Below are 60,948 nucleotides of genomic sequence, written 5' to 3'. Positions count from 1 at the left end.
AAGATATCAGAGATCACTTAGGCCAACTTTCCCATTTCATAGAAAAGAAAGCCAAGGCCTAAAGGGGTTAAGTGATTCCTTCAAAGGAATTCAGTTAATGGAAGAGGATTTGAACCCGAATCCTTTGATCCCACACCCACTGCTCTTTTCCACGCACCACACTCCACATGAGAACACATACTCTATGGGATGTGTGCCCTGGCCATGAGGGAATCAAGAAAAAGGCAGAGTTGGACCCTGTCATTGAGGGGTTCTCCACATTTGGGGTAGAGTCCCGGGGACCTCTAGTGGCAGAAGGCAGTATTGGCCCCCTTTGCTCATCCTCCTTCACCACAGTGAAGTCATCTTCACTGGAATTTCCGTGACCTTAGATCTCAGAGCCATCAATGAATCTGAAGTGATGGAAAGGACCTACAGTTGTCTAGTCCAACCTCTCCTATTCCCTAGGACTGTCACCTGAAGAGAAATGCTCTGGCCCCAGTTTCAAGACAGGTTGCAAGTACCTAGGCAAGAACAAAGGTCAAGAAATCTTATCCCTCTCAGGGCCTCATAGCAGACTCCAGAACAAGGTTGTTGTTGTTTTTTTAAACTTTCATTTTTTCTTCTTTTTAAAGCTTTTACTTTCTACCTTTCTGAAAATGGGGGGAGGGGGGAGAGGGGAAGACAAGAAATCCTGGTCAAATTGACCATTTGTTAGAAGCACGCCGGTTGCTTTGCTCAGCCCAGGAAGCTGAAGGTTCTTTCATGAACCAAGGTGTAAAAGGCAGAGAACTGGGGGTCAGCTGCTACACACAAAGCTTGTTAGAGCCCCAGCTAAAAGTCTTTGCAAATGGCAGTGGTGGAGAAAGGAAGAAGGTAAGAGAGAGAGGGAGAGGGTGAAGAATGTCCAAGTAGTGAAGGCAGCACCACAGGGTAGAGATGGCTGCTCCATTCTCCTTCAACTCTACACTTGTGCCTCTGAGGATTGGGAAGCACAGAAATGAGCCTGGCCTGGGGGCTGAAAGATCACAAAATGTCAGGTATCCATCACATAGCTGCATGGAAACTGTGTGGGTACCTGACTGAAAAGCTCCAGAGGTTTTTATACTTACAGCTTTTAGCAGACTGGATTCCATCTATTTCCTTTTTTATCACTTTATTTTTACTTCCCCCCCCCCAAAGGGAATTGAAGGCAAAGAGGTGCTTGGAGAGGCACCTTATACCACATGGAGTAAATTCATTTGTAAAGATTACTGTCCTAGAAAAATACACATTGCTAATTTGTGGGCTACAACTCAACCATTTCTGAGGACATTGGGAAAGTAGGGTGAAGGGAAGATGAGAAAAGGGAAAATGCATGTCAGACTGGCTCACATGGGTGTGTGTGTGTGTGGGAGGCAAATTAAATATACTCTTGGGGTGGTAGGTCATAAAAAAGAATCCTTTTGTATTTTTCTTAAAAATTAAACCTAAACTGCCTTCTTTCAGGTTCACTGTGTGCGTTATGTATAAGAAAGGCAGTTTGAGGGTGTTGTTTCTTCATGCAGTATAGCAAAAAATGTGGTGATAGTTTTTACCAACTGATGAGTTTTAGTGGAAAGACTTGGAGGTTGGGAGTAAAAGGAAGAGGAGAAAGGGTCACTGGAGATACCCAGGAATCCACTTGCTCTTCATCTCCAACCAGAACCTAGTTGAGTCAGTGGTATGGGGCTGGTGACAAAAGTGGAATTCCTAGCCGAACATGCCTGTTGTCCTATAAAAGTCAGGGTAGTAAGAAAGTCAGTTTGTGGGACATGAATGACCATGTCTTTTGATTCTCCAGAGAAAGAGAAAAAGAATCCATCAACACAGAAAGCCCCAAATCTTCTGGCCAATGATGTTTCAAGTCTGTCCGGCAAAGGGCTGTAGAAATAGTCCTATGTGTGGCCAGGGGCAGAGTCAAGGGTTGGATGGTTTCTTGTGCTAGAATGTCCTCAGGAGGGAATGCCCAAAGTCCCTCAGTTCAGCATCCCTCTTATGACAGCTTTGGTGAGCCCAGTCTGTGCTTCAGTCAGTATGTGTTGCCCAGGAGGGGCCAGAGGCTGGGAGAAAGCTCCAGAATAGGAGAAAGGTACATCTCGACATCAGTGAAAGCTACAGAAGAGTGTGTGGCTGGGCTGGCAGGAGCTTAGATACCAATGGCCTGGAGCACCCTCCTTTCATTGTCATTAAGGTGGCCTGAGAACATCACATAACATGGCTGCTGGGCAAACTGGCACAGGAAGTCAGTCAGGTAGGCCTGTATGGGAAAGAGGAGAAGGCAAGTCACCGGAGGGCTGTGCAGGCATCTGGGTAAAGCAGGGCCAACGTGGTGAGGGTTTGCCTGGAAGGCAGTGGCAGGAAAAGGGGGAGGGAGGTGGCAGGGCACAGCAGGGGGTGCTACAGAGCCTTTCTGCTGGGAACTAGACCAAGCCACAATTCTGGGTTTGGAATCACCAGACTTGGGACAGTGCTCCCCTTCCAGACAATCTCACCTGTAGATCAACCTGATAGAGGGGGTCCTTCAGGGCATCTGGATCATCCTCTTCATCATCTTCATAGTAATCCTCATCTGTCAGATAAGAGTCGAGGCAGGATCAGGAAGAGGGGGTGTGTGCAGGGACCATGACCAACAGACCCAGAACCCAGGACTCTCCTGGAGTTCTAGATACCAAGTAATTAGTGGAGGCCCCTCAATGTCCCCTCCGGATTAGGAATCTGACTTTCACACTCCAATTTCTTCTGGGATAAGCAGGGCTTGGGTTTCAAAGAGTTTCAAAATCATCATTCCCCCTCCCTCACCCCTTCTCTGCCATTTGCATGTTGAAAGGAAATCTGTTTTCTGATCTGTGGGTCCCTTGTTTGTTCCCTCCGTCAGCAGCCTACCATATTTATTTGTGGCAAGAATGTCAGAAAGGAGTTGCCCAGCTAAGCCTTCATCTTCCTCCTCCTCTTCTTCCTGGTCTTCCCACATATCATTAGAGTCATCTATTTGGAAGAGAAAGAAGGCTGAAGAATTTATCACTCTTGAATCTTGAGTACAGTGTTGAAGAGGAAAAAATGCCCAGCAGGCCCTGAAATTTGGGTCCTGGATCCAGTCATCAGTTCTTTGAATAGGATGCTCAATTTTCTAATCCCTCCCTGTCATTAGGGGAAAAAGCAGGACTGATGCTCTCACTCATCCTGGGACAAAGACAAGAGAAAAAAATAGAGAAAGATCTTTGGAAGAGCTACACGGAAAAAGAGAGAGGGAGAGAGAGACAGAGATGAAGAGAGGGAGAGAAAGGGAGGGGGAGAGAGAGAGAAAGAGGAAGTGGGGGGAGGAAAGAGGGTAAAAAGAGAAAATTAGATAAAAGGTCTATTTCATAACAACCTAATTTTTTCAAGGATTTAGAACTGAGATCAGACAAGTGTTACAATGATGGGACAGAAGGGAGTTCAAGACTACTTAAAATTTCCAGTCTTTTTCACTACACATGGCCTGGACTTTCGCTTCTTTGACAAACCCCAAATCATGTAAAATATGCTGTTATAATAACGTTAAGATAATGTTTGAAGTTATGTAAAACACTTTAGAGGTATCTCATTTGATCCTCACCACTGCCCTATGAAGTAGGTGATAGAATTCTCCCCATTATGCAGATGAGGAGATAAGGCAAACAGAGGCCAAGTGGGTCTCCTGGGTACCATTTTTGAAGTCGGGGCTTCCTGACTTCAAGTTCGGCACTTGACACCACCCCGCTGCAGTGGCAGACAAACCTAGGCAGGGTTTAACCCAGATAAGGCTCCAGCTCATCACCTTGACTCCACTCTGCAGGTGTTTGGCGAGAGGCATTTGCTTCCATGACATTGGAGAGCTCATTGATGATCAGTTTTAAGATCTTGACTAGCAAAGGAATGTTTGTCCAGCGTTCAGGGTCTGGGAAGGAAGGAGACAGACACAGCAGTGTAGTGCCCATTGGTCTAGACAAGACAGAAGTCAGCTACAGGTGGGTACACCCACGCTCCCCTCTCTCTGCCTGGAGATACCTGCATTTAACACTGGCTATACCACAGCTCCCTGTGCCTCTTGTAGCCTCTCAATGCCCACAGTCCAAAAGAACATCTGAGTATGGGCTGCCATCCCTGAGGAGCTGCTTGGGGCATCTTGACACTTTGCTTAGCAGAAGCAGTGAGGGGTTATGTCAGTCACCTCGTTTATCATCAGCCCCAAACAACCACGCAGAGGCCTCAAGCTCTGGTCTCTAGGAAACAGGTTTGAGAAATGCTGGGATCATTCTGACTCTAAGGCCAAAGAACATGAAAATGGTCTTTAGACCTTGGGCTTAGAGACTGATGGCACTGAAGACTTAGGCTGAAAGCAAATCAGAATTCTACTCCAAAGTGAGCAGAATGACCTCACACAGTTGCTTCAGACAGATTCACAAGTCAAGTATTTAGAAGGGGGGGAAGGGGGGGGCAAGAAGGCTAGGGGTATTGTAGAATGGCCAATGTTATTCATCCTCTTTCGCAGAGAAATGATGGCTCCAAAAGGTGCACTCTAACTTTCAGATAGGTAAGACCTGGTTTCTTACACCAGTAAGGGAAGACCTTTGCATTGCAAAAAGGAATTCCTATTTGTAAGGGGAAGCTTCACTCACTTTTGGCTGCTTTGGAACGAGTGCGGATGCCTTCATCCATGTTGAAGATCTCTTCCCCTTTTACCCTGATGTCCTGGAGTCGCTTGTCATCTGTATTGATGCCATGCTGGAGCAGCTTGCATAGGGCCACGGAGCTGAGAAGACAGAGGAAAAATAGTCACTTGCCCATCAGTTCCACTTCAGGAAACAAGTAGTTTCTAATTACTCCTTCTTCTGGGTCAATGAAATCCTGCACCATTTATTGTATGGACTCTCTTTGTCAGAAATGAAAATGGGGTCTAGGTTTTTAGAAGTTGGCCCAAAGAGAACCTTTTCTTCTGAATGGAGGTGGGTAAGGGTGGAGAGTTAAAATGTTTGGAATTGGTATGGAAGAAAATGTTGGGTGGATTGGCCAAGTAAAATCTGGCACCAGTCTCCATGGCGTAGCAGAAGCCAAGGATTGTCCTGAGGTATCTGAAGGTGGAAGTTGCTCAGGAGTAAAGAAGAAGGGGAAATAAGGTAAAGAGTTGAGATGAGGAAATACAGCAATGTATTTAAATGGAATAAAGAGACATCAGAAACATAGGGATGGAGCAACATGCTGAGAAAAGGAAGATGAAATATGTGAGTTAGGATCCCACCTGACTTTGCCTTCATACTGTCCATAGAACAGATGCTGCCGGCTTGTCCACTCAGCCATAACAAACTCCAGGGCAGGTTTGCCAGTTGGTCCTGGGAGACTGCACAGAAATTCTAAGAGGGGCTCCAGCTGAGTGTGTACCAGGTGAGCAAAGACCATGATGAGAGACTAAAACACAAGAAAAATATTTGCATAAGGGTTGTAAAAGTACCAAAGGGAATATTAACTAAGATAAAACAGGTATTTGGAAACAATGGATTGTATGGACTAAAGGTTTAATCCCTAAGGTCTGCAAAAAGAGATGTCACTGTTGGTATGGAAGGGCAGTGAGGCAATGGTAAAACTCGGTCCACACATGAGCTTCCATTTATTCTAACCCAGGAAGTTCATGTTCCATCGCTTTTCCACCCTGTCTGGCTGAGGTACTCCACCGGCCTCTCACCTGCATGACACTGAGGGTTTCTGCTTGCTGCATCTTGCTGAGGATGGCCCGAAGGATCTGGTCCAGATTCTCACCCAGCTCCCTCCCTGCTTTGGAAATGAGGGTAGAGACTAGGCGGCCCACAAAGGCAGCAGTGAACTCAGAGGTGCGGGGGTCGAGGAGCTGGCTCACCACTTGCATGACATACCACAGCCCATTGTGGCCCTGCTCATCATGCCACTGGGCGATCTGCTCCAAGGCCACCGACACATAGGCCCGAAGGCACTCCCCACCATTCTGGGCAGAAGACAAGACACAAATGAGGAGCCAAGAAAGGGGGGATACCTGGAGTTCATGGGCATGCATGAAAGAAATTCCACCTTCACAAACTTTGCCACCAACTTCATGAAACACCATTATTCCGAGGCAGATGAGCACAAAGTGTCTGGTCTATAATAATATCTATGGCTTGTTAGTCCAGTAGGTCAGAGCATGATCTGAATGTGAACAAGGGTTTTTCCATCTCTAGGTGCTAAAATGTATCCTTGAAATCACCCTTGATCACAGAGGGTTTGAGGGTGGTAGAAGAGATAATCTAGAATATGATGATTGGTTCAATGGAAATTCATCATCATTACTAGAAAAATAATGCTGAACACAGACTCTAATGATGGGTCATTTACCAGAAAAAGCAAGGGTTACCATATTGCCCAAATCCTATGGAATAGTGTGGTAATGTTTTTCCTTCCCACAGTCCCTTTTGTCCAGTGGTTTTCAACTTAACTAAAGTCCACTAACAAGTACCATACAATAACACAATGATGAGCTATAGTACTTTAGGGCAGGAAGGAAGTGACTTGCTACCTAGAGTCAGCAGCTCTGGCCAAAAGACTTGAGACATCTCACTTCCTTCTTCAGAAATCTATCAGTCAGACTTTGCAGATTTTCATTCTAGAGGCTTTCCTGAGTGTCCTAAGACCCTTCTAGCTGGCAGCAGATACTTCATTATCCTCAAATGTTTTAATACCCATAGAAGCAAAGCCAGCCTCTATCATTTTCCATTACAAAGCAGCAGGCTGGGAAGCTGCCCAGTACCCCTTCCCCCCTTTCCCAAACAGCACACTGGTACCTGCATGGTCGCATTATCGTCTGTGTTTAGAGTGCACTGTGCGACGGCAGGAAATGCCTGGCAAACGAGTAGCTGGGAGAGAGGAGGCTTGGTGTTTCGGACCACAGTGGTCAGAATATCAATGGCCGTCTGAAGAGAAGAAAAGAAGGGCAATCAGAACTACTTCTTCCTGGAAGATTTGCAGCCAGGCTTTTTTCCAGAGTGTTTGAAGCATGAAGTGGGTACTTGCTCTTGCAGAAAAAGTTGCATTACATGCAGGTTTCTCCAGAAAAATACAGCTAAGCAAAAGGTAATTAGGGAGGTTCCGAGCCCCCCCTGCTAAATAGACAAGCACTTTCCTGGATACTGAAAGATGGATGAAACTGCCTAGTGGCAAATCTGATACACAGACAGCTTTATGTGCAATTAAGTAAGAGCACCTTTAAATGACAAGTCTTAAAAAAAAAAAAAAAAAAAAAAAAAAAAAAAAAAAAAAAAGCTATCAAATGCCATCTACTATCCTCACGGGGCCTATGTCATTCCATAGACATCTCTCAAGTTAGAAAGTTTTTTCTTTTTGTTGACATCTTTTAGGCCAGGACAGAAGACCAGGATAAGATTTTCAGATTCTCCCTCTTACATACCTCAATTGTGTAAAGTTCCCCATCAGTTCTGTTACTCACCGCACATAATCCGGCAGGGATCTTGTCAGCAGGGGCCTGCATAATGCTGACCAGAGTCGGGATCAATCTCATCTGCATAGGGCCCTGACAAGCCTCTATCTGGGCCAGTTCCTTGAAGATATCCTGAGCCAACGAGGCAACAACGGGGTCTGAAGTGAAAAAATCCAGGATGTCGTCCAGAAGGTCTGGGCCTACCTGTTAGTCACGTCACGTCCCCATGGTAGTGGATTCTATTTGATTTATCACTGAACCCCAGTGAAACCAAAGGAATAATTCGAAAACATATCTGTATTGTTTCCCAAAACCACACTATAATCTGTCCAGAATACAGATTAATATTCCTTCTGACACTAAATGTGGCACCTTTCCACAAGGCAACCTATTCTTTTTTTCTTGACATCTAGAATGGATTAGTGTATGCTTGATATGGAAAATGGCCAAAACTTGATTTTAAAATCCAGTGTTATACACCAAGTGAGAGTACAAGATGGTATCAAAAGCTTCAGATGGAAGATATCCACCAAAGACTTATTTTGGAGAAGATGTATATATTGGCACTGAGTAATTGAAGAACCACTGAAAAATAACCCAATTTGTAATCTCAGGAGAAGCAAAACCTACTGAAAGAAAAGATTTCTATGGAGTTGAATTCGTTTAAATTGTTTCATCCTGACACAAAGAATATTCTCCCAGATAATACTGCAATCCATTCCTCTAAAACAAATCAGAAGGCTACATTTTCAAAGAAGCTTTTTCTGAAACAGGAAAATTCATTTTAATTGCTAATATTTACTCCGACTCTAGATCAGAAAAATGTCTTCAATTTATATATCTACATTCTAAAGGTCTTTAAACAATGATGTCACTGGAGCCAAGATATAGACATGTGATTTCACTGCCAGTAGAGTTAGAATTTGCAATCTGTTGAACAAATGAACCCCCAAAGCATTAGACTGCTGTTAATCTTTGACAATCGCAGTAGAGGGAGTCTATCTTTAGCCCTGGTCTACTGAGCATTTTAAATGAAGTCTTGAATATCAAATTTGTGGAGGAATCCTTAATGTGTTTAAGGACAAATTTAGGATACAAAAATTCTTAAAACTAAAATGATGTACTGAATTGAAGATGAAATTTTGTAAGGATAAATTTAAACTCCTGCACCTGCATTCAGAACAACAAATGGGGGATGGAGGGAGAAGGGAAGCATAGGCTCAAAAGAAATTCACTCAAAACCACTGGAGTTTTAGCTGAACACAAGTTTGATGTATTCAACAGAGGAACACGGCTGCCAGAAGAAAGGAAAGGAAGGGAATAAAGAAGCATTTATTAAGCACCCATTATGTGCCAGGCACACATGCTGAAGGCTTTACAAATATTATCTCATTTGATTGTTACAACTGCCTGGAAAGGTAGGTGTTGTAATTATTGCCACCTGACAGCTGACGAAACCAAGACAGGTGAAGTGACTAGCTAGGATCACCTATTTTAACTCAGGGGCCCAGTGCTCTGTCCTGAGTGACATTGCTGACAATACACAAGAAGCTCCTATGATGCCCAGAAGAAAAGGGATCTCCCCATGACTGTGCTGGCCAGGCCAATATTGGGAGGTATTGGGGTGAGCTCTGGCCACAAACAAATAGCCACCCTTGTGAAGAGGCTCCTAACCACGTCCCCTGTGATGGAGTAGGGCACGGTTGGGGGGAGAGGAGAGAGAAAGGGGGCTGAAAGAAGACGTGGCAGCCATTTCCAAATGCCTGAGGAGCTAGCAAAAAGGACTAAGCTGATTCTCTAGACTTTCAGAGGGAACAACTAGGACAAGGAAGGGACTGCGGCTTAGCTGAAGGCTTGGGAGAGCCTGAGCTGCACATCAATAGTCTCAGTCATCTTGTGAAACAGTAAGTTCTCCCTCAATTGGTGTCTGCTGCCGCCAGGGAGATTCAGGCCAGGAAAGGGAATCTGGACATCTGGAACGTGGCTTGGTTTTAACATTTGTGACACATTTATACTCTCAGGACAGAAGGGTTATGGCTGTCATCTCACATAAACTGTACTGGTCCTTTAAAATCCCCAAAGGATGAAATGAAATCCCCACGCAAATTCCCTTGTTTCCTAATCTTTTGTTTTCAAACTAACCCCCAACCAACCCATCCTCCTGCCTGTTGTAATTAGAAACATACCATTGCTGTATTTTAGGAAAATGGCAATGGTGAATGGGCAGATTTTATTTTCCACGCTGGCTGTGAATTCTGGGTCTACGGTGCATACGATGCACAGTGTTTCCATCACCAAATTGAGGACTTCTGAGCTGAACTGAGCTGCCAGGTGAATCAGGCCATCCAGGACACTGGGAAGGAAGGGCCGCAACACGTGGGTGCTCTCTGAGACCTTCAGCTGGTCACAATAACTAGACAGAGTCAGAGAACAAACATTTCTAAGCATGTCAGGTTGTGAGGGAGATTCCAAAAGAATGAAGGATGAAGGGAGCAGGATATTTTGCACTCAACCATCTAAACCGTCCACCTGAAATCTAGCTAAAAACAATAATGAACATATTCCTTTTCTTCTTTATTGAGTCAGTTTTTTCTTAAATTCTAGCATCTACAAGTGGCTCTGTTTCCAGAGGAAATAAATAATAACACCCCTCCCCTCCCCCAATTACTCTCCATCATCTCATAAACTTGAAGTTTTTAGGTCACTCACCCCCAGATGGCTCTGACGGCAGAGATACGCACTGATGGGGGCTGGGTCTCATGCAGACCACTCACGGTTGCCTGTAGGAACTGTTGGATCAGCTCAGGGGACATGGCAACAGTGAACCGGCTTGCAGCCCAGAGAGCCCGGCCCAACAGAAAAGGAGAGACTAAAAGAGAGACAAAGACAAAGTGGTGAAATTTCTTACTGCAGTGATCCTTCCTGCCATGAGTCAAACTGGAAGTGACCTTGAGTTGCATTCTTTAAGACATAGGCAAACTAACTAAAAAAGGATGAAGGTTCTTAGAGAGAAGGCAAAAAACCCCTTACCCTATGATTGAAAGATTCTTCTCTACACCTTACTTGTTACCATCTATATAACAGCTCATGGTTGTTTTTATTTTACTAGTATACCTCTATCTCAAACTGTTATGATTAAAGTATTTACTGAAGTCAGACATTAAGTGCCTGCCATCCATGTGCCATCTGCTGGGTATATGAAAAGAAGCAAAAGATAGTCTTGCTCTTAAAAAGCTCACAATCTAATGAAAAAACATACATTGTAGAAAAACTAGTTTTGGAGAAGCTCTACTTTTTCCAGAGAGAAGGGATAAAATTCTAACACCCATCTTCTTAGATCCCTCAATATTTTCAAGTTTCCTTGTTAGAACAAGGCCTATAAGACTAAGGTTGATTTGAAACTATGTCAATATAAGCATTCAATCATACTTTTTGATCAACTACTGTGCAAGGCCCTGTGCTGGGAACTATGAGAGATACAAATATATAAAAAGACATGTCTTATGTCTTTCAAGGAACTTATAATCAATTAGGATACATAAGACATACATAGAAATAACACATATTGTCTTAGAAAAGTGCAATGATATACCCAGAAAAAGAACTCTGGGAGATGACTAAAAACCATTACATTGAACTCCCAATCCCTATATTTATGCACACCTGCATTTTTGATTTCCTTCACAAGCTAATTGTACAATAATTCAGAGTCTGATTCTTTTTGGTACAGCAAAATAATGTTTTGGTCATGTATACTTATTATGTATCTAAGTTATATTTTAATATATATCTACTGGTCATCCTGCCATTTAGGGGAGGGGGTGGGGGGGGTAAGAGGTGAAAAATTGGAACAAGAGGTTTGGCAATTGTTAATGCTGTAAAGTTACCCATGTATATATCCTGTAAATAAAAGGCTATTAAATTAAAAAAAAAAAAAAAAAAGTGCAATGATTGGTATAGACAGAGTACTCTCTACAGATCTGGCATAAAGATAACTGATCATTTCATATCTGGGGGAAGAGATAATGGTGAAATATGTCCTTTCACAGATTCTCTATTGTGGTTCAGTCAGAGAAAAGTGAAGAGGGGAATGGTCTTAATTGGTTGACATTACTATAGAGACTAGGGAGAAATTGGACTGAGATTCAAAATTAAAAATGGTCAGTAATAAAGAAGCTTCCAGGTCTGAATATTAGTCAAATGTATGAGTTTGAGAATGGGATAGAAGAAAAATCACCATAGTCCAGGAAAGGAATGGAAGCAGGGCACATAGCACAGAAAAAGGAATTAGGATATGGCAAAAACAATGAATCATAGTATGTCACAGAGAATTCATGCAAACAAAGTAGGGGTTATTTTTATAGGCAAGAAATGTTCATGGCGATGAGAACTGAAAAGTATAATCACTTGGCTACAGATTGAGAACAAAAGCTTGGGGGGAGGGGGGGGAGGCCTAAGTAGGAGAATGAGCCTGGCACAGAATCCCTGTTAATGCTCTGGATTTGATCAGAAGATGAGCAAAAATGAGATCAGTAACAAGCAGAATCAAAGTCCATTTAAATGCCAAGCACAACTGGAATCAAAAAAACAGTGATGTGGCCACCTCGGGAGAAAATAAGAATAGCTGGATAGAAATCTGAATTCAGCAACATCATTCTCTTGATAGATCAAGGCAGGCTTGGGAGGCTCTGACTTAATTTCAGGATGGAAGCATAAGACCTGCCCTAACTACTCAAAAGGAAGTACAAGTAAGCTGAAGATGACTATCAAAGTCTTCTAGGAGACTGGGCATTATGGTAGAACATACCTGAGAGATTGAGGTCTGCAAGGACAACACTGGTTAGGAAACCGTGCATATCAAAATGGATCCTCCCATTTTTCACATTGTCAGTAATGATAGATTTCACAGAGCCCAGAGCCAGCATACAAGCTTCATGGATCTTCCACCTGCAAAGGAAAAAACAGTAGGACTTCTACATGGTCAAACAAACAAAATCTGACCACTTAAGTTCAGAAATCTATAAATGAACTAGCTACCTTATCAATCTTTAACCAAAGGCAGGGTAAAATTTTATACCATAATTGACTAAAGGAAAAACCAATGCAAACAAGATGAAGATTGGGTCCTTAAGTCAATGCAGTATGAAGGGATAAAAAAGGAGCAGGTTAATCCACTGAGTAGGAGGAGTAGCTTTTGGATGAATATAAGACAACATCTCTCTGTCCAGGTTCCAGCCAGTCCTCTCCCAAGATCTAACCCCCCCCCCCCACCTCCTCACCCCCGCCCCGGTCCTTCTCCACCTTCCTTACCAGTGCTCAGTGCCACTAGTTTGGGTTTGCTCAGCTTCTTGTAAATGCCGAGTGGCGGCAGCAGCAAGGGCTGTTGCACTTTCATTCTGGAAATCACTGGCCACAGCCTAGGAAGGAGGAATAGGATCTTAACAAATCTGCTTGTATACATGAAACCTAGTTTGATGGTTGAGTCAGAATGTTATCTGGCTGAATATTGTAATAACTGGAAAATACTATATTATCAGTCTCTGATAAGGCAATGTTGTCTTATCCTTATTTTCACATATCTTGCTTATTAAGGAACTGGTCCCTTTGGCTTCATTCAGTAGAATGGCAGACCCAAATTTAGAAGGTCCTAGACCAGACACTTGAATTTTTGGAGCCTCATACTAAACGGGGGAATGAAAACTAAGCTACTTCTTGAGTGTGAGATGCTATTCTTTCATAGAAGATGCCTTAGAAAGGCTACGTGATGCTGAAAACTGATTGACACCTCCCTACCCTGCCACCCTCCAATTCTCCTCCAGCAACAGGCAGTATGTGTCAGTACTTCTACATGTCTAGAAAAACAGGAGCAGATGATGTTTGGATGGTATCATTCAGCTTCCCAAGGGAGCTCTTTCCCCATTAAGTTTGCCAACGAATGATTGCTACTATAAATACTTACAGAAAAATGGATCAAAAAACCCTGCTTCTGTCATAACAGCCTCTGCTCATTTGAGGCCCTCCTCCTCACCACAGTATTTTCCCATAAGACTGAAATTCTTTTTTCTTTTTTTGGGATAGCCAAAATTTTAATTATTAATCAAGATAACAATATTTATATGACCTCTTTTTCTTCGACTACTTAGCTACCTCAAAGTTACATCATAAGAAATCATGAAAGAAGTACCTCTTAGATTTAGAGCTCATAGATTTAAAATGAGTTAGAAAAGAACCTTAGATTAGACTGAAATTCTTAAAGAAGTTCACCTGTCCATAGAGAGGAAGCAACTTCTTGGTTCTTACCACTGTAATAATGGCATCTAACAACAGGGGTTCAGCTGGGGTCGGGTGGTGGGAAAGACAAATAGAAGTTCAAAGAGATGACAGATTTCATTAATGGTGGGTGGGCACTGGGTATCCCTAGTCTTTTACCAGCAACAGGTCTTGAGCTGCAATCCTGACAGTATAGGAAAAAGTATCATCGTCTTCATCTTCAACAAACTGCTGGGGGTTGGCTGTCCACACTTTAATCTGGAAAAAAGTATGAAGTTTAATTTTCTACTGGGGTGACCTAGATCAAATGTTCCCTCAACAGTAACCAGAGTAAAAGGGTGTGGAAAAGAAAATGACCCATTTTTCCTTATGTGAATGCTTTAAGCAAGAAGAGTGCTGTTTTGGTTTGACAGACAAATGAATATTTGTCATTCAAGACTGCTGCTTTTTGGGAATGTACCAGCTTACCAGGGAGGTAAACAGCTACCACACTTGCTGCTTTTTGGCAAATGCACCTTTGGAAACTACTAGTATTTTTTATCAGTTCACTGTACACCAACAGGAGATGGGAGAGGTGATCGTTTTATTCTGTGATTATCCTTCTTGTTTGTAATGGTCTTCCAATTAAGATAACAATCTCTTCTCATCATCTGGCTCCTTAATAAGGACTCTGTTATTAGGCAAATGGACACAGAGGATGGAATCTTCTCTTACTTTATGATGCAAATGTGCTTTAAGTCTGAAGAAGCTAACAAAACCACCTTAGTTACAACTACATGACACAGGAATTGATGCATTTTTATTTCTGTAGGACAAACGTAATGCTAATGACTGCTTAGGATTTGGGCATGAAGTTACTTAGCCTCATGGTATTCTTTTATTCTCTCAAATCTCTCTTTTCTAAACTCAAAACTTCAAAAAGACACATTTGGAGTCGTTTTCCATAAGACATTTACCTGTTCCTCAGTTATCTGCATATATAAAATAATGTAATAAATCAGCTCAGGCAATGCCTTCTTCACAGTGCTTTTGAATTTGCTGTTTTCTAGTAGAGCATGTACAAATTCAAAAATGCTGAAGACAAGATTTTCAAATCCCAGCACTTCACCTAGAAGAAGGATACACAAGGAAAGAAATCAATGAACAAGAGCAAAAGAACGAACAAAAAAAAAAAAAAAAATCCATAAATATTAGAAAGTAACTATTTTATCTTTGGAAATTAACGAAAGCATGTTTGCCGATTTCTATTCTGTTGGGAGTAATAATTAAGTAATATTTAGATGACACAATTCTGAGAGGTAATTGCTACTATTACCTTCATTTTAGAGAGGAGGTACTAACTGATAGGAGAGGTGAAGTGACTTGCCTAATGTCACATAGCTAGTGTCCAAGGCAGGATTCAAGTGCTTAGATTCCTGCCTCCCAGTTAGGTGCACTAAGCAGCCAGACCAAGGGCCACTTACAGATGTCACAGGAGTTAGACTGATCCAGGAGCTCTTGCTGCTTCTGGATTGAGTCAAGACATTTGGTGTTTTTTTTTTTTTTGGAAACCTATCCTTATTTTTATTTTTTAAATTTTTTATTATAGTTTTTATTTACAAGTTATATGCATGGGCAATTTTACAGCATTGACAATTGCCAAACCTTTTGTTCCAATTTTTCCCCTTCTTACCCCGATCCCCTCCCACTGATGGCAGGTTGACCAATACATGTTAAGTGTGTTAAAGCATATATGTCCTAACAGTTATTTTGCTGTACAAAAAGAATCGGAGTTTGAAATAGTGTCCTATTAGCCTGTGAAGGAAATAAAAAATGCAGGGGGACAAAAATAGAGGGTTTGGGAATTCTATGTAATGGTTCATAGTCATCTCCCAGAGTTCTTTCACTGGGTGTAGCTGGTTCAGTTCATTACTGCTCTTGATCCAGATACTTTCAACTGAAGTCATAATGTACTAAACAGCCATTATGTACAGTGACCTGGGGATACAAAGATGAAAGACAATACTGTCTTTGCACTTAAGAGCTTACGGTCTGCAGCATTCAGGGCACAAACACCAGCATGGAATATTTGAAATGACAGAGGAGGAAAGCCATGTTAGCAGAATCAGAGGGTTCCAGGCAGTCTCACCAGAGCTGAGCACATTGCAGAGAGGTGGACAGAATGTGTTAGGTATGGTGGGGGCCAGTAGGAGAGCAGAACAGCGAGTGATAAGATGAGAGGAACAGGCAGCTGTCTAGCACGGCCTTAACAACCTTAGCAATGATGATGACGACAAAAAACAACAGGTTTATGTAGCATCTACTAGAGATCAGACAACGCACTGGATCCTCACAAGAAACCTTGGGAGGGAGAGGCTGTGGCTGCCCTTCTCTCTCTTTTTTTAAATTAAATAACTTTTTATTGACAGAATCTATGCCAGGGTAATTTTTTACAGCATTATTCCTTGCACTCACTTCTGTTTCGATTTTTCCCCTCCCTCCCTCCACCCTCTCTCCAAAGATGGCAAGCAGTCCTATACATGTTAAATAGATTACAGTAGATCTTGGATACAATATATGTGTGCAGAACCGAACAGTTTTCTTGTTGCTCAGGGAGAATTGGATTTAGAAGGTACAAATAACCTGAGAAGAACAAAAATGCAAGCAGTTTACATTCATTTCCTAGTGTTCTTTCTTTGGGTATAGCTGCTTCTGTCCATCCTTGATCAATTGAAACTAAGTTAGATCTTGTCTTTGTTGAAGAAATCCACTTCCATCAGAATACATCTTCATACAGTATCGCTGTTGAGGTATAGAATGATTTCCTGGTTCTGCTCATTTCGCTCAGCATCAGTTCATGTAAGTCTCGCCAATCCTCTCTGTATTTGTCCTACTGGTCATTTCTTACAGAAGTGGCTGCCTTTCTCTGACAGATGAGGACACAAAGCAGACCGCTGTCTAAGGCCAGATCTGACTCCAGGCCCAGGGCTCTGTGCACTTGGACCCCCCCTCTCCCCCCAACCTAATGTGGGAATCAGGAGGGTGAAGAGAGGAGATACGGTTTCTGAGCAGTGCAGTGGCCCAGCCACTTCATGGATCCTGGAGAGCACGAGAGCAGCCAGCGGGAGGAAAGTCAGGGGCTTAGAGGCCTAGATGAGCAGGAAAAGGAGGAGGGAGGCCGAGAAGGACAGCCTGTCTGGAAGGAGAGGTCGCACTTAACTTTGGGTTCATTCAGCCTGAGGTGGTGGAAGGACTAGGGCATGGGAAGGGATCCCACAGAGATCTGGGAGTCAAGAACAGTCTCAGGTTTGGCAGCAGGAGAGAAGCCCAAGAGGTGCTTGTCAGAGAGGTGGGAGACAAGCAGGAGAGGCAAGCACCAGTGTGAGGCACAAGAGGGAGAAAAGAGCCCAGCGCCTACTGAGAGTCCCTGGTGAGTTTGGAGAGAATGGCTGAGATGAGATTCTGCTGACACATTTCTGCAGGACTGAGGCCAGGCGCGCTTTCTACTTTTCAGGCCTTCAGATGTCCAAGGAGAACACTTCGCCTTAACTGAAGAATTCCTTCCCTTTATGACACTTAAATGCAACCTCAGCTTGATCTGAAAACTCTCCAAAGACAAGCCAACCCGATCCTTGCTTTTTCTTCCTTCTCATTGCTTACCTCCCTACTCTTGTGAGTTGGCGTCTCTAAATGGAAACAACACAAACTACTCACCATCAGAATCCACAGGATCTTCTACTTCCTCAGTATAATTCACTTCTGTCCTCACATAAGTATGGAACAAAGTTAAGGCGCACAAACTGGGGTTTTTATAAATGTAAGCAAGGGAAAGATACATATTCTAGTTGGGAGTTTTCTTTTTCTCTCATAATTGCCTACTAGTACAACTTAAAAGTATTAACAGGCATCGCTATACATGATAAAAATCCATTTCAGAAAGGATAACCACTCCTGATCAATGCTCCTGATTTCTAAGTAGAGGTATAATAAGGCTTTCCCAAGTTTCAAAAAAGGATATAAAGCTGCGCTTTCAGTCAAGGTATTCCATACAATTGGTAGGATCTGCTGCATGGAGGAAACCATGTGTTTGGGGAAGTTTTTCACTAGGGCTGTTACTGCCTAAAAATCAAAAAGAAAGACTGAAAATTGGAAAACCATGTAGAAGAACTACTTAATTCAAGCTTTTTCTAAACTGGAAAATTTCTTAAATGCACTGGTGGCTTTTTACCTTTAGGACTTCCATCTTAAACCCGCTGTCAGATGTGGGACCATCTGGCATCTGGAGAGCCTGAACAAAGGCTTCAGTAAACTGCTGAACCACAGGGAAGATCAGCACTTTGGCTGCACCCTGTAAAAGAAGTTAAAATAGAGGGAAGTGGTCTCTAGATACAGCTTTTGATTGGGAATCTCTTGCGCAGAGTCCTCTAAAGGAGATTTAATTATTAAGACTGTGATGTGTATGATTCTCTCAAATGTCAATTAAATCATTCTAAATTAATTGAACTCACAGATCAAATCTTAAGCTTTCTGAGTCCCATTTTCACCCCATAAAATATATGCCACTTGCCAACTGACCAATCAACAAGCATTTAAATGATTGCTATGCCAAAGTCCCTGACTTCAGGAAGCTTACATTATCCTGTTGAGGGAGACAACAAGTATATATTTGAGTAGATAAAAAAATATCTGTAATATAGGTACAAGATGATTTTGATAGGGAGGTATGAGGGTCCAGAGAACAGGGAAGCAGGAAACAGAATCTATTCTGAGTTCTGAACCAGGGAGTCCAAATGAGTTAGAGGTGAGGAAGGACTATATTCCAGGCCTGGGGAAGAGCCTAGGCAAAGACAATGAAGTGTTTGTGAGAATGAGAGGGACTCCCAAAAGGATTTCTATAACACAAGTACCCTCAGTTATTCTGGCTTCAGATAGATGCCACAAGGAATTGATGATGCATTGCAAGGAGGCAAAGAAATGACAACATAACACTAGGTCCAGGTCTAGGCTGAAAATTGGATGAAAGTTAAATCAACTTGGATTAGTTTAACCCCCCCACCCCCCAACACACACACACACACACACACAATTCTGCAATTGATATGGGTTTGTTGACGTACTAGTTTTATATCACTGTCACTCACCTTTTCCAGCTCTTCCATGTTACAGATCATATGAGCACAAGTGGTAAATATCTCCACAGCACGGGAACGGGTTCGAATACCATAAACCTAAAAGAGAAATTATTTAACTAACACACTATGAGATTGTGTGCATGTATGTACATGAATGTTAGTGGAAACATTGTGAGCTATTCTGAATATTTAACTCATTTTAGATGTACCCGGTCCAGGTCATTGTACAATGACTTTACAGAGGAAAAGAAAGATTTGGGAGAGAAAAAAATAGGAATATCCTCTTGATATTCAGGACTCTGCTTTTTATGGTTTAAAATATAGAAAAGATAACAAGAGATGGCACTAGTTACTATTAAAATCAACACTATATATATGTCAAGTAGACAGATCTGTACTTTGGACAACACCAAGAAGGCACACTTATGGTGCCTTAAGTTTTACCTTTAAAGATTTACTCTTTGGGGCTTCTAAATCATCTTTTTTTTCAATGCAAAGAATCCTGGGAAGGCTCAAACCAAATTTTTGTTAAGATATTTTAATGTAAATTAATTTAATCAGATTTATTTCTTTTAACAGCTAGTTGAGATTAAAGCACTAAGAGACTATGAAAATCTCAGTATCCTCTGGGAAAGATGGAAGATGGGATGCCAGGAGTTAGAAATGGGATTGAAAACAAACTTTATCTAGGGCAAATGCTGGCAATTATAGTGAAATTATCATTCAGGTTCAGTTCTTGCAGATCCTACTATATTCTGACAGAGTAGTACTGTAGTAAAATAAAGCATTTCGTGACTGGCTACTGGCTAAATAAAATGTATCTGAAAATGATTCTATAGCCTCTGATACTGACTATCTTTTTATTGACCACAGGAAGAGACTAAGTAGCTTCCATACCTCTGCCATGGTGAAGATCTTATACATCTCTGGGAGAATAACAGGAGCAACAAGTGGCATTTGTGTATCTGTTACTTCCCGAGTGAATTCTAGAAAGAAAAGAGTGTTATTGTTGCCCCAACTATTATCCCCAAAGCCACAAAATAACAGAAAAAACATTGGGGTGGTTTTTATGGAAGGGAAACTAGGGACCAGTGGGGCCTATTCTAGAGATAAGGAAGAAGCAAGAGTTTACAGATGTTTTAATGAGAAGGAAAAAGATGACAGTGAGGAAATAAAAGAGATGTGAGAAATGGAGGAAGGAAAATTTTTTTCCTAAAAATAACACACATAAGTTTTTTGAAATTATGTAGAGCATCACTGCATTTCTGAGACATATCCTCTTAAAATCTTAATTACTACTTGACCCTCTAATAACCAAATCTACTTTTTGATCTTGTCTTCTTTTAATATTTTCTCTGTGCAAGATGTTCTGGTCCATTTGATTCAGTATATGCTGACTTGAACTCTACTATGTCCATTACGTTGATAATAGATGACATTTATTTGCCTGGAAGGCAAAAGTTGATGCCACCTGAAGCAGAAAGTAAATTCTGATATGGGTGTGGAAAAAGACAAACCATAAATCAGAAGAATGTTATTTACATGGGTCACCTGTCTCTATTCAAAAGAAAGAAAATGCAACCAAAGCACATAAAAATAATACAAAGGACTATAGATTCCACATTATTAAGTGGTGGAATTATGATGAAAATGGAGTTTCTAAGACAGATCTTCTCACTTTACTGGCTCTTGATGTACCTCCTGTTTCTGTTATGTCATCAACAAGAAGAGGAGAAGAGGAAGAAGGGGCATTAAGCCACTTAGATGTTTTTCAAAAAAGAAGTATGATTTAGAGATTAAAGGTGAAATTTTCAAAGTCATCACAGTTTACTAATGCTGGGCAAATACCAAGATCTATGATATTAGTGTCAAAGATTCAGGATTGAATTTCTTTTATTACCTCAAGTAGGCCTATGATTTGTACTTTAAGAGCTCAATACTTAAGACTACTGATATAATTTTCAAAAGAAGTGACAAATGAAACTGATGTCTTGTATATAAGTAGACATCAATATATAAATAGTATAAGAAGTTATATTAAAGACAAAGCTTGATGTAGTTCAATAGCATTTCCCATTTTATACGTTCCATCATACTTACTGTACTCCCACAACCAATTCTGAAAGTTAAAAAGCCTGAAGTTCAGAAAGGTAATTTGCTCAATCTTCTGGACTCACCTGATACAGAAAATCATTAGGATGGAACATTTGCAACAACCTCTATTTCCTAACTTGCTTGGAAATTAAAGCAATTGGGAGTTCTAATTGCTCTGTGGCAATAAGCAAATGGTCCTAAACTGGTCCTAAAACTCAATTTTCCTATATGTAAAAAGTAGAGAAAAATTATTAAGTGGCCACAGAAGGGTTATGGGGCATTATCCCAAAGTTGTTTTTTAATTTTTTTTTTTTTTTAAAGCAAATGATAATGTTCTCATTTTCACTGTCTTTTTTCCTACACCAGTGCACTGCCAAGTACATGCATGCCTGAGTCTCTTGTATTATTGAAGTATAGTTTCCATGCATTTAGCCATTTTAGGAAAACAGCTGCTTGGGTCATGGAAGTTGTTCCACAATCACTGCAGCAATAACTTACATTCCTATGTATCAATACTAGCATTCACAAAGGATTTTCATATGTATTCTCTTACTTATTCCTTAATCGATTTGCTAAGGAGATAATGTAAATATTTTAATTCCTATTTTATAGGTAAGGAAACTAAGCATATGAGAGTCAGGTATCCCAAATGTCATAGCTGCTAAATGGTGGAACTGAGAAGGTTTTCTGATTTCAAATTTTTTCCATCTCATCACACTGGTTAGTGTCTCTTTTACAACTAGACACAATATTCCAGGGAAGTTTTCTCTGAATTGCTGAGAACAAAACTATATTATAGAAGACAACTGTAATGAAGATATGGAGATAGTATTCTCAGCCAGCAGTAATGGGAGTTCTTAAAATTCACCTGCTGCTCAAGTTCACAACTTTTCCTTTCTCTTGGGCTGACAAGAATAGGCTTGGTGATGGGAACCCATGAAGAATTAATCCTCTTCCACAATTAGGGAACAGCATGGCCTGTTATCGTTAATTTATGCTTAATGTATTTAAGTAAAGCTGAAAGGGAACTTAGGCTAACAGAAAGAATGGATAGCCTGAGCTAGGAAAGACTTAGGGTCCATCAGCTATGCTCAGGGAATGAGAAGTGAAAACCTCTGACAAGAAATAAGAATTCAGAATTCAATTCAAAGGGGGAGAGAGATGTTGAAACAGGGAGGAATGAAATGTCGTCTTCTGGCTATCAAGGACCTCACATGATACATATAGAGCTGAAGGGGAAATGGTAAATTATCAATGAGGCTACATGGCTACTAGTGAGACTGTACCTAGATGCTAACCTAGATAAGAGTTAAAGAAGCTCTGCTCTATCAACAGTCAGTATTAGCAACTAGCCACCTAGTAGCTAATGTCAAGCAAACCAAAGGCAATCAAATCTCAAGAGAACCTATGAGATCAGAATAGAGGTTACATCTTCCAAAGGCTCAATGTTCAAGAGAGGGGCTAAAGAGACATCATCTATGTCAACACAAGATGTCCTGAACTCAAGGGAAGAATTCCTAGGGCCAGATGAAATCTTTTTCTCCTCTGGTTGATAAAAGTGGGATCCAAGCAGGTGAGGGTAAATCCAGAGCAGATGGCCAGTAAGAAATGAGTACATCTTTCTTAGAGACAATACTTGACAAATATTCTAGGAGAGAAGTTTAACATTCTGAAAAGTATAGCATTTGCAACTGAAAAAACTTGAGAGTTTGTGAAATCTAACTTTTTTTTTTCATACTGATGATAAAACAGAGACTCAATAGTAGATAAATCCAAATTTACAGTTTAAGTCTACCTTGGTTTAAAAATCTGAGCATCTTACTTAGGTGTCTCTGGTAGACAGGGTTGAAATGATAAAAAAAGGACCAAAGGAAGAGTGATCCCAAAGTTAGGATGAAAAATCTGTATCTAGAAATCTGGTTGTTTTTATATATATTTGCCTTAATTTCTCCTACTTGGTTATTAAGAGTTCCTTTCAAAAATTCCAAACTTGTCTCAGCTAAACTAAGAGGAAAAGGGATATTTTTCTATTTTGATTATAAAAGAAAAGAAGAGGAGTGTGTCCCTAGTGAGCAAGTACAGCAGCAGCACCAGGAGCCCAGGAGCCCAATAACCCAGAAAGAGTGCATAAATCTGGGACAGATACAAAGAGAGAATCTCAGAGAAATGGAGTCAGGGTCAACCACGGTTGTTGATCCCTTCCATAGGCCCCTGGGCAAATACTTCTGTCTGATTTTAAAAATATGAGCAAGTCTTTGCTTAGGCAGAAGCATTTAGTACCTGTCAGCACTCGCATGGCTCCATGAACAGCATTCAGATCTCCGCTCATCAACATCTCCATCAGCAGGTTAAAGAGTTGGGGCCAGGCCTCTGGCCAGTCCCAATGCGCAATGGCTGATACTGCATAGGCCACACTGGAACGGACCTTGCTAATTGATTCCCTCAGCCCATTGGGCAGCAGCTCCCGGATAACAATTTTTGCCTGCAGGAAATACCCTCCCTTTAGACCTAGCCCTATGTGATTTATCCAAATTATGTTGAGCATATATCTTGAACTATACAGAATGTATTTTATATGGTACATGGCATATAATGTGTCTGAGAGAAAGATCTAGATCTAGTTTGTCCAACAAGCTTTTCAGATTATCTGATACTTAAGTCACTACAATATTCTTCCCAATGAAACAATTCCCTCCCCCAAGTCGTCTTTGGGTTGGTTTTCAGATCTTTGCAGGGTATAGAAGGATTTCCCCAGCCTGATCTTTCAAAACAGAAAAATCCCACATATTTTCCCAGGGAGACAATAAATTTACTGACCCTTTCTGTGGTTTCAGGAGGCCTGAACTTCTCTGACTGGGCACACCAGTGGGTTTCCACATACTGTTTTAAGATGACTGATGCCAACTGGAAAGGAAACAAACTAATTCACTCCACAGAAATATGTAAAATATGGACATGATACAAAGGAAGTACACCTTTCTTCTTATTTCATACACATTAACTACCTATCTGTCCAGAACATCTGAAGCACAGACAAATCTGATATAAAGTCAGTCTTATGGTTTTTCTTTTGCCATGAGAAAAGGAAAACCACTCTAGGCTTACCTGACGAATGGCTAACGCTCCCTGTGGATCCACAGTCAGCTCTGCTAAGTGAACTCCAAATTCTGAGGGAAAAAAAAAAAAGTTAATCATTAGTCCAAGAGAATATAAGAAACGACAGGATAACTTACAGAGAATTAGCTGTGATGGTGACAAAAAGGATTACAATATATAGACTAGCCACTCCTTTTTTTGGGGAGATAGGGGGAGAGGAATAACTTCTGAGCAGTGTCAATAAGCTTTTCTATTAACTGTACACCTGCCCTTACCTCTCCTAAGGTAATACGTATTTCTAACTCTAAGATCCCCCTAAAAACAGTCTGGGAGAGACACATGTATGTCACCAGAGATCAGCTGACTATTTGTCAGAAGAAACTGGGCATCCAGTTCTGGTTTAGAACTAAAGGCTAAGTTGGTTTAACAAGGTTGGTCATAAAAAAAGAAGTGCTATAAGAAATCCAACCATTTTCAGTTTGTGTTTGTACACAATGAATGTTTGTGCATGGATCCATTGGTGCTATCCCCACACTCAAATACAGAATTGATTCATATTGGCAAAGAGACAATGATCAAATATTTAACTTTCTGGATGGCAGAGACAGAAGAGGAAAACCCCCCGAAAGAGCATCACAAACATATTCTTAGTCCTGAGAACTAAAAGTAGGCAGCCTTTCAGACCTAGATCTTCATTAGGAAACTTGAAGGTTGATTATTTCTGTCCACATCACTAAATAAGTTATTCATTAAGCACAAAAACCAACACTGATTGTTATGTTGGCATATGTATTAAAAATGAACAACGCATTAGAGAAATGTCTATGTTAAAATGATTATACTTCTTGTAACATTTAATACTGAAGTATCTCAAATAACTAGATTACTAAAAAGACTAGCTAGAGCTCTGAAATCTTTGTAAAAACTTAATAACTACAATTGCATTCCTATGGTACCAATCATCTTACTTTGGTAGGAAGAAAGCTTTTTCTTTCTTTAGCAAGTATACCACAAGAGAAGGAAATCTAGTTGTTAAATAACCCAACCTCTTTTCCTAGTATTTAGTAGATGAGATCACAAAAAGGAAAAAAAAAATTGGAAAAATTATTCCTGAAGCTTCTAAAATTAATTTTATTTCCTAGTGATAATCTAGTCAATGTGGACTATACATTTACATGTCTAGTTGAGGGGTGTCATCTATATGTCATCCATAAGTAAACTTACCTGAGGAAGATTTCATGCCAAAAGATAAGACATCTTTGAATGTCTATCTTTGATAGACATTTGGAAAATGATTTTAATCAGCTGCATTGAATACAATTTAGGAAGAATCCTCAGGTATCAAATGTTCAAGTCAACTCCAGCAAGACAATGGGACATTTAAACAACTGTCCAAAAGAATAGATATTTTCAAAGCCTTCTACACTAACTTTTACACTGAAAATTGAAATAAAACCCTAACTTCACACATTCACTGATTTTTTTTTTTTTTTTAAATCACTTTTGCACAGGTCTGGTAATAAGTGTGCAGCTAGGTATATCTACATGGTTCTGCCATGCCTTGATGTGATCTCTTGCAAAATGAAATGATTACCCATCTATATCTAAGCCATTTTGGCACCGGATAACTTGATTTACATTTTAATGATTCTAGAATTAACACAATTTCATGGGACCATTATTATAAGAATTAGACTTATATCTGAGAAAATGAGAACTACAGTAAGAATAAAAACATTTGTCCAAAATAAATTTGAGGACAAAACAAATACATGAACATTTAGGAAAAACAAGTGGCAAGGAGTGGGGGGGAAAGGAGGAAGAAGAGGTACAAAGGAGCAATGTCTAGAAATGGCACACTACTTGAAACTTGTTTGGTTGGAAAAATCTCCCTGAGCTGAAGATGAAGAGCTTGGACCAGGTTGGAAAGGCTATATTCTCAGACAAATGTACAAGCATGACACTGTTGAGAGGATAACAAGGAGGCCTTGTGGGAAGAGCAAACTATTCAGATATCCAAATGCAGTACAACTAAACAGAAGAAAGCAGCACCGAACAGAAAGCAGGCTGCCACCATACTTTCTGAAATACCTCTGGAGCTACCTCAGCTTAGCTAGAGTTTTAATCATGCATGTCCTTCTTCCCCTAGAAATCCACTCACTGCAAAAGGTGGATAAACTGGGCTTCTCATCCCTTCACCCCTTTCTTCCAAAGGTCAAGCCCAACTGATTATGAGAATACTACAAGATAGCTGTATCCAGGGGTACAGCATTTGTCTTAGGGCTGCAGAAAGTAACCAGGAGGAAATAAATGTCTCATGTTTGGATCTCAACTTCTGGTAGCCACATTGCTTCCCATATCACAAGGTCTCCAGTGAGGTGATGAAACACAAGTCATTAACAGTCAACACTGCAACAGTAATGAAAAGCCTGGTATGGAAAAAAATATAAAATGTATCCCTCAAAATTAAGCATCTAATAGATTTTCCTTGCATTTGCTTTAAAATATCAATGGATTTTTAATGAAATGAAGGCCATAGTACATTGAAAACAAGACTGTTAACAAGGTATATAATATGAATCTCTATTTTGAATTCTAGATTAGTTAGAAAAGACAAAAAAAAAAAAATCACCATTAGTTTACTAAGATAGAAAAGGAAGGTGCAGAAACATTATTGACTTCACAGATGCTTCCACACCCCAAGAAAGGATTAAAAATTTAAAAGCCTAAGACAATTAAATGATATAGACTCTTGTGAGATGGGTAAGTGGGAATCAATCAGCATAAACCGAGACAAATGTCAATTTTCCCATTACTTTTTCCTTTGTCCCAAATCATTATAAATTAATCCTCTTTCTCAATAAATATAATTATTGGACTATTTTTCGCCACAGACTAAGTAACAATATATTTAAATGGGTCTCTAATCTTAAGGATCTGAGAGTCCCTCTAACCAAGCAGATCTCAGTACAATCATGCCAGTCCAACCTGTGGTACTCTTGTTCAGGTCCCCCAAATAGTTTGCCACACAGAGTCAGGCTGGAGGCCTCTGTTGATTTTTGTTGATGTTGCATCAGTATGGCACTTTTGCTGTCTAAGCTGTAATCTCTTGTTCCTACAACCTGATCACCCCACTGAATCTTATACCAACTCTTCAAGAAACCTCTGTTCTTCAGAATTCCTTATAGATTCAATGTTGCCGCCTCTTTGTAACTATCAAGAACCTCTTTATAGCCTTTTGTGAGATACTTATTTTTAAGTCTTGGGAGTAGTTGTATTGTATGTCTTTTCCTGGTACTATGTCAGTATTATAAAAATAAGCCTTTGCTTTTATGGGAGGATTGGGATCAGTTAAAAAAATAAAAAAAAACCTCCCATGACAATCCTGTCCATACTCCTATTAATTTATTTTTTCTCTGCTATTAGCAGAGAAATTTGACAGGGTATATATATCCAGATGCATACTGAAATACATCTCCGTATGTTTCAGGGCAACAGGTATTATTCATTTTCTTGGTGTTTCTTTGTGAATGGATAACAGTCTGAGTGATTACAGATCTCTTCAAGAAGATTCTGTAATATTCTGGGGCTTGGTATAATTAGAATCACATCATCACTAAACGGGGACAAATAAAGGACCTCATTATTCACAGGGAATCCTTAATCTGATCTGGATTTTATGATGGGTTCTTATTTTCTCTGGGAAAATACCTTTAATAAGCATATTGTCTCCTTGTTTTAAACTTCCCTTGATGTCTATTGGAGGACTTTCTAAACAAAAATAACAGCTATTTCTGTTACATCTTCCAAGGCGATTTGAGAGATTTGGACATATAGATGAGAGACATTGTTTAAAAAAAAGCGCCTATATTGAAGCATTCTATTCTATCAAAGCAACTTTATTTTATTTATTTATTTTTGGGACACTTAAACAGTAAACCAGATTTTAAATTCTCTATTATCTTTTGTAAACTAGCAAAGATATCATGTATTATTGAATATTACATGTGAAAGTTTGCTTACTCCCTGATAACAAGAATTTCTGTATAAATCACTCCCATAAAGACTATGTATAGATGGGAGAATAGGTGGACAGGAAGGTATTGATCGTCTTTTCTCTACCTTTTTTGGTTATTAACAAAAAATTAATTTTTTTTTTCTCTGACATTTTTATCCTTTTTCCCTCCAATTACCATAGATATCAGATCCTTAATGCCTTTACAATAGTGTACAATTAGGAATATGTAAATAATGCTTAAGTATGGCTTCCACTGTCTCAGATGATGAAAAAAAGTTTGTTAAAATGATTTCTGCAGATCTTTTCCACATAGTCTTCTTTTCATTCTCAGAATTGAATGCTTCTGTGATGCCTTTGCTTAACTGGATACTTCACTAAGCTTTCTTTAAACTGATTTTACTTTTTTACTCTTTTTCTGTATTTTAAGAGATAATACAATACACAATCATTCATTACCCCTCTAAGATTTTGGCAATGGGTTTATATTGTAATCTGGTATTGCCTTTGGCAGTCATGGCTCTCCATTTGGCAAGTAAGTCAGATGATTGTTCATTTCTGGGCTCCTTTGTTCTCACTGTGGCCATTCATTTGCATCAGCTAAAATGGATAAAATTATCATCATCACTGTTGATGTAATTAATTTCAGCTGTCTACTTCTCATTTTTTATTTCAATCACCTGTTAAAAAATTTAGGATTGTTGTTTCACTTTTATGCCATATTTTTTCTAATTATTTTCTTCTTAAAATTAATTATGATCTTAATTCTGATAAGATGAATGTATAAGCAGCTAATTCAGGGATATATTTGTCACATACACATGTGATCTTTAAGGTTTGTAAAATAGTCTATATAGATTATTTCATTTGATCCTCCAAACTACCTTGTGAAGTAAAGCATTACAAGTATTATTATCCCTATTTATATAGACAAGGAAAATAAGGACAAAAGAAATTAAGTAATATGCCCAGGTTCACACAACTTGACAGATCAGGTAGGATGTGAACCAAGATTTCCTGACTGGAATCCAGCGAGTGAACACTCTACTACAATGCTTCTAATGAATTGAACGAATCTTAGTGACTAGTTTTGCAGACACAAGGCTTCAAGAAAGAATTATTTCCTGCAGCACTACAGTTTGGTGTGCTAAAAAGCATAGTGGAATGAAAGATGATGCCCTGGGTTTGCATCCTTGGCTTTGCTACTCCAATTCAATTCAACAAGCATTTATTAACCATTAACTGAGTTCATGTCATGTTACATTTACATACTTGATGTGGTTTATCAATGCAATGAAGATAAGTAGAATAACCTCAAGGGGTTATCATAAGTAGAATGCTTGAAAATTACAAAGTATTCTCTAACTATGTGCTATCATTATTGTTACATGGTTACCTTTTGGGTGGTTTCTCAGCTCTGCATAATAAAACTTAGGCACAGAGACTTTAAAGGATTAATTTAAAAACTTGAAATTTTTTAAATGATGAAATCAGGGATAAATTCAACATTTTAAGCTACTTCTCCATGTTATTTAAAATTGGCAAACACTGATGATTCTGCTCATCAGTGACTTCTATTAAAGGGAGAAAATAGAGACACTAAAGTATTTCCTAGAGGGACTGGCACAACCAAAGTTAACTGCAGAAGGCAAAGCACTAGGCTGTATTCATCCCAACGGAACTATTTGAAGGCAAGAGAAAGGGCAGCAGAGAGCCTCTCAGATCCTTGGGCAAGGAGGCCATGTCTAAGGCTATCTGGTCTTTTAGCAATTGAGATTAACACCGTGGTTTAAATTGTCCCAAGTTATTGAAATGAAAGAGAATGCTCCTGATTGGTTGCATAGACTTAATCTTTTAGGGTATGCAGACCAGAACAAATGATTAAAGAATTTATTCGGACTAAATTCTGCCCGGGTGAAATGAAGCTGGCACCAATCTGTCAATTTTGGTTTCAACACTGAACCTAGATGCATTTACACGTTTCATCAGCACACTGACTCACAGTTCTTTCTAACAATTCCATTTCCTGTCTCTCTTATAAAGCTGTCCTTTGTCATCTCTCAAACCCCTTGTCTCATCTCTCTCATCAGGGAAAGGGCAAAGGAGAGAATGGAAGAGGACAGGGAGGAGGACAAGTTAAGAAATGCTAATTGCCTTGAGGGTCTGTTAGAGATATAGGGCAAGGTAGCACCTTGACAGTCAGAGTTTAGTAAGCTACTTATGGGGGCAACTGCATGGGGGTTTGGATAAGGGAAGAAGGGCTGGGGGGTTCTATGCAGAGCTCTAGAGTGGCTCCACCTTTCCCACAAGGGCCAGGAAGCAGGGGCACCACAAAACCACAGCTGAAAGGAAAAAGAAAACTCCACCACTGGCCTTTCTCCGAGCGCGGCCGCCTTCCGCTCGGCTCAGTGCCCGCCACATGCCCAGGAGTGCGTCTGGATCCTTGAGGGGCTCCCTTCGCAGGAGGACAATGCTTACGCTACACTGCAAGAGAGCCAGAAAAGTGCCCATGAAAACCAGAAAGCAAATGCTCAACCGGCAGGATCATCTCTCTAGGCAGCTAAGACAGGGAAATCAATATTCCAGTATCTTGGGCACCAAATAAGAGCCAGGAGAAGTGAAGGACAGCTATTTCCCCCCGCACCCTAGCCCCCAATATTATAGTGGTAGATATTACAGAAGGGAGGAAAGAGAGAATTTATCCTTGTGAAGCATTAGGGACAGATGACTAACAGAAAATCAAGATAGAAATGACCAGATCATGAGAAAAATGCTCCATTTATGATAGAAGGAATAATCAAAAGAAATAAGGGAGAGATGATCAATCTATATAATGAAGTTATACTCTTCTAGTCTAGACCAATGCTTATTGTGACAAGAAAAGCTAACTGTTCCATTCTGTTGGGAGGCTAGTCTTGGAGGAAGGATGGAAAAAATAGGAATAAATTAAGATCAAAGATGAAGTAGTTACAAAGGAGATGATATCTTTCCAACCTTGCCAACAAAGCAGAAAAATCTAGTGGAAAACATTAGACTTAGAGTACAGTTAAGAAACCTTGGTAGTTTACAATCTCTCAGTATCTACAGCTATCATGTCAGTAAGAGAAATGCAATCATAACTGTGAAAGTGTTTTTGTGTTTTTCTGAGAAATTTCTAATTCCCATTAAGCTGCACTGCTCTTAGAAAAGCTGTGTCAAAAGTATCTTGTGTGCAGCACAGGACCTACTGAACTCTTAGGTCAAAGTGAAGATTGAGGCCACCAATAGGATTTCCTTCTCTAATTCATTCTGTTAAACAGGCTTTAACTGAAATGCTTAGACTGATCTGGTAGGCCTTCTTCAACTCAAATAAATAAATAAATAAAATAAAATAAAACAGCACATCTCCCAGGACAATAGACTGATGGAGTAAACTCCCTTGATGTATGTGGGTTATGAGGTTGGCTCAAAGTAGACCCTGGAACTATCTCAACTTTTTCCACTCTAGAAAATGAAGCAACTAATTACAGGGTAGCAATTTCTTGGAAATGTCAGGTAGTAGGTTAAAAAACCAGAATATGCTTTGGGTTCTACCAGTTTATATTCCCTGAGAAGTATTTTTTTTTTTTTTTACTGAATTTAATCTAAAAAACATGTATTAAAGACCTATATGGAAGGCAATATACAAAGTGTTAAGAATAGATAGGATGAGAAGAGTTCTCTTCCTTAAGGAGCTTACAATGGAAGATATGACATGTGAACCAATAAATACACAATAATTTGGGGAGGGAGAGATCATCAACAACTAAAGAGATCAAGAAAAGCTTCCCACAGGAGACGGTGTATATTTTTTCCTTGAAGGAAAAGAGGACACTGGGAGGCAGCCTGTACCTGGGAATGGAGGTGAGAGAGAGAGAATGCTGAGTTAGGAAAACATTAAGTAGGCCACTTTGATTAAAATGGGAAACATGATCATAGGTTCAAAGATTATTTAGAGACAGAAGAGACCTTAGAATTCAACGGCTTCATTTTACCAATGAGTTAACAGGCACAGAGATGCTAAATGACTTACCAAGGGTCATACTACTAGTAAGACTTTGAATTGGGATTTGAATCTAGGTTTTCCTGCCTCCAAGCCCAGTGTCTAGAAGCAGGAAGGAACCACTGAAGACTCCTGAGCATGATGACTGATAAAAGTTAGACTTATGTCCTAAAATTATTTTGCCTATTATGTGGAGGGTAGATTGGTGAGTAGTGAGACTGAAAGACAGGAGTCTAATAGTCTAAGCAAGAGATGATGAGGGTCTGAACAAGAGTGATAGCTCTGAGTGAAAGAGGACAAAGGAACAGAAAACAATCAGAGAGAGACCTGTTCTGGGCTTTCACTTGAACTACTCAATTGAGGGGAGGGAGAAGGAAGGGGAGAAAGAAAAATCTGTGGAGGCAGAAAAATATCAAAAGAACTGAACTTCAAGTGCAATTTCTAGATTATATTTTAAGATCACAAAATTCTAAGAAAGGTTGTTTGCCAATTTTCCAGGGCAGAAGACAGAAACAAAGGTCCGTAAGGGTGCATTGCAATGACAGAAGTCAGCACTCTGAAGCATCTTCAGAGGGATCCTATTTGGGAGAACTGCTTCTCATTTCAGACCTTCAGATGATTGATAGAACAGATCTTTGAGTCATATTTTTCATCACTGCCAAGCCCCAAATACTTGACTACATTCTAGCTTTGGGCCGTCAGGTGTTATGTGCTCACTCAAAAAAGGGTAATGATACAAAGGTAAGAAAGTCTTAGCCTAAATTAAGAAGGTCAATCAATTACAAAACAAACCTAAAGAGATTTTCTGAGATCTGTCTGGACTACATGACAAAGTAGAGCTTGCTCCAATGCTTCTAGGAGTTGGGAAAGGAGACAGGATCATGAATCTGAGGAAAGGGCTCAGTTCTTCCACCACCACAGTCTTCCTTCCAAGGAAAAGTACAAGAACAATAACAAGAACAGAATAAGTCTTCTTATTTCTGAATATGAATAAGTTTTTAATTGACTTTGGAAAAAGCAAAATAGAATCAATTTTAGCAGCATCTCCCAAAAGAACACATGCCATTATCAAAGCTTCAGCAACCTGTACCACCTCTTCAGGTAATCTGAACATCTAATCCATATACTATACTGCCACTAGATCGGACAATAATAGGTCACTTCATATAAGACCATCTCTTCATAAAAGACCAACTCTTTTTTTCATAGCACATTCCTACCAAGTTACATGAAAAGTAACTTTAGCATTATAACCCACCAGTGGCAATGATCAATTATAAAGTTCTGAAGACATTTGAGTTTTGGTTCCAAGTTCCAAAGAGACAGTTAATAATAGAGATCTAAAGCTTTAAAATGAATTTTGGTAGCTTATGAGCAGTAGTGTTCAAATAAGTCTAAGATTGGTCGGATTAAGGCAACAATGGAATTGTTGGGTGTTTTAACATAAGCTAAGATCTTATGTTTATGGAGAAATTGTCAAAGACACAAAGGGAGCACCGCAAACAAGAGAAAAGTTGTTCAAAAAAGGATCTGCTCTGATCAACAGGAATCTAGCCCTGAAATTGATGAAATTTGCAAAGACAGTACAACAAAAACAATTTTGACTAGAAAGGCCATTTTTCCTCCTCCAGATCAATCTATGCATGGCTCTAACTCGTAACCTCCAATCCAATAAATTTTGTTGTTCTTTCTTTGGTCTGACATTTCACACAAGAATGGCTTTTCACTCCTCCGCCAACTTGAACTGTCTTGTAAGCAGCCGGAATCCCAACTCACACCACCTTCCCCAATACCAACAGAGCAAAAAGTCCTACACAAAACCCCAAACAAAGCAAAAAAAAACTTAAGGCACTAGTTTCCAAGTCCTGAAACTACAACTCTTCATTTTCTAAGGCTGCAACAAAATTAAAGGCCTTCTCTTTCTTTTTGATGACAGTTATGATATCAAACAGATAGCGAACTAAAAAAAAAAAAAAATTGTTTCAGGAAGCCCTCCCTCCCACTATAGATTTATCCCCTATGAAAAACTCGGGCTGAAACTTAGTGGAGATTGCTTACTCACATTGCTTATCAGTCTAGTATGGGATCCATTATAAAGATTCCACGTGTGAATGAATGCCTAACCTCTACTCTCTTTACATGTGATGGTTCTCAGGAGACAGCTGCTGAGACCTGGAAGGAGACTTTTTTTTTTTTTTAGGGTGGCGGTGGGGGAAGGGTTAGATTCTCGGAAAGAATTCTGGGGAATCCTCTATGCCTGATATTCTGGAAGAGATGCTACACTAGATGTGCTTTTGTTGTTGTTGTTGTTCTTTCAACTCTAAGGCCAGTTAAAAAAAATTAAAAAGACGTAAGAGATTTCCCACCCCCTCCTCCCGAGTATTGTTTTCAAGCTCAAAATGCTCCTTTGTCCAACTGGCCTGACGGCAGGCACCGTACAAACAGTCGGTGGGAAATTCGCCTCGCGTTTGCAGCGGAGTTTGTTTTAAGTTGGGCGCCTTCCCCTCTCGGGGGAAGGGCTGCATCTCCACAAGCCGCCAGAGGGAGCGGCGGGGCCGGGCTCTCCGGGGAGAAGCCGGGAGCACGGGCAGGGGAGGGGGCTCTGCGGCTGGACCACGCGCCGCGGCTGCGGCTCGAGGAGCACGCCCCGCGCGGGGGAGGGGCTCGGCGCGGGGCAGCTTGGTTCACTTCCTCCGCCGGGGCTCGGGGCCCGCGCCCAGGCAGCCCTCGCGGCCGGACGCGGCCCACCCCCGCGCCCCCCTGCTCCCCCCGCAGACGGGCAGCCCGCCCCCCCCGGGGGTCCCGCGCGCCCCGCGCCGGGCCCCTCCCGAGGCGGCGGGCGGGCTCCGCCGGCCTCACTCACCCTCCGTCACCTCCAGCACCTTAATCTGCTCCTCGGCGGCCGCCCGCACCTCCTGCACCGGCGACAGGATCCCCGTCAGCGTTTCCACCAGCGCCTCCTTCAAGCCCTGCGCCACTGGCCCCGGCAGCCCGGAGCCCGCGCCCGTCGCCGCCGCCATCTTTCCGTCCGCCCTCCCGCCCGCGGCCTGCCTGCCAGCCAGCCAGCCAGCTCCGCGGCCGCTCCTCCCGCCGCCGGGACCCGCCACCGGCACGACGGCTCCCGCGCGCGGCCAATCCGCGAAGCCGCACATGCGCGTCGCCTCCCAGAACCCCGAAAGACGGAGTGAGGGCGGGGTTGCAGAGAGGCCGCGCTGCCAACAGTAGCCTCCGCAGACGGCGCCCCCTGCGGCCGGGAGGGTTTCCCCCCTTAAATCCGAGGTCCCATTATGTGCCAAGTGCCCAGCTTCTTTGCATATAGACCCCGAAGGGTCGCGTTACGTAATGTGGGGGTCGCGAAATTAGGCTTTATTATCAAAAATATTTGATTTTTTATTTTTAAAAAACAAATAAGATAAAAATAAACTTGTATTTATTTTATAAATTTATAAATTTTATACATTTATTTTATAAAATTTTATTGGGGGGAAAAGGGGTCGAACCCCTGCTCTAGGGTAGTGAGAAAGAACTTGCTCAGACTAATTAAAAGACTTCCCTAATATAGCAGTCAAACTGATAATTAGCGGTCCGTCTCTGTTCTCTCTTCCATCCCAGCAACTGAGATATGTACAGTGCTTAACAGCACCCAGTACCTAGAAGGCACTTATGTAAATGTTAGCTTATTATTATCAGTGATTATTGTGTGTAATAAATGCCAACTCTTATTATTATTACAAGGTGATATATACAAGCTAATATAAAATATATTATTGAAAGGTGATATATAAAACTTATTCTTGGAGATTGACTTAGAAATGCCGGCTATTGTTGCAATTAGAAGGCACTTATGTAAATGTTATCTTATTATTATCAGTGATTATTGTGTGTAATAAATGCCAACTCTTATTATTATTACAAGGTGATATATACAAGCTAATATAAAATATATTATTGAAAGGTGATATATAAAACTTATTCTTGGAGATTGACTTAGAAATGCCGGCTATTGTTGCAATTAGAAGGCACTTATGTAAATGTTAGCTTATTATTATCAGTGATTATTGTGTGTAATAAATGCCAACTCTTATTATTATTACAAGGTGATATATACAAGCTAATATAAAATATATTATTGAAAGGTGATATATTAAACTTATTCTTGGAAATTGACTTAGAAATGCCGGCTATTATTGCAATTAGAAGGCACTTATGTAAATGTTAGCTTATTATTATCAGTGATTATTGTGTGTAATAAATGCCAACTCTTATTATTATTACAAGGTGATATATACAAGCTAATATAAAATATATTATTGAAAGGTGATATATTAAACTTATTCTTGGAGATTGACTTAGAAATGCCGGCTATTATTGCAATTAGAAGGCACTTATGTAAATGTTAGCTTATTATTATCAGTGATTATTGTGTGTAATAAATGCCAACTCTTATTATTATTACAAGGTGATATATACAAGCTAATATAAAATATATTATTGAAAGGTGATATATTAAACTTATTCTTGGAAATTGACTTAGAAATGCCGGCTATTATTGCAATTAGAAGGCACTTATGTAAATGTTAGCTTATTATTATTAGTGATTATTGTGTGTAATAAATGCCAACTATTATTATTATTACAAGGTGATATATACAAGCTAATATAAAAATATATTATTGAAAGGTGATATATTAAACTTATTCTTGGAGATTGACTTAGAAATGCCGGCTATTGTTGCAATTAGAAGGCACTTATGTAAATGTTAGCTTATTATTATTAGTGATTATTGTGTGTAATAAATGCCAACTCTTATTATTATTACAAGGTGATATATACAAGCTAATATAAAATATATTATTGAAAGGTGATATATTAAACTTATTCTTGGAGATTAACTTAGAAATGCCGGCTATTGTTGCAATTAGAAGGCACTTATGTAAATGTTAGCTTATTATTATTAGTGATTATTGTGTGTAATAAATGCCAACTATTATTATTATTACAAGGTGATATATACAAGCTAATATAAAATATATTATTGAAAGGTGATATATTAAACTTATTCTTGGAAATTGACTTAGAAATGCCGGCTATTATTGCAATTAGAAGGCACTTATGTAAATGTTAGCTTATTATTATTAGTGATTATTGTGTGTAATAAATGCCAACTATTATTATTATTACAAGGTGATATATACAAGCTAATATAAAAATATATTATTGAAAGGTGATATATAAAACTTATTCTTGGAGATTGACTTAGAAATGCCGGCTATTATTGCAATTAAAAGGCACTTAGTGTTTTTTTCTCCTCCCCTCCGCCCTTAAAATTAAGAACTGCTGATAATTTCACACTAAATAGAACTGGGAATAGAACTTCCCCTCTTTGGGGACGGAAAAGCTTAAAGGCAGGGGTGTACTATGTCCAACTTGGATTTGTTCTGAGGGAGCTGATTGTTAAATTTTCGTGTGAAATTTCCACCTGAGAAATTGGCAAATGCTACCAATTGGACCTTAGTGTGCTATTTTGTTTATTGTCTAGACTTAAGAAAGTAATGGAGAAAATGTTATAATTTAGAATTCTTCACTACATTGTCCCCAACCTGCTCTTAAGTATTTACTGTTATATTCCTGCTTAGGGGACACAGGGTGGCTTTGAGTGGTACAGCAGAGCGTCGAATCCTGGAATCACGAATACCCGAGTTTTAAAGTAAACTTGGATTTTGATGGGGCAAATCATTTAATTGCACTCCGATTCATTGACTTTATTTGTAAAATAGGAATAATAATAACAATCCCAAGATTGTGGTGAGGATTAAATACAGTGCAGTGGTCAAAACAGGATTTTATTGGTGGAAGCCTTTCCTCCCCCTCAAAAAGCAAACATAAACTTGATGTTAGAAAAAATATCCTAATATTTAAAGCTATTCAAAGAAGTAATGGATTGCCTCTGGATATAGTGAGGTTTTTCCTTGTTGGGAGACTTCAAACAATGGCTATGTGATCAGTTTGGGGGAAGGTTTGTATTAAATTATATTAATTTAATTAAATTAATATTTGGAATTAAATAATTAAATAATTAATTTATTAATAATTAATTCCAAATTAAATAATATTTGGAAAGGATTTAGTAAACCTTAAGGCACTAACATAAATGCTAGTTATTACCATCATAATTAGTATTATTATTTTTATAGATTCTTATTCTGATTGGGTTCCAAGATCCTTGCTTGGGATTCTATTCAATCTAGCACACATTATCTGATTGCCTGAATTTAGAGATATTTCAGCAGTATAATACTGTTGGGAGAGAAGTAGGCTGTGGCATGGTTATAGATGCAGAAGAAAAAGGCAAGATGCTGGGGTTGAGTATCCTGCTAGTTTAATCTGTTTCCTCATTTCCTCAATGAAGAGACAAGGACTGGATTTGGGTTTCTAGATCTCAAGGAATTCAAACATGAAAGAAAAAGAGTCTACAATTAATTGATTTGCTATATCAGCTGGTTTGAATTCAATCTGTAAACTGTAATGTGGTTGTTGAAGAAAGCACAAGTTGGGGGGGAAATACCTAATGATTTTAGATGTCAATTAATGGTAGTCAACTAAAATTGCTGTTGCATTAATGAACCAATAACAAATGCTGAATCGATTAAAGTGTTTTAAAGAAATTTTTTATATTACTAGAATAAGAAAATTTAGATTTTAGGATTATAATAGGAATGAATCTCAGATAATATATATATATATATATATATGTCCTTTATTTTATAAATAGATTAAATGACTAGTCAAAAAGTTACACAGGTATTACATGGAAGATCAGGATTTGGATGCCTAATTTTTTTTTTTAGCTCCAGATCTATTCCACTGCTTCTAACACAATCCCATTGAAGTTGAAATTATGTGAATGAGGAAGTTGTTAGTTATGTTCATATTTATGAAAATTATTGGTGTAAATCACCAAGATACCAGGTTTTGAGAATCTTGGTTAGGTTAGAAAATAATGTGCTAAAAGGTTCTGATAAAAGCCTCATCTCCAAAATACATAGAGAACTGACTCTAATTTATAAGAAATCAAGCCATTCTCCAATTGATAAATGGTCAAAAGATATGAACAGACAATTTTCAGATGAAGAAATTAAAACTATTTCTAGTCATATGAAAAGGTGTTCCAAATCATTGTTGATCAGAGAAATGCAAATTAAGACAACTCTGAGATACCACTAAACACCTGTCAGATTGGCTAAGATGACAGGAAAAGACAATGATGAATGTTGCAGGGGATATGGGAAAACTGGGACATTGATGCATTGTTGGTGGAATTGTGAATGGATCCAACCATTCTGGAGAGCAATTTGGAACTACACTCAAACTGTGCATACCCTTAGATCCAGGAGTGTTACTATTAGGCTTATATCCCAAAGAGATATTAAAGAAGGGAAAGGGACCTGTATGGCAAAAATGTTTGTGGCAGCCCTTTTCATAGAGGCAAGAAACTGGAAATTGAAGGGATGCCCACCAATTGGAGAATGGCTGAATAAATTATGGCATATGAATGTTATGGAATATTATTGTTCTATAAGAAATGACCAGCAGGATGAATACAGAAAGACTTGAAGAGACTTATGAACTGATGCTAAGTGAAATTGAGCAGAACCAGAAGATCATTATATAAGACAACAATAAGAGTATACAATGATCAATTCTGATAGACTTGGCTCTCTTCATCAATGAGAGGATCCAAATCAGTTCCAGTTAATCTGTAATGAACAGAACCAACTACACCCAGAGAGAGAACACTGGAAATAAGTATGGACTACAACATAACATTTTCACTCATTCTGTTACTGTTTGCTTGCATTTTTGTATTTTCTTCTCAGGTTATTTTCACCTTCCTATCTAAATCCCTTCTTTCCTGTGCAACAAAATAATTGTACAAATATGTATACATATATTATATTTAACATGTATTTTAACATATTTAACATGTATGGGACTACCTGCCATCTAGGGGAGGGGGGTGAGGGGAAGGAGGAGAAAAGTTGGAACAGAAGTTTTTGCAAGGGTCAATGTTGAAAAATTACCCATGCATATGTTTTGTATATAAAAAGCTATAATAAAAAATAAAATTTAAAAAAAGAGAGAAAAGAATGAGACAGAAGATTATATAAAAAGTGTTTTAAGAAAACAAAAATTATCCTACATAGGACTAGCTGAGATGATGATGATGATGATAGCTAGCATAGTACTTTAAGGTTTGCAAAGCACTTTATAGATATTTTCTCTCACAATAATCTTGGGAGGTAGGTGCTTTTGGTGTCTCCATTTTATGAATGAGAGAACTGAAGTAGTGAATCTGAAGTTGGATTTGAACTTGGGTCTTCCTGACTCCAGATCCAGTGCTGTATCCATTTTGCCCCCTAAATGAGAGCGGGTTACTAACTCTAACTCAAGGAGATAAAATTATTGTTTATCACAAATACACTTGAATCAACTCTATTTGGTTCCTTCTGATTGGATGTAATAGGGATTCATCTATAAAAGGTGGACTATGAACTCAATATGACTCAGCATAATATAATTATAATTTTACATATCTAATATATAATTATGTATATATTTATTATTATATATTATGTGTATATATATATATTATACATTGTAAGTTGGAAGGGACCTTAGAAATCATCTAGCCCATACATGTGGTCTACAGGCAGCCCAAAATACTCTCTAGGGTAGCTAAAAACAGATTAAAATGGGAAATATTTAATTAAAAAACCCAATTCAATAGGACAAAGATAATGTTAATATGTTGTTTTCTAGGTTATCATGTAGCCTACAAGGCTTCTTATGTACAGCTTAGTGGCTCTATTTCTACTTGAATTTGATATCATTGAATTAGTGCAATATTTCATCTTAATATAAAGGAAATTAACAGAAACTGAGACTTGCCCGGGATCACACAGATTATATGGCAAAGCCAAGACTTGTCCTGTCTTTTGACTACAACTCCCATGGGCTTTCCTTTGCACCATGCAGCCTAGAATGCTGATGTAAACTTGGACAGTGTTGTGAACTCTAGCATCCAGGGACAAGGAGGCAAGTCCCACTGTTACCGCCCTTTCCCTCCCCCCCCCCACCACCTTGGTCAGACCACAACTACAGTATTGTATTCAATTCTGGGCACCCCATTTTAAGAAGCAGTATTCCAAAAACAACCAGAATGATGGAAAGCTCCAACATCCCACATACACAATGTTCGAAGGAGCTGGGAGATATTGAGGCTACAGTAGAAAAGCCTCAGGGAGGACATAATAACTAATTTTTCAATATTTGAAAAGTTATTCAATAGAAGAAGGATTAGTTTCCTTTTGCTTGGTCCTAGACAGTGTAACAGTGAGCAATGAACAATGTAACAAGGTAACAATTGCAAAGAGGCAACTTAAGGCTTCTTGAAAGTTAGATCTATCATTTACCTCTTTTCCACAATGAGATGATACAGGCCGATTCCAATAGACTTGAAATAGAGAGAGCCATCTGCCTCTTGAAAGAGGAATATGGATCACAATAAAGTATTTTCACTTTTTTTGTTGTTGTTGTTTGCTTGTTTTATTTCTTTCTCATTTTTCCCATTTGGATCTGATTTTTCTTGTGCAGCATGATAAATGTGGAAATTAGTTTAGAAGAATTGCACATGTTTAATTTATATTGGATTACTTGCTATCAGGTAGAGGGAAGGGAGGGAGAAAAATTTGGAATACAAAGTTCTGCAAGGGTAAATGTTGAAAATTATCTTTGTATGTATTTTGAAAATAAAAAGCTATTATTAAAAAAAAAAAAAAGAAAATTATACCTTTCCCAAAGTGGAATGGACAACCTTGTGAGGAAATGGTTGCTCTTCCCTGGATGTCTTCAAGCAAAGCCAGGAAGATAATTTGCTAGATGAACCATGGAAGGGATACTTGTTCAGGTATAAATTAGGCTGAGTTAGCTTTTTAGGTCATTTCCCACTCTGATTCTGAATAGAGAATTCCATTGCACACATAATAGAAGCTACTGAATAGAAAGCGTTCCATTCCTCTGCCTTTCCATTGGGCTATCAGGGTTTAACTTCCTTGTAGGAGTGATTCTATGTGTACAAATATTCACATCTGGGCACATATATCTTGGAGTCTGTGAATATGCTAGGGTGGATAGAGCTTCTTGTCTAGCAAATGCAATTTTAAATATCAGAGATCCAGGTCTTGTTCAGTTGTTCTAATTGCTCCTTTCTTTAGTCTTAGGATATTTACAATAGTAATATTGTCCAATGTGATTGACATGATAACAGCTGAGTAGGAAGCAATAATTCTTGGTCCTAAAGGCTAGTGCTGTCCGATTCTAGGGAAAGATCCAATTCTTTCACCCTGGGTCATTCTAATGTGACAACCCACATAACCGGGAGTATGGGAGAAAATTTCTTGAGGCATTTTGCTTCTAGAAACACAGTGGGTCAAGAAGGACTTGATTTGGAGATCTGGGGCCTTAGGTCAAGAAAAGTCAGAGGCCCATAAAGAGGGCCATGGCAGAAGAGATGTGTGAACAGAGTTAAAATGCAGGAGAAGGGAACAAAAAAAATGCAGGGAGTTGGAGTAATGTGTTTTGATGGCAATGAAGTATTGAGAACAACTGGAGGAAAGAGGAAGAGTTTCTCAGAAACTGATTAATGAAGCTAAATGCTTTGGTTAGGTGAAGAGCTTTAATTTTCATGCCCAAGAAACTAGTGAAGCTTGTTTCTAAACCATTTTTTAGAACTATGAGTGCTGCATTGTGTGGCACATTGTATGGCATTGTGTTCCTCTGAGTACTATTTCAAAAGAATAATCCCTTCACTCCCTGCTTCAATGACCTAAAATTCCTCTCGCTGTTTTCCCCCAACCTGCCTAGCATAAATGGGCAGCGTTGCTATGGCAACTTTATAAGAGAAAGGAGAAGACCCCTTTTGTCTAACAGTGTTTAGGGGATTGGTTATTTCCTTTCCATGACTTTTCATGGGGATGTGAACTCAATTAGGCAGATTCTTGTTTTTATACAGCAGTGTATTTATTTTAAAGGAGAAAAGTTAAGGAAGCCCAGACACTGTGTGTGTGTGTGTTTTAAGGCAATCAAGGTTAAGTGATTCATCCCGGGAAAAACAGCTATTAAGTGTCTGGGGTCAAATCTGAACTAAGGTTCTCCTTATTCCAGAGCCAGTACTCCGTCTACTGAGCCACCTAGTTACCCAAACTTGTGGGTCTTCTTGAGGGAAATGGGCATTCAGGGATCTCTGGAATTCTCAGCTCAGATGCTTTAAATTTCAAAGGAAGATTCATGGTGGATTCCATGTTCACATTCCCTGACAGAAAAGAGCAGGTGATAACTTATATGGACGGTAAGACCTGTTCATTTAGTTTTGAGGATCAGGCATATTGAGGTAGCTCACTTCATTTAGCAACCTTAGGAAACAATAATAGATCAAGGCAAATGGCATCTTTGAATTTTTACCCAGTGACACAAGGAATAGGCTGAAAATTTTATAGAGGAAAAAGATTAGAGAGACACTCATTGGACAATACAGGAGATAACTTTATTGAAACTCAAATGGTATCAGACAGATGAATCCAGCTGGGAGGAGACATGCCTGGGGTAGAGGGAGGGCAGCCAGGTGAGGCTTTGGTGGTGATGGCCTCTCCAGCTGACCCTGGCATGGATTTGATTTTTAATCAATTTCTTATTAAAAACAGGTTGCTATGGGGACAGCCCAGCTCTTTTCATGATTGTTACCGCAACTATATACATCAATTTGCTTTCCAGGTTCAATGTTGCTTTCTTTATATCAGATATAAAAAGCAAAGTGGAAGAAAAGGAATAATGGGAGCACAAATGAGAGAAAAAACACACACAGAGAGACACACAGATCTGGAGACCTGTTGATTGGGCTTTTGCTCCCAATAAATTTTTAAAAAAATGTTACAAAAGCTCCCTGGCCTGTCCCACTTGCCCTATGCTTGAGGAATACCATGCATTTGAGAAACAGATTCCATCAAATAAGCAGTGCATCTAAAACAGGATAAGATCTAGTGGGGTGGTGGTGGTGGATTTATTTTAAAAAAAGGTTTTATCTTGTTCTAGGAAAAAAAAAAAAGCTAATGTTGGAAAATGAGCCACCGCGCAGCAGTAGCCCAAGAGACTGGCTGGGGATTCTAGGAATTCTCATCCAATCATTCCCTCCCCCTAGCCTCAGAGAGGCTGCAGCTAAGTAGGAAGCTCCTACGGCAAGGGAAATGTCCCAAGTGCATGTCATGTGCCTTTTGGGGAGGAAAAAGGTGTTTTTAGTGCAATTTGCCAAGTTCACTGACTATTCTTGGAGCCTCAAAGCTCTTTCCCCTCAGATTCTTATAGCACTAGTGCTCAAAACACAAGTGGGTTCTAATAGAGGGCTAAGAGTATCTCTCTGTCTTGTGGCCAAAGGCTCTTCACTTGGGAATATCTTCTAATTTGAAGCTCAGATTAAGCTATTTCTCCTACTTTTCCTCATGGGCCTACTAGCTTAAAAGACTATGAATTTGGGATAAGAAGCTCTTTTCAGATTTCAAAACCAAACCAGTAAGTTCTACCAAAATATCTGAACCGTACTTTTGGCTACCTAACTTCACATCCTGCTTCTGGTATGAGGAGGATAAAAGATGGAGGGATCCTGATTCCATTCTTCTAGGCTGATCTAATGCCTTTTAAAGAAGGCTGGTGTTGGAGAGGGGACCCAATAGGTTAGCCAACTACTCTGGGTAATGAGGTTTTGACGGAATCCTCCCTCCCATCCAGTGTTAGTCTCTGAAACCTCCAAAGGGAAAAGGGACAAAAGGTTGGAAGAGATGACTGTCTCATAGAAACGTTAGCCCTGTGAAGTTTTGCTAGCTTATAATAGTAGGACCAGGAAAAGGCCCTTAATAAGTACAGCAGAGAGGGCTGAGGAAAAGTCAAGAGGTACTTCTGGGTAAGATCCCTCTCAGATTAGGGCTATTGTCATTCCTATCTAAACCACTAATGTTTATCAGGGACAAATATGAATACTCTCTTGCCTTGTGGTCTCTTAAAAAAATAAAAAAGGATATGAGTTAAAAGTGTGGCTGCAGAATTGGAATCTTGGACCTTCTCACTGCTGGTCCTTAAGTCTCTCAATGTGGGGACTATGTGGTACCCACAGTTCCCTATAAATACTAAAGAGCTAAATTATACATCCATGGACTTCTCCCAGTCCCATGGCCAGCCTGGCAACACAACATTCTTCATGGCACATTGGGAAGAAAAAATTATTCAAGAAAGCAAAGGGTCACAGGCAGATTTTCCTCAAAAAAGAACTAAGAACTCCATGTGCAGAAAATGGGGACTCAAATTTGAACTCTTTTTCAGTTTCCCTTGGTCATCTGAAAGCCACCTTAAACTTGTACTTTTTTTTTCATTTTCCCCCAGACTGGTGATTGAACACATATTATAGTTGTCTCCTTCTTTCCTGGGAGCCACAATCATGCTTGGGAAGATGCTTGGAAAGCCTGGTATTTAATGGAATTTTTTTTTATTTTTTGCAAAGAGCCATGCCCTTACAGGGAGAGTAGCTTTAGCAGTCTTTCACTTAATTGCTTTAATGTGCTTCTTTTGACTGTGGATACAGGGATATATATGACTGACCCACTTCTGAATGATTATCTTGGGACCTCTACCTTCTCATTTCCTATCATTTATTACCTACCTAAGGCTTGTTACAAGTCTTATGTTGTTACAAGGCTGAATTTTCTAGCTAGAACCTTAGGGATAATGCCTGTGTTCTAGGATCTGGCTTCTCTCAGTTCAATTAAGAAATAACTCATCAATGTGCATGTTTTTGAGTTCTTTTTACTACTCCGATGGCATTGAGGATGCCCAGGACAAGATAGTGAAAAGAAGAATCAGGACCTGGGAAATAACTTGAAAAACCATACTCAATTCTCTCATAATACTCTCTCTGTTAGATGTAGGCAAGAATGAGGAAATTGAGAAAGCTTCTACTGTGCTAAGTACTGCTTTGGATGCTTGGGTTCCTCACAGTTCAATATTGTAGCCTCCTTGGTTCCAGACCTGGGTTCTACTACCTTCCTACAAAGTGAGTAAAATTTTATAATAGAAATGGATGGAGCTGCTGTGGAAAGAGTTTTTTTAAGAGACTGGGGTCAGTCGTTCCCTCCTCCTGGAGAACCTGTAGAAAATGCAGTTTACCCTTTAGGCCACTGAGAAAACATCAGCATTCTTCTGGAGATGGAAAGAGGGAAAGTTCATAATCTTTGGGAACTTATTAACCAGAAGAAGGTGGGAAGCTATTAGAAAAAACTTCTTTGTCCCTAAGGATAGTAGTTTGGGTTGTAGAAAATTCTGACAATTTATGAGGGAACTCTAGCACTGAACCAGTTAGTAGAAATTTCATAGTAGGGGTCACCCACAGACCATTAGCAGCTTCCTTCTCCCTGCAGCCTCTAATTCCATGTGTGGCTCCATGATGGTGGATTTACACAACAAGGATACAAGCACACACATTTACACAAGGACAAAGAAATGAGCACCTTAGAGCTGCACAATTTGTGGTTTCTTTGAAAAGTCTCCATGATGAGGTTTCAGAATACAGGAAAGCAGCAAACAGATACATCCCATACTTGCCCCTACCCTAACCCAGAAGTCTTTTATAGTTTTAAAGCCAAGGGCAAAGAAAAAAAGCTGGATCATATCATATGAGGCCATCTCCATCCACAGCAGAGAGGATGTTACCTCTCCCAGGACTGTGGCTCTCCCCCAAAGAAGGTGCCAGGTATAGAAATCATAGAGGTAATTTCCTACCCAACTCAAGGCTTCCAGGAAAAAGGGAGAGGAGGAGCCATGACAGATTAGCATCTCCTGAAGGTGCCTGAGTTCCAGAGACCAACTTTTCCTCTCCTAAAGATAGGATCCCTGTGGCCTGAGCAGGGAAGTAGGGATCTAGCTAAAAGGGATGTTGTAGGTCTGCTCCTATCATGTACTCTTGGGCAGTGAGGGAGACATCAAGTTCTCTCTGTCTCAGCAGAGTCTGGGGTGAGCATCCCAGGGGATTTTAGCACCATGAAGAGGCTCAACCTTTTGCAGCTACCACCATGTCTAAGTTTTCTCTGCAAGATGATTGATCCCTCCCAGTGAGGGGCCCAGATGTGCAACTGTAAACAGGGTCCCAGGCTCCTGAGAGAATTCTGCAGATGTCAGATTTTTCTCCTTGTGGGAGAAACACTCACCCTAGGGTGGGACAGCAGGAGACCTGGGCTGAATGCAGCAGGAGACTGAGAGCAGAGGTGGGGCACAGATCCCAGGAACAGAACAAAGATGGGAAATCACAGCAAGAGAGGCCTTCGTGACCCTATCTGCTAAGGAATCAAAAGAGATCCAGGGCTGTATCCATGGTTACCTGGGAGACTGGAATTTCCTTGGAGGGCATGTCTGGAGGGAAAAAAAAGGAGGCTTCTCATTTCTTCGTTCTCTCAATTGGCCAGTAACAATCCAAGTCAGAAGGCATTGGCTAAACAGCACCAGAAGGGAAGGGGCTAATTGCTCCTTCCACCCATATTAGGCAACTTTAGATAGCTAAGCCGTGGTTGGAGCTGGAGCTCCAGGAGGGGCTCAGAAGCGGCCAGCCAGCCAGAGCCTATCTCTTATCCCCTTTCCTTCTGAGCTGGGACAAGTAGCTCAAGGGCATCCCCCTCTCTGCACAGCAGAGGTCTTTAAGGCAGTGATTTCAGCACCATCCTCGGACAAAGAGCCTCTTCCCATTACAGAATTGCATAAATTAAGCTGTGTTGGTCAGGTGTCTTCACAGATCAGGGAATTAGCAGCAGCAGCAATAGCGATGATGGGGCTCAGCAGCGGAGTCCCTGGTGACCGATGGGTATGACCGTGAATAAGGGGTGCAGAGGAGCCTCTTGTTAGGAGCAGTGAAGCATCTGAGCTGAATGTTGGAACGCCACTAGCTTGTGGGGGAAGAGAAGCAGCAGGAGAGAATGGTCCATGTTTGGATCCCTCCTGACTCGGGTGAACTTTTACTCCTTGGGAACCTGGAGGGTAAACCAGGCCCAGGACTGTTGTTGAGCAGTGACATGCAAGCAAAATATTTGTTAAATGGATAAATGTGTAAAGCCAGAAACATTGGCTATGCTAGGAAGCTGGAGCTTGGGCCTTGGTGCTCCTGGAGCCTTTCAAATATGATAGGAAGTGAATTTTCTTATACTCAAGAGAGTATCTCACAATCCTACAGTCTTTCAGGCTTTGGTACTGGATCTTCAGACCCCAATAAACCATATGTCCAATTGGAGGCTTCTTTTCTTGCTTGCTCTCTAGGGTGTATATGAAACGGTTTCCTTAGAATTTGAAATCTGCTGTCTTTCAAGGCCAGGTAGTGAAAAGGTACACACTGGTTCCAGGTTCCTCAACCTGTCAGAACCTCTGGCACAACAAAGAAAAGGGGCATCTTCAGCACTTTTTAAGTGACAAATGTTCCCTTCCTATCCACCATTCTTCCCAGCTCTGTCAGTTTTCTGCATTGACTGAACACTGTGTCTTCAACTGCTGAACAATTCACTGCCTGAAGGTGAGTGGGTGATGGCCAGGGGATTTGGTCTCGACTGGGCACCTGAGAATCAGAGTTCTTCTAGTTCTGTAGTTCAGTCCATGGGGAAGAACAGGGCTGAGCTTCTAGCTTGATGGTTGGACTCTCCATTCTAGGCTAGAACTGAAGCTTCCATCTAGAGCTTGTGCTTTCTTGAGAGAAGGAAGTGGTCCTCTGGTCCCTTCAGCTTGGTCCTCCACCACTCCAGGCCTCCTCATGAGCTGTGAGGACACTAGAGCTGGATAACATGGCAGGGAAGCTTAGTTGATGCCCAAAGAAAGCCCTCAGAAAATCCATACTAAAATTTGGAAAGGAACCCAAGAACCATTTAGTCTTGAGGGGAAAAGGAAAAAATAAATAGATAAGTGGGAGAAAAACGAAATAAAAGGCAGGGTTTATTGGCTGTCCTCATGCATATTAAATTAGAGGGTACAAAGACAGAACTAACAGTCCTTCTTTGAGGGCCAGATGGAGGGGTGTTGTGTCTGTGGCTTGGCAGGGTATATATTGACAGCCATCTTCAGGACATCCTGTAGGTCATCAAGGGGTTTAGGAGCAGGCAGCTCTCTCTCTACCTTGACAATTGTTTCCCCTCTCCAGCTTCATCTTTTCCATTTGATTTTTAACCCTTTATCAACAGAATTAAAACCTTTATTTAAAAACAAAATTTTTTTAAACCACATGCTTCTTTTTTCTAGGCTCCATCCAGGTCTCTGGGAGAGAGCTGCTGGCAGTGGCAGTAGGGTTGGGAAGAGGCTGGGAGAGAATTTGGGGAGCTCCTGCTCCCCATGCCTTAGGTTTCACTTCATAGGACTATCTCCCACACAACTGTTCATAATTGGCTAGAAACTGCTATAAGTTTCTCCTGATGCCTTGTCACCTGCCCATAAAACCCGAGAGTTTGTAGTCAGACAGAAAACCAAGGAAAAAAAACCTCCCAGAATTTCCCCTCTCCCCAAAGTCTTGAGAGGAGGTCAGTCTTTTATCCAGAGGAACAAGCTCCCCTCACCCCACCCCACCAACCCTAGGAAGTCCTCCAAGGTGCAGCACCAGAAAGCCTGCCCCTCCCCTCCCACCAACTCCCTCCAGTTCACTTTTCTGGGCTGTAGATGGGTGCTCTGAAAGAAGAGGAGGAGGAAGAGCTGACATAGCTGAGGCCGGCTCACTCTGCTCTCTGGGGCAACAGCAGCGGCTAGGTCCTCAAAGTGACGCCTGGAGGTTTGGGTCCAGGATGGTTTCTCTGTCTGGAGACTCAATATAGTTGGCAGCTTCTTGGAGTTTCAGCAGCATGGCCATCTGAAAGAAGCAAGAATAGGTAGTTAAAATAGTGGCAGGCTTTCACAGTCTGGACCTGGGGGAGAGAAGTAGAGAATTCTAATCTTGAACCCAATATATTTAAGATGGCAACAATAGAGGGTATCTAGAACCCAGCTTCTTACACTGGTTTAAGATCCCAAATGGGGTCTTGTAACGGGGATTGCAAAATTGGAATTTGTCATCAATAAATGTTTGATTTGTATGCCTATTTTTACATACCTATATATATACATATACCTTTACATACTTAAATTATATATTTAAATTTAAATAAATTCACATATACTTATACATACCTTTATATACTTAAATTATTTCAGGGGTCATGAGTAGAAAAAGTTTAAGAAGCCCTGCTTTAGAAGACAAGGGCCATTCCAACAGCTTCTTTATCAGTTGCCTTCCTCCTTTCAGTTTTATTTATATATGCAAATCTGCACATGCAAGATTTATATATACTGATTGCTTATAATGTTGAAGGTACTGTGTTATACTTTTATGTGAGATTCAAAAATAAATTATGGTCCCTGACTTTAAGAAACTTAATTATAACCAATATTTCTATAGTAATGTAAGGTTGAAAAAGTGCTTTCTTCAGTTAATGAAAGAATTAATATTACAATGAAAGCTATGCCCATTCAAATAAACTTTGTTTATATCATAATCACTTTTCTCAGTACTGTGCTAACCATGGGTCCAAACTCCTTAGCATGCTATCTGGAATATCCAACCTCATTTTTAGATAATTTGATAATAACTTCCCTCTTCCCTATAGCTAAGGATGGCCAAGAACCTCTCTGTTATTTCTAGCAATAACTACTTAGGAAAGATCTCCAAGATTAGTAAAGAGTGACTATGCAAAGGACAGCTAGTTGGTATAGTGGATAGAGCACCAGCTCTGAAGTCAGGAGGACCTGAGTTCAAATCTGGTCTCAGACACTTAACACTTCCTGGCTGTGTGACCCTGGGAAAGTCACTTAACCCCAATTGCCTCAGCAAAAAAAAAAAAAAAAAAAAAAAAAAAAAAAAAAAAAGTAATCATGTCATGCAAATATTTTTTATTTTTTAATTAAAAAATTTGCAAGCATTCTTTAACAAAATTTATTTTTAACTGGGGTTGCAATAACAGATAATACCTTTAAGATCACCTGAAGAGATTTAGATTTAATATAGGATACAATTCCTAATAGAAAAGTGAATCAGATAATGAAATAGATGAAGAGATCCTTAGGAGTCTCTTTCCTTCTTAATGAGGTAACTGGCATATATTTAGGCACTTAATAATGCCATTTGAATTGAAATGCTCTCCCAAAGGAGATAGACATTATTTCTGCTAGGGTAAATGAAATCCCATCTGCTCTGGGCCCTTGCAACCTTATAGTTCTGGGAGATACCTAGGTGAGGCAACCTTCAAGGCTCAGATTTTTGGGGTAAGTATCTGGGTGGCAATGAGGATTAAAAGGACCCTAATATGTACTTAATACTCCTCTAAGCCTAGCATCTGCTTGAGTTTGTCAGAAGTTTTAAAAACTATCTTTCCGAGAAAGATTCAGAGCTTCTCTTTCCCCTGGTCCAGGAGTCTGACATTTTCATTCTGCCATCAGAGTATATGAGAGTCATATTTGCAACTCTCATTCTCCCATTAGTGACCTTTACTCACCAGAGGGTCTGAGTCTAGAGAACTGGGGGTACTATCCTTGACAGTTCGCTCCTCGGGGGGTGAGGCTGTGCTGTGAGGGCCTACACTAGGTGGAGGCAAATGATATAGTTTTGATTGGTCCTGTTGGGCTGAGGGCCAAGGCAAAGTGTCTCGAACCCATTCTACTGGGTCTTCCCAAGCTGCTTTTTGTCCATGGACCTGGAGGGAAAGAGATAAGATCATCAAAACTATTGTTCTCATAGATTTGTGACTTCAAAGTCTCTTTCGGGTTCCCATGGAGAATTTGAACTCTTTCAGAATCTGAACCCTGAGACTTCCCCGACCTTGATTTTTTTTCCTTTTGCCCAGTTTGGGAAATAGAAAAGAAACAATGAACTTTTTAAAGAAATAAATGATCAAATAAGCAAGTAAATAAATACATAAATAAATATTAAGGTAATGGTGATGCCCTGGAAACATATTGAAAGATAGTTACCTCAAAAATAAATTATGTTAATGCATCAGACTTGACCAATGACATATACTATTTATAGATTCATTGAAATGCTGACACAAAAAGACCTTAGAGAACTTAAATTCAATTCCCTCATTTTACAGAGGATGAAAAATGAAGAAAATGAAGTTCAGAAATAGCTTTGTCTTGCTAATTGGTTCATCCAATGTTAGAGTTATCCAATAGTAAAAACCTAGTTTTTGGTTAAATCTTAACTGCCCCGCCCCCAAATGCTTCCACATATGTCATTTCATCTTGGAAATAATTCAGTGAGAAGGATAGGGCAGGAATTATTATTTCTACTTTGCATATAAAGAAATTAGACCAGTGAAGCTAAGAGATTTGACCATTATCTAATGGCAAATTAATGAATGAACCCAGATCCACTGCATTTTTTAGGTCACCTGACTCACTGTTTTTAAAAATTTTATTTCACTCCTACAGAGTACTTTGGGTCTAGTTCAGACTCAGGTAGGCTAAATTAGAGGATCTTGGTAAGCATTTGCTTAAGTTATTTGTTTCAATTGCTAATGCAATGCTCTCTAGTAAATGGCAAATTATTTGTTAAATTGAATTGTCAGAATCAGTATGGGGAGCAATTCAGCCAATCAATCACCCATGATTCTCCTTCATCAACAATTTCACACAGGATTCAAGTCTTATGCTCTGATGTTGTAGGAATTTGTATATCGATCCAGTTGGGAGAGATCTAGTCTTGGAAGAGGATTGGAACCAGAGGTTGAGAATGGGAAGGGTCTTACCTTGATCCCATCTTTGGCCCCTTCCTGCAGGTAAGGAATGATGGAGTTGTTCCATAGGTCAATGAACCAAGTGCGGAAGTCTTCAATGCCAATTGGACAGGACAAGAAAAAGCATGGGCCTAAGGGAAAAGGAATTAGATTGTGGTGAGAGTGGCCAAGGACCCTGTTTGCTGCACCCCTTTATTCCTTTACTCTCCTCCATATTAGGTCTAGAAAGATTTGGTCTTCAAAAGATTCAGGAAAATAGAGCTGGGACAGGAGTGAGTAAATGGAATCATCTACTAGATATCATGTCAATCAATGGTCTACATTTTTGAGGTAAATGGACTTTAACATACTTTAAAATACCTTAGGTTCCTATACCTTCTTCTCCCGCCTCCCTTTTCTATAGATGGGAAAACTGACGGACGGGGACTCATTGAGATGATAGAAATGACTGGATCATGGCCAGATGTCTAGGTGCTTAATGAACACTGGTTTAAAAAGCTGACTGGACCTAAATATGGCACCAGGAGGTCTGGATAATCTGCTTAAATGCTGGAGATTCCAGGAAGAAAGGAAAAGTCAAGCTCTTATAGAAAAAAGGTAAAAAAGAGATCTTCTCCACAAAAGCCAAGAGGATTCCCAATACCTATGAGGAAGTCTGAAGTGCTGTGTTTCTCTAGGAAGGTATGGAGATGATACCACAGCTTGGGCACCCAGTCCAGCACTCGAAGAAGCTCTTCCTTGTTGGCATTGATATCACTGTCTGACTCTACCAGCTTCCTCCTCAGGTAACGCACCAGGAAGCCGTTAGCTGGCTCCACATTGTTGGAAAATGTCAGCATCCTACCAGCAGGAAAGAAGAGAACAAGTGAGAAGGGCACTGGAGGACCAGGGCTAGGATCCATCCATCTATCCATTTTCTACTCTGACCACTACCCATTAAAGCCTCCTTAGTCTCTTCTCAGATACTAATGGGAGAGATGAGATTCAGGGTTGGGTCCATGAGCACTTTGGGCTTTTATTTCATCTACCCACCTAATAGCTCACCCAAAGATTCCATGTGTCCTGTTGCTGTCCCCCTTCAGCCCACCTACCATACTGACCAGGGACCGTGTTCTACCCTCCAAATATTCAGTTTGGCATGTTGCTCTGGAGCTGATGCCTCCTGCTGGTAAGTGAAATAGTAAAAGCTCATCTTAATGTACTCTCGATTCCTAGATGTATTAATGATTCCTAGATTCCTAATGTGCTAGATTCCTAGACTATATTACACATTCCAGCTAGCCCTCCACTAGGACACCAAGGTTTTTTCACCTTCCTATTCCATATATGTACCATCCTATTCCATTTTTTTTACTCTAGGAACAATCATCAAATAAATAATCATCACAAAAAGGATGCTGATGGTCATATATAATATTATATAACAATCTCGAGTGTCCCATGGATCTACTTACAATCTCTTGAACTACCTAGACTAAAGAATATCCTTTGCTGACCATCGTTCTCCTATATGTATTGTCTCCCTGTTAGAAGCACATTGAAGGAGGTGTTTGTATCACTTTTGTATTTTTATTTCTAACCATTAGCACAGTGTCTGGCACACAAGATGTGCTTAGTGAAGATCTGGGATCTATGGCACTCATTTCTAATTGATAATTCTACAGCAGCAATTCTTTTTTTTTTTTATCATTTTTAAAAATAAAAGCTTTCCTGTAAATAAAAGGCTATTAAAAAAATAAAATAAAAGCTTTCTATTTTCAAAATACATGCAAAGATAGTTTAACATTCACTCTTGCAAAACCTTATGTTCATAATTTTTCTTTCTCCCTTCCCCAGACAACATGTAATATAATATAGGTTAAACATATGCAGTTTTTCTACACATATTTCCACAATTATCATGCTATAGGAGCAATTTTAAAATCTTTCAGTTCCCCAATTCTAACCCCACCCCACCCCATTCTCTTCCAGGAAATGTCCTAGCATCCTTGACCATGACTGAATTCTTCCAAAATGAATTAATCTCTGAACCTGAAAAACCTCTCTATTCTTTTCCTCCTCTCCTTCTCTCCAGTCTCAGAGAATAAGGTAGTCCTCTTCTTGGATAAGATTAAAATTTCTACTTATATCTTTAATCTAGTTTCTTTCCCAGTTCTTCTAAGAACCTGGGACTGATGGTCTCTTATCAGTCTTTGCTCTCTTCTTCTCTCTTCTTCCTACCAGAAGGATCTTTGGATCCTTCTCAAATGCATACAGATATACATTCAGATGTCTGTATCCTAAATATATTTTTTCTTGATTCTGCAAACCTCTTAAATTGTCATCCTATATTTCTATTTTTTTTTTTTTTACTTCTTTGGAAAGGATCGTCTCTACACTTGCTCTTTCTGTTTTCCCACTTTCTACTCATTTTCCCACCTCTTTGTCGGGGACACACAGACACAGACACACACACAGTCCTTCCATATCTGTGTTTATTGAAATGCTTTGCCTTTTTCCATACCTAACTCAGTGCCAGTCTACTTCATGAAGCCTTTCTCTTACTCCCCCAACTAAAACGATCTCTTTCCTTCCACAATTTTCCTTTGTGTAACTTGTCCAGCTCTCTTTCTAATCACAGTTTATCTTGCATCATACTTATTCATGTGTGTATCTTATCTTCTCCCCTCATCCCTTATAATGTAATTGAGGGCCAGGAATGTGCTGTTTTTCATCTTTGTATTCCATGCTTAACACAGTACCTTCTACTGATAGTAGGATTTTAATGTTTGTGGAAATGAATTTATCTCACTTAATTAATCCTTTTTAGGTATTAATAGCCTGTCCTTAGAGCAGAAGTGGTTGCAAATCCATATGATAGGGCTAACTCTCTAACCCAGGGACTGGTGAACTGGAGGTAATGGGACAAAACCAGTCTACTTTTTGAATAGTCTGAGAGTTAAGAATGGCTTTTATATTTTAAATAGTGCTTTACTCTATTTAAAAATTTAAAAAAAATTTTTTTAGCTTGGGCTATTTAAAAAAAAAAAAAACCAGACGATAGGATAGATTTGGCCCTTAGGCCATAATTTGGTAACTCCTGCTGTAACCCCATAATTTTTCTTACTAAGAGGGTTTATTTCTTTTTCATTGGTCTCCTTGACACTATTGAAATGGGTATATTCCTTCACTTGATTTTCTCTAAATCAAGAGCTCTGCTTGCTTCTTTTCTTTCGCTGTCTCCAGCCTCTTTGGCTACAACTTCTAGAATACAAGTTCTTTGTGATGGGTGTAGGCAAGGAAAGATGGAGGGAGGGAAATTGGGAGATAGAAAAGGGCATTGATTGTCTACCCAGGCCCAGGATTTTCTTTCGCTGTCTCCAGCCTCTTTGGCTACAACTTCTAGAATACAAGTTCTTTGTGATGGGTGTAGGCAAGGAAAGATGGAGGGAGGGAAATTGGAGATAGAAAAGGGCATTGATTGTCTACCCAGGCCCAGGAGTAGGATCCTTACCTGAAGCTTAAGTGCAGACCATGGTTAGGGGTCATCTTCACAGGCTGATTGGTGGTACCTATGATATAGGGGCTATGGAGAAAAGGGGATTGGGAGACAGAGAAACAAACATGAATTTGTTTCAGATGTTGCTCCTTGCCATACCAATATCACAGAGAGAAAGCTGATGGACATGGAAGTCCAGCTTCCCATAAGTACATGTTTGCTCCTGGCCTTGGCTCACCATTTGTGGTATTTGCAGGTAAGAGCTCCATTGACTAGTTCACTGAGGGATCCCGCCTCACTCAGATCATCCAGCAGAATCACCAGGGGCACATCCCCGATGCCTGTCTCCCGATCAATCTGGTTAGCTAGGTTGGAGAGGTATAATTGCAGGTCCTGGGGGGAAAGGGTAAGAGTGGGTGAAATCCCAAGAAAGAACTATATCCTCACGACAAGTATTTCAAGCCAAAGAAGTAGCATTACATCCTATGATGAAAAACATTTTCACCTGGGCATCTTATTTGAGGGTTGATATTGGGTATCCCACCTAAATCACCCTTGGTCCTAAGGATCTTGGGAAGGCTATGTTAATTATGGATCAGTGTGGTGAACCTGGAGAGTTCCTAAGCAGAAACAGATTCTCTGGTCTCCTAAGCTATGAGCTCCAAGTCCCTCAGAGGTATCAGCATTAATACAATTTCCTGGGGTTCTTATGGGACCTGTACTGTCTATCTTAGCTAGAGATTAAATGAGATAATGAATGTAAAGTACTTTGCAAAACGCTAGCCTTATAAAAATTAGCTATTATTATAGAAAGCTAGATTTGAACCAAATCCAAGGGGTTCAGGGAGAAGTTAATTATGTCTAGCTCTCTGTGTTTCACAGAAAGTCTGAGGAAAGGAATGATCCCAAGGAGGACAGGAAAGGGAAAAAAGAGGTGAGAGGGTTAGGAATTATGGCAGAGGATAGGATTAAAGAAAAACCAAATAGCAATAGAGGAGATGAGATAGAATAGAGGGGAGAGGAAGGATATATATCCTTTGAAAGGAAATTAGAGTGAGGAAGAAGGGACATGAAAAAGAAGGGAAACAGAAAAGAAATGTGACCAACTCATTTTGCTGATATGGAAATCAAGGCCCAGGAGAGAAGGAAAAGAGTAAGACAGAAATAGTGGGGAAGGGAGGAGTATTTATGGGATGAGACTTTAGGTCATCATTGACCAGCAGAGAAGGTAAAGAGTAAGACAGAGATAGTGAGGAAGGGAAAAGCGTTTAGGGCAGTAGTACTCAAAGTATGGTCTAGAGAATCCTGGGGATCTCTGAAACTCTTTTAGAAGGTTTACAAATTCAAAAATAGTTTTTATTTCCAATATGGTAAATGTCTATAAATATAATCCAGATAAACAAAAACGCTTTGGAGAGATCCTCAATAAGTTTTAATAGGATAAAGATACTGAAAACAAAAGTTTGAGAACCACTGGTTTAGGGGATGAGACTTTAGGTCAACATTGGATTTGGGATGAGTTTGGCCAAGTGAGCCAACACTTATAGGGTGTCCTGGGAGCAGGTACCTTGCAAGACTGCTGATGCATGTTGAAGGTGCTGACGATGCCCTCGGTGACTTCTCGGCCTGAGCGTTCTACCAGGTACTCAGCCAACCTGTTGGTCAGGTAGGTCTTGCCTGTACCACTGGGGCCCGAGAGAATGAGACGTCGGTGCTTGAGAAGCAGGCTGATGTAGTGTTGCATCATGGGCTTGGGGATCAGTGTCTCAAATACTAGGCTGTCAACACACTTCTCCTTTAGACCTGTACCCACCACCCAGGAAAAAAGCTGAGGTTAGAGTCCTAAGGAATGAAGCGGCCCCAGAAGGGCTTACACATCCTTTGTCCAGGAGGCCTCCTGAGGAGCTTAAAGTCATTTTTCCTCAAGGCTTCATGGAAAGCTTCCAGAGAAGAAGCGAGAACCAGAGTGCCAGATTCTGAGAGACACTCAATACACTGTACTGAGAGAAATCAATTTAGGATTTAGGTTTATAGGTAGGGCTCAAGAAGAGGTATCAGAGGGAAGGTACTAATATTTTGTTAAGTCTCTGCTTCCACTCTGCGCTACCTGTACCCTGGTAAAAGGACTGACCTTTGAGGGAGACGGCAATGCTGTTGACACCCCGACGGCATGGTGGTAGCTCTGGGGGCTCTGCATCTAACACCCGCTTAACGTGGCTGATGCTGTAGCCATGAACTGATTCAGTGCTCAAGCCCAGTGTAGAAGCTGGGTCCATCTTGGTAATATAATCCTATGAAAAGGGACAGGAAAAAGATGAATACAGCAAAAGATAAAGAAGGGACAAAGGAAAGGATTAAAGGTGACAGAAATGGGGCATTCAAACATCAACATCTCTCCTGAGCACTTTTTTTAAAAAAAAGCTTTTTTATTTTCTAAACACATGCATAGGTAATTTTCAACATTCAGTCTTGCAAAACCTTGTATTCCAAATATTTTTCCCTCCCTTCTCCCCTAGATGGCAAGTGATACAATATATGTTAACATGTGCAATTCTTCTATACATATTTCCATAATTATCATGTTGCATCAAAAAAATCAGATCAAAAAGGAAAAAATGAGAACGAAAAAAAGATGTAAGCAAGCAACAAAAAAGTGAAAAAATACGCTGTGATCCACACTGAATACTCTTGATAAAACATAAATATCAAGTTCTTAGGTAACTTAGAGATAACACAGTTCAAGACTTGGAGAGTGAATGATTCCCTTTAGTGGGATGAGACTCCTGATTTATCTTACCTTGAACACTTGGCAAACGGCTTCATCCAGCATCTTCCAGTCAATTTTGCCACTAACCTTGCTTGAGCCCAAGAAGAATTCCTGCTGTTTCAAGTCCTGAAAGCCCAAAGTAGAGACTAGTTAGTATTCTGGGGAAGCTAGTCAAGAAAAGTCCCTTCCCAAAGGGAAAGCTCTAGTTTGGAATGCTCCAAGAGTCTCCATTCAAAGAGCATTTTAAAGCTCCTACTATGTGCCAAGGGGTGCCTGAGGATCCAAAAAATAGAACTGAAACAGTTCCAGACTGCAATGAGCTCACATTTTACCTAATGGGAAAGCAGATTCGAGGGTTTTGTTTTGGAGGTTTTTTGGATGTAAATGAGTATTGTTCTGGTTTCCCAAAGCAGCTGTCTCTTCCCTACCACCCTGTCCCCAAACCCTGGCAACTCCTTACCCCTTTGATAATGTGCTGAGGTGGCATTCGGACTACTACTCGAAGAGTTACTTCTTCCTTTGAGCTACAGGTGCTGATGCCATCCATGGGAGACAGGTCTGTAGGAGTTGATGGGAAAGCCTGAGTGAATTCTGGGAACACATTACCTTCCTGAGGTTTTTCACAGCTGTTTTAATTAATCCCCTCATTTTTTCTAGTTATCCAAAGAAAAAATTGAGGCACAGAATAAGGAAATAACCTGAGTTAATAACTCTCCAATGTGTCTAATGATTCCTAGTCCCTAAATGTAGTGGTTTGAGTTCTGGACTTGGAATTAGGAAAGCCTGAATTTTAATCCTTTGCAAATCATTTAACTTTTTATAGCCTCAGTTTCCTTATCTGTAAGATGGAGATAATAGCACCAACTTAACAGGGAAGGGTCATTGTGAGGTTCAAGTAAAATAATATAAGTAAAGTTTTTTGCAAGTCTTGAAGCACTAAAATTGTAGCAAACCCCAAGGAAGAAGAAAATAGATTTAAGTGAGACTTGGGTTGCCCTTGCAGGAAGTGGGACAGTAGGGACAGAAGATGGGGTCCTCCTTCTCCCCATCCTTGAATACTCTCATCCTCCAGCAGGTACCTGTGTCTGTGAGGCTAGGACTGAAGGAATGGGCTAGGGCCAGTCCCAGGGAGCGACGTGGGGATGAGGCAGCAGATGAACCGGGGGCCTGCCCCGGAGTTGGACCAGATGAGGGACCTGGGGCCACCTTCAGCCGGTCATTCTCTGCCTTGAGAAGGTCCACCTCCAGCTGGGGAGAGAGCAGGAAGTTAAGGAGTGGGATTAGGGGCTGCTGGGGCTCAGACCACTTCTCCCACCAAGTCTGCCCCTGGGCTAACCTGCATATTATGCATAGTCTCCCGGAGCTGATCCAGTTGGTGGGCAGAGTTTAGAGCTTCCAATCGGATGTCTGTGAGTTTCATCTCCTTCTCCCACAGTTCTGATCGCAGCTCTGATACCTCTTTCTTTTCTGGTTCCTCCTCTTCCTCGTTGGCATGGAACATCCTATTTTGGTGGGGAATAGCACTGTAATGGATAAGTGAGCAAGAGACAGAAAAGAGACTGCCTTCAGTGATATCGACATTTCAGGGTGTTTCTGGGGGGCGGAGACAAAGATATAGACATGTGTCCCCGGTACCTCCAGATTTATAAAGCATTGATAGAGAATTCTATCCCTATCATTGATGATATGCCTATACTAAGACAGGAATTATTATTGGCACTTTTCTACATTGCATTCACAAAGGCCTACAGTGGA

The 60,948-nt window shown here is 40.1% G+C and overlaps 2 protein-coding genes across 9 annotated transcripts in view; both read right to left on the bottom strand.

The window, feature by feature from the left end:
- Positions 1 to 1,401: 1,401 nt before the first annotated feature.
- On the bottom strand, positions 1,402 to 35,233 carry IPO9 (importin 9). 2 transcript variants are annotated; one of them, XM_031937130.1, is made up of 24 exons: positions 34,930 to 35,233; positions 24,040 to 24,101; positions 23,752 to 23,838; positions 23,215 to 23,416; positions 19,738 to 19,826; positions 18,850 to 18,936; positions 17,937 to 18,056; positions 17,727 to 17,827; positions 17,423 to 17,481; positions 14,686 to 14,837; positions 13,889 to 13,987; positions 12,770 to 12,876; positions 12,267 to 12,406; positions 10,169 to 10,328; positions 9,646 to 9,872; positions 7,469 to 7,617; positions 6,807 to 6,935; positions 5,699 to 5,974; positions 5,258 to 5,424; positions 4,638 to 4,771; positions 3,797 to 3,916; positions 2,884 to 2,985; positions 2,493 to 2,569; positions 1,402 to 2,257 (listed from the first exon to the last, which is right to left on the bottom strand). In XM_031937130.1, exons 1-24 carry the CDS (start codon positions 35,216 to 35,218, stop codon positions 2,147 to 2,149), a joined length of 3,246 nt encoding a protein of 1,081 aa, XP_031792990.1. In that variant the 5' UTR covers positions 35,219 to 35,233; the 3' UTR covers positions 1,402 to 2,146. The 2 variants fall into 2 exon arrangements, with proteins under 2 accessions (XP_031792990.1, XP_023357636.1); XM_023501868.1 differs by lacking the exon at positions 34,930 to 35,233 and adding an exon at positions 30,419 to 30,524.
- An 8,413-nt stretch (positions 35,234 to 43,646) lies between these two features.
- NAV1 (neuron navigator 1) overlaps positions 43,647 to 60,948 on the bottom strand; it is a 352,671-nt gene continuing 335,369 nt past the window's right edge. For 6 of the 7 annotated variants that reach the window (XM_023501861.2, XM_023501860.2, XM_023501862.2 and 3 more), the window contains 12 exons: positions 60,530 to 60,716; positions 60,273 to 60,441; positions 59,654 to 59,751; positions 59,224 to 59,319; positions 58,558 to 58,717; positions 57,994 to 58,229; positions 56,665 to 56,819; positions 56,442 to 56,513; positions 53,592 to 53,788; positions 52,961 to 53,079; positions 51,707 to 51,904; positions 43,647 to 50,028 (listed from right to left, as the gene is read on the bottom strand). In XM_023501861.2, coding sequence (XP_023357629.1) covers positions 49,933 to 50,028; positions 51,707 to 51,904; positions 52,961 to 53,079; positions 53,592 to 53,788; positions 56,442 to 56,513; positions 56,665 to 56,819; positions 57,994 to 58,229; positions 58,558 to 58,717; positions 59,224 to 59,319; positions 59,654 to 59,751; positions 60,273 to 60,441; positions 60,530 to 60,716 — 1,783 coding nt within the window. In that variant the 3' untranslated portion in view covers positions 43,647 to 49,932. The remainder of the gene's footprint in view (positions 50,029 to 51,706; positions 51,905 to 52,960; positions 53,080 to 53,591; positions 53,789 to 56,441; positions 56,514 to 56,664; positions 56,820 to 57,993; positions 58,230 to 58,557; positions 58,718 to 59,223; positions 59,320 to 59,653; positions 59,752 to 60,272; positions 60,442 to 60,529; positions 60,717 to 60,948) is intronic. The other variant, XM_023501863.2, reaches the window with a different exon arrangement.

Source organism: Sarcophilus harrisii, chromosome 4, assembly GCF_902635505.1.
Source record: "Sarcophilus harrisii chromosome 4, mSarHar1.11, whole genome shotgun sequence".
Classification (NCBI taxonomy): domain Eukaryota; kingdom Metazoa; phylum Chordata; class Mammalia; order Dasyuromorphia; family Dasyuridae; genus Sarcophilus; species Sarcophilus harrisii.
This window is presented reverse-complemented; position numbering and strand designations above follow the sequence as displayed.

Coding starts and splice junctions, on each gene's coding strand:
- IPO9 (XM_031937130.1), bottom strand. CDS start 35,218: ATGTGCGGCTTCGCGGATTGGCCGCGCGCGGGAGCCGTCGTGCCGGTG. Junction 24,102..34,929: donor GGTGCTGGAGGTGACGGAGG/GTGAGTGAGGCC, acceptor TTTTTCCCTCAG/AATTTGGAGTTCACTTAGCA. Junction 17,828..17,936: donor TTAAGATGGAAGTCCTAAAG/GTAAAAAGCCAC, acceptor TTTGATTTTTAG/GCAGTAACAGCCCTAGTGAA.